The sequence below is a fragment of the Cupressus sempervirens genome, chromosome 7 (assembly GCF_028749045.1).
Source record: "Cupressus sempervirens isolate cs-2001-9-10 chromosome 7, ASM2874904v1, whole genome shotgun sequence".
Taxonomy (NCBI): Eukaryota; Viridiplantae; Streptophyta; class Pinopsida; order Cupressales; family Cupressaceae; genus Cupressus; species Cupressus sempervirens.
In genome coordinates, this window is record NC_143124.1 from 372282536 (window position 1) to 372354624 (window position 72089).

The following is a 72089-nucleotide window of genomic DNA, read 5'->3' on the forward strand; positions in this document are numbered from 1 at the left end:
TGGTCTAATGAAATGAGACAAATATTATTACCTTTGACAAAGAGACATGAGGAAAATAATTGTACAACTGCTAGAGTATGATTGGTTGAAGGGAATTAGTTTATTAGAGATATAAGGAAACAAAAAGTTTTCTTTTCTTTGATCCCCACAAAGATAGAGAAACAAGATGAACTTAAAAATGCACCTAATAATGGAACCTTGCTAACATAATTCTAAGATATTATTACATAAAATGTACCTAATATTTTACCCCCATGAGAAGTACTAGTCAGTACATGGATTTGATACATGTAGCAAGTTTTCCTAACAAAGTGCCGCATAAATTGACAGCTACATAAAATCAAGAGTTAAATAGACAACTACAAGATTTGATTTATAATTTTTTTATTAGAGAAATTTTGAGTCCTTGTGTAATACCTACAATAATATTACCTAAAATGAATGGACAATGGAGTATGTGAACTAATTATAGAGCTATAAACAAGATAATAGTCAAGTAGAGATTTCCTTTGCCTAGGATGGATGTCATTATATATTTTTTGAGTGGAGATAAGTATTTCACAAATTAAAAAGTGAATATCATTAGATTGGAATTGGAGAAGGTAATGAATGCAAGACTTCTTTTAAGACTAATGAAGATTTTTATGAATGGTTAACCATATGCCTTTTGGTCTAACTAATGCACCTAGTACTTTCATGATATCGATAAGTGAGATCTTGACAAAATTCTTAGGATTTTTTTTTTTTAAAAATTATCTTCATGATATTTTGATATTTAGTAAAACTAAAGACTAATACCTAATGTATATAAGAAAAGTAATATAGGGACTTAAGAAAGAACATTTGTTACTTAATTTGAAGATAAGATCTTTTGTGGAATAAGAGATTGTGTATCTTTCCATTTTAATATTTTCTGATGGACTTAAGATGGTCCTGAGAAGGTAAAATATATTTTTGAGTACACTACACCTGAGAGTGTTGAAGAGTTTAAATATTTTCATGGATTACCAAGTTTCTCTAGAAAGTTTATAAAAAAAATTAGTTTAGCATATAATTTTGTGATGGAGACTATAAGAGGAGATAAAAGGGAATTCAAATGGACCTGTGGTGTAGAATTTTTTTTGGAACATTGAAATAAAAGGTCACAAAATTACATGTGCATGCTTTACCTTATTTTTCTAAAGTTTTTAAAGTGGACCGTGATGCTAGTAGGAATACAATAGGAGATATTTTAAGTTAAGAAGGAAAAATTATAACTTTCTATAAAGAAAATTTGAATTCTTCTAAGATGTATTTAGTCTATGATCAAGAATTATATGCAATTATTTGGCCTTTAAAGAAGTGAAGACGTTACTTGATCCCTAAGGAGTTTGTGCTATATAATGACCATAATACCTTACAGTATTTGGGAAGTTAGAATAAATTGAATGAGAGGTGCATAAAATGGGTAAAGTACATGTGTAATGCCCTACGTGGGAACCCAAAATCAAACAAATTATAAAAAGACAAAGTAATAGATTTAAAAAGGTCAGGCAGTCAAAAACATTTCCTCCTTCTCAAGACAAGTAATTAGTCCATGGTTTGGATTAGACATAAATATTACCTCTCCATTCTTACCATTGATTTATTGTGATAGGGTACACTCATCCTAGAAATTCATGGAATTCAATGTCTAATACCTACAAAACTATATAAAAATAAGCATGTACATGTGCATATAAATATAAGCTAAATAACTAATAGAGAGGAGTGGTACATCATGTAGATATTTATTAGAAGGTGAATACGACTCCCTCCCTCAACCATATCAGGCATGTAATACAAAAATGTAAAATAGACATGCACACCATACACATGCAAATATGTGGTGAGTATAATAATGAATATTGAATATAAATAACATCATATTATAATAAAAACATATCATCATCATGAGGATGTAATAAATTTATTTTGAAGACATATCATATGACATATTTTGAGATTACTTTCATTAACTAACTAAGAGAAATTAAAGCATCATCATTGTAAGTAGAAAATCATTACTACCTAACATAATCAATTTCTTGACATATTAAATTATCGCAAACCAAATATCAATTAACAAATAACACATTCCATGAAAGATTCATATAGCATTTTAGTAATAAACTTTACAATGATAGAAAGAGATGAGTATTACATCCTCCTGCTCTTAAAATATGATTACTTTTGGAAGTCAACTATTACTACTAAGTTAACTATAAGTCAAATTTACTACCCACTAGTAGTAGTCAGGGTCAAATAGGAAATTAACACAAATAATTTTATTAAATATACACATCTAACCACTCAGAGAAATATGATTCTACTTTAAGAATAAGCTAAAAATCACATCTATCAACATGCATCCTAAAATAGTTTCTCAATAATTTTAGATTCATGTTCAATAAGCATCTTGAAAGATAATCAAAGTTTATCATTACATTGAATAATGAGTTGACAAATTTATACAATCCTATGTAATGAAACATTTATGATATCATAATTCATGTGGTACTAATGCAAACTATGAGATAAAAATGTTTTTTCCTTTCTACGTGGAGTCATCATGAAATCTCACAATGTCCTCCCTTACATGTACTATCAAAAGCCCTTATTAGATGTGATAGAAACCATACTTGTGATATAATAGGGTAAAAATTACCAAATATTTAGATCTATTCACCATAGAATTGAAAAGGAAAACCCAAGAGGATGAACATCAAGTTAAACAAAAAATAAAAAGGACCTTGTATAGTGTTTTCCAAAAATAAATAAAGTGTGACCAATGTCATAAGTTGATATGAAAAAGAAAGTGAGGCGACTAATATAGAAATAAGAAAATTCAAAAATTCAATCCTAGCCCACTCACAACAATGAAAAATAATCAATAACAAAAAATAGATTTTTATAAGAATATATTTCACATAACAAAGTGACTAATGCAAGCCACACCCTATGGAGTAACTGCTTCACAAAATCTAACTATCTACTACATTAGAAGTGCTAGAGAATGTTCCTTTAAAAAATGAGTAGATATATCATTAATGACATTTAGAAATAGATTTCATTGTATTCCATGAATTTTTGATCCCTACTTACAAGAAATTATGTAGGATTTATTGTAATGCTAAATAAGACCCAATGAATACACATCTATCTTGTAATTCTTTCTCACATGGCTAACACTAATCTTTCTAGATCTAGTCTTTTCGAATTTTTATTAGAAGGATAACTTTCTATAACTCCCTCTTTGAGGCATGTAAGTGTGGTTATGTGATTAACTTAGGGTTTTATATCCTTGATTCAAATGATCCCTTATAGAGGTACACCTAAAAAATAATAGATTCTCATTTGGTACCTATAGTTAGCTAAAGTTGAGCAAGATTGAACCTTGTAGAATCTTGAGGAAATATGAAAATGGAAATGACTTTGAATTTGAGTTACTTGATGACATAGATATTTGACCAATTTTCAACATTACAAAAATTTATGAATACTTTGAATTTGATGATGAGGTAACTAGCAATCATTAGTACCCTAAGAAGATGATTGAAGGGATTGAAAGAATCTTAGATACTAGAATAATAAATATAACTAGAGGAAAATATGATAAGGAATATCTAATGTAGCATGGTAGAAAAATAAATTTGAAGGTACTTCATTGATATCTCAAGTTGTGTTCGATCTATATGATTCTACTCAAAACATCAAAACTTCTTAATGTGGACATTAGTCTTTATTTACAATAGGTATTTGATGTAGAAATATATTGGGTTCTTTGGAAATATTGCATCAACCAAAATAAGAATCCTTCATTTATCTTCTTGTGAGAAAGTGAGGTGACTAATATAGGAATAAGAAAGTTCAAAAATTCAATGCTAGCCCACTCACAACATGAAAAACCATCAATAACCAGAAATAAAGTTTCATAAGAACATATTTCACATAACAAGGTGACTAATGGAAGCCATGCTCTAGGGAGAAACTACTTCAAAATATCCAACTATCTAGTACATTAGAACTGCTAGAGAATGTGCCTTTAAAAAATGAATAGATATATATCATTAATGACATTTAGAAATGTATTTCATTATATTCCATGAAGTTATCATACCTACTTATGATAAATAATGTAAAATTTATCGTAATGCTAAATAAGACCCAATAAATACACATCTATTTTCCATTAATGAATACCCAAAGGCCTGAGTTTGTCTACCATTAATGGTGATTCAAGAAGAAGAATTACTAAAAAGCATCTCTAGAGACTGAAGAAAGACAGTTCCAAATCCTAAAGCTTTTAGCATAACAAGAATGAAGGGCTATTTAATGTGATCATAAGCTTTGAAAAAATTAATTTCAAGAAAGAGAAGTTTCTACTTAGACCTATAGGCCCATTCCATGTCTTCCTAGATGACAATGATGTTGTCCATGATATAATGAGATTTGATAAAGTTTTTTTGCTCTGGTTGGACAACTAGTGGTAAGAGATGATAGATTTCAAGTGCTAGTGCTTTGGATATGATCTTATAGGAGATATTCAACAAAGTGATAAGCATCCAATTACATATATCTTTTGGATAGCCAACCTTAAGTATGAATTTGATATTTCCTTTGTTGATAAGTTTACCTAAAGATTTAGGCTGAAATTTTTCTAAGTAAACCTTGTGAAGGTATGGCCCAATGGAATCCCAAAAGTCTTTGTAAAACTCATAGAGGAATCCATTACACCTAGGAGCCTTATCATCTTCCATGGAAAAGATGGCTTCCATGAGGTCATTGAGAGTAAGAAATTTCTCACAAAAAGTGTGTTTCTCAACCACAAGGTAGTTAGGTGTCACAACAATCCATTACTTCAAAGCGTGCACTCACTCTGACAATTAATCTTGGGCAGTGAAAACCTTTTCATAATGGTGGATAAAGGATTCAAGAATATCAAGAGGCATAGAAATAATTTATTTCCCTTAGTTAAATTTATAAATCCTAATCGAAGTATCCTGAGATCTAAGATCTTGAAATAATTCCTTCAAGGCTTGGTCATCAATCTCAAGGCATTAGATATTGATCTAGGGGCCCCTAGGGGCATAATTTTCAAAAACTTGCTATTGATCACAGAGATTGACAATCTGAAGTTACAGGTCTAGATCAAACACATTCAAGGTGAGAGCCTCCAAAGCCACACATAAAGCTTTGGTTGTGGCATCATAGGACTATTTGTGGTACATGGTAAGTTTCCTACCATAGATCTAATGAAATCAAGTGTCATATAGGTAATAGCATCACTCCACCATTGAATCCACCCAAAATGGGTATGGGGTCAAGGTTTTAAATTCAAAAAATGCAATATGTGAGCCTTAGTGAGTTCATGACTCAGCAATGATGTGTTGAGGAAAACATGAGTTTTGGAAGGACACCTTTGAGCTATTTTCTAGGTGGTAGTAAAAAGAATGGGAAAATGATCCAACAAGGTCACACCTCATAGAGGAATGACTGACATATCTCTTTCTTTAAAAAAAGAGAAAAAATGATTATGTGGATATCATTGTACAATCAAGTCTTTTAAAAATTCTATCAAAGCTAGCTCTAAATTAGACCAAGTATGCTGATTCCCACTAGAATGAAGGCAATCACTAATAAATTTGTCATCGATTTGTGACGGCTAAGTGTTGCAATTATGACCACAATGTGTCGCCACTATGATAGTAATAGACATCGTTGTTTTTTAATCACAAATTATGACGTCTACCCTCTGCCATCGTAATTACGATGCCTATCCATCGCTATAAAACCACTTTATTATGGCACAAACCCCTTCGCAATGCTTGCAGCGTACATCACAATTGCGACGTTCTCCACAAGCATTGCGATGGGGTAGTGAAAGCATCTGGCGATGGGGTTGCTATGGCAGTGACCCTGACATCCATCACAATTCTTGCCCTAGACGTCGCAATTGTGACATCAATGACAAATTGCGGCAGGGGTGCGATGGCATCTAGCGACGACATTGTTGTGGCAATGACATCGACGTCCATCGTAATGTTTGCCGTGGATGTCGCAATTGCGACAGCCACTGCAAGCATTGGGACGACGCCACTGTGGTAGTGACACCAAGTCCATTGCAATGGTTGGGGGAATGTTGCAATTGTGACATCCATGGAAGGAATGGTTGCTAGCAATGCGATTTTCCCTCTGTTTTATAGGTTTTTCCCCAACATCAAAATATTGTCTACCTTTACTTAAACCAAGTCTGCTAGGAACTTCTGTTTATTTATTTAGCTTAGTACCATTTCCACTAGAAAGCTGCCTATCTACAAGAGGCATCAAAGTATCACAAAATTTAGCAATGTTACACCCATTCTGAACCACACCAGCTGTAATTTTAGATGTCTTGGTTTGCTGCACAGAAACACAACCATTTTTTTTTTTTGACAGACCCTTTCCACGGGATTTTTGTGGATACTTAGAAGCGACTAAGCATGCAAAACTTTTCGCAGTTGGATACTCTTTTCTAGAAGGCATTTTTGCAGAGCATTTCTACTTAAGAAAAATATCATCCTTCTTAAGCTATAACTTCATGCATTTCTTCCTTTCATTGGATCATTTCTTCCTCAAAATATGCATTGCTCTTAGAAGAAAATGTCCCCTGAAAGACAATACTTGTAAAAAATGAGGACATGGAAGATGCTTCATAAGCTTCAATCTATTTCTACTAACAAGGTACTGGTTATCCTCATGGTGTTTTTGGTACTTTTTGTTGGAAATACATTTAGTTTCTTGACTATATTTCTGCAACCTATGTGGATGCATAGCTTTTACACATGACCCATTCATTTCCCTTCCCTTACAAAGCAAAGTACCATTTTTGCCTCCCTGCCAAAAGGAACATATAAAGATTCATTAGGACTAAAATTAATTTTCTCAAAAACAAACATATACACTACAACATTAATACAAAAAAAAAGCACCTGAAATAAGGAACCATCTTCTAGGGATAGGAGCTTAGCAGCCTCACTCTCATTATCTATAGAATTGTGGACCACACTACCATTCTCTAGATGCTCATCAGCTACAAGTTTACCATTTGAATCATTTTTTGGAAGTTTAGTAGCATGATACCGAGTAATAATACCTGTCAAACCATCTATAGAATGTTTTACATTCTCATGATCTGTTACCATTAATTTTTGAATAAGCTTCAAAATTTCTACCAATATAGTTCTCATTATCATTGCTCACATCACAGTTCTGAGAATGTCTAACAACCATATCATTAAAATTACCACCGAATCAGTTCCCTTTATTTCAGATTCCTACTTCTTAACATTATTACTAGACCCATTCGATGTACATCCATTACTTATGGTATGACTTGACTAGAAGACATTATTTGTTTGAATACCATTGGTTCTTGGAGGCACCATCTATAATGTAGCATCATGATCTACTAATGGTCTAGATTTACTGCATGACTGGCAAAAAATTGTGTTCTTTTCTAGACTTTCTGAAATGAAATTGACATTTGACAAATTTTCTACCTGTTGGGGTATCTTCTTTACACCTGCAACACTAAAAGAGATTGCTGTCGTTTGGAAAGAATGCATGTTTTCTATCACTTGGGGGGCATATGAATCTTGTAAGTGGTTTTCCTTTGGATGTCCAATGTTCAATGACACCGTCTTCTTTAGTTTAGAGCCATTATACTAAGATTCAGACCCACCTGCTATTTGAATGCTAGTTTTCTTATCTCATATATAGAATAGCATGTAAGATTTATGGGAAAGCACACTTTTCTCACTGACTGAATAGACCTAGAGTACAAAATGTCATAAGAATAACTTCAATCAGTCTAAGTAACTTCAGTATAATTAGTGTTACCATATAAAGAAAAGGTTCTACATAAAATTGTAGTTCTTTTGTGTATTCTGTTATACACAAATTATAATGAGTTTGCTCCACAAAAATTAAACATGTCTTCACAACTATAGTAAATGTATACCCGATTATCATCTAAAGCATGCCAGATGCCTGTGGATGAATGAATGAAGTAGAAATGCATCTTCACATCCATTTGGTGAATGCACCATCCAAATTTAGTAAATGTTAAAGGATCAAGCATTTTTGAGGTTATATAACTTCAATTATTTGAACTAAGTGAGGATATTATTTTAATAGAGGCAATCTTGTTTTCTCTCAAAAAAAAAAATGGATATGGACAATTGTCCACTGCCTCAAGGGCCAAGGATGAGACAAACACTACAGTCCAAGAATTCTTCACCTAAATCATAGTCTGATCAGGAAAATCTTAGTCTGTAGTGATAAGGGCTAATAATATTCACCTAGGGAACCTTTTGTCTCCTTTCCAATTTAAAACAATTGCAACTTGAGAAAGTTTAAAAATGAAGGTCTGACTCAATTTGTACAAAACCACTATACCCCAAAAAAATAAATACTGAAAAGCCTAATACAGAAATATCTTAGATTATTTCTAGGGTAAAGTGGTAAGGAATGATATTGTTATCATAGGTCTTTTCAGGTTTTAATGCACAACTATAACAATTTTGGTCATATATGTGCTATTTAATATTTTAACAAGACTTTATGCTAAAGCTTATAAATGACGACTCTTTCTATGAAGATTTTGGTCACATATTGGCTTTACAAATCTCGTGTTGGCCCTGTAAGTGCCCCAGAAGCAGCTTTTCTGACTCAAAATAACTTTAAAAAAAATGCCTCAGCAAACTATATGACTACATACAAGCGAATGTAATGAGAAATTTGTTCTTATGAACCACTACTTGTGAAACATGGGTCAAGAGTTGAATCTTGTTAGCAATATCACAATATAAGGTCAATTTTTCCAAACAAATCTTGAGAATATTTTTGATGTTCAATATGGTTCAACAAAGTTTAAACATGGGTCATGAGATATGAACTTTAGTTAACCACTAACCATTGCTCATTGAAATATGGATCATTGTAAGTTGAATCCAGATAAACAAGCACAAACTGATACAATACAGAGCACCAAATATTTAAGTAATCTATACAAATCAAAAGATTGGAAGAATTCAGATATCTTAATTAAATGCAGAGATAGCATAATTTGACACACTGTAGAAAAAAAAATACTTGAAACTGAATTCAATTTGTGAGAGTAAGAACAAGTAAACATGAGAACGTAACCATTAAAAGTGAGGTGCTAAAGATACATCATGGAAATTGGCACTTCTTATTGGAAACACAGCAAACATGTAATTTATCACATTCAAAAAAGAAGTCATATAGTCTATTAGTTACAATTTCAATACAAAATTACAAATCATACCAAGGATGTTTTCCACGTCCTCCACAAAGCCCATGTTAAGAATTTCATCAGCCTCATCAAGGACATGAAATTTCAATGATTTCAAGTTTAGACTACCTCTCTCAATATGATCTTGTGTAAAGAAATCGAAACATTTTTTTTACCAATGAACTGTTGCATATCAAGAAAGTAGTTAATAAAAGCTACTCACTTACCTTGATACGACTTGGTGTTCCAACAACAAAATCTACACCTCTGTGTAGTGCATTTTGCTATGGACCATATGGAGCACCTCCATTTACATAGCATGTATTAATGCCAATAGATCCACCATAAAACTCAAAATCCGCATGAACCTGCATATCAAAAGTCATCATACAAAGTTCCCAGATTTGCTAATGTAGAGAAATTTCCAAAGAAAGAACATATTTTCAAAATACTAACATAATTAGATAGTTTATAGGTCAATACTGACATAATACCTATTTTGCAAGCTCTCGAGTTGGAACCAAAAAAATCACACTAGGTAGCTTTCCATAGGACTTAAATACGGAATACATCCGATAATTGATAACTTAATGACAATTGTCAAATGTCAATAAAAAACCAAATTGATTTATACACGTGCAATCTCCACAAAGAAAACAATAACTTGCAAAGAAAATTTGAACAAAATATAAATGGGAAAATTAATTCTCTTTTGGACAAAGGTATGCTGCTATAATAGGAGTACAAGGCCACAAAGGACATAGAGTATAGTTCATCAAAATAGTGGACTTTGAAACTCTAAAACAATGAAGAATAGCTCATCACTTTTACAACTCTAAAACAATGAAGAATAACTGATCATTATGGTAATAAGATATCAACATCACAACTTATAACAGAAAGAGTACAATTATGACTATCAGTGACATTATGCAAAAGATGCAGTGACCATGGAACCATCAACAAATAGTGGCATTGAACATCAAACTGAAATACATATGCACTCATGTGCTATAGAAAAAATAATCTAACCATCAACACTAATGACATAGTAGAGATAATGTCTGAAAATAATGGTCATGGCAAGCAAGTAGGCATGTTGTTTTATAAAGGCAAAGGGGTACGAGTATGTTGTGATAAACAAAAAACCAATGTTACTTGAGTCACAGTGATCAATCTAAATATAAGTTTGAGAAATATGTTAAGGAAATACTATAGTAGTAAGCTTATTAAATACAATGAAGTCATTGATGCATCAGTGATGATGCATCAGTGATAAAGGGAGTGGTCCCCAAGAATAAGAAACTAGTGATTAAAGAAAACACATAGTTATCAATAATGATAAGAGTCTATAAGTCTCAAATAAGTGAGTTAAAATCCAATTCACAATGATAAAAATTTATACCTGACATGAAAGAACATGTCTATAAAACTGTTATTTAGTCATAAATTTATTAGATATTCATAATATAGAATACCCAAAATGGATTCACTCTAGATGCATTCTTCACAAAGTTAATAAGATCAAAAGAGAAAATATTATCTCTTAATAATATGATATTTCCACTAACATTCAGTGTCTTCAAATTTCAAACTCAACATTTATGTTTGTAGTGTTAGTTTATTTTCAACATGAATAAGACATTGAGACTAATATAAACTGAACTCAAGCAAGAATCAAGTCCAAAGGGATTGTGATGACCTAGAACAAAATACTCTTCACCATATTCCAAAAAATAGTGTTCTAAAATAATTTAGGGTGCACCTCTAAGAGCAGGACCTAGATTCATATCTCTATTACTGAATTCAGACGACCAATTAATAGTATTTGAAAACTTGATTAGCTATAAAAAGTTCTTGTTTGCTAGAGACACTTGAAATATTTTCACCATTCTCCCCATAACCTCCAATTGTGTAAACAAGACCATCAAACACTACATAAGAAAATTCATAGTGTGCCACATTCATTTATGTTAGTTTACTCCATCCAGAACATAGTCCAGTACCAAGGGCTTATCAATCTGGCATTTCCCTATGCCAGAATGGAGTTAAAGCCTAAAGATATCTGAAATCCAATCATCTCACAACCTTGAAAGTATCTCATCTAATTGAATTTAATTCCATTAAACATAACTATTTATTTAATTTTAGTTACATTCAATTCACCATAATACCCTGCAATAAATAAATTCCACACATAGGCTGATATGCAATGAAGAAAGAGAAGTCGAGGGGGATAAAGAACTCCAATATTCAAGTCATTTACTACCCAATTAATTCGGATTATCTCCTACTTCAGATGATCATCACCTAATTCCTTTAGTTTGGGCCTCTCCTAACAAGGCTTTTGTCACCTCATAAAGATAAATTGGATCAAGCTATCAATTCAATTATTGTTTCTTATATGTGAAACCTAGCTTTTCACTCAATCAGCCTACAAATGAGGAAAATAGTATGCACCAAGACAATTATATTACAAAAATAAGGAGGAAGAAATCTAGCTAGAAGTCACTCTCTCCTCCTAAAACTCGTCAAAGAATTCAACAAATGCCTCAAGTGTCAGATAGCCAATCTATTGGGGGAAACTAAGGCTTTTAGGGTGAAACCAATCATGTTTGTTGAAAAACATTTTAGCACTTCACAAATAGTAAGGACACAATTTATACTCAATATAAATATCATAGAAAATACTATCATATGCTTATTAGGTTTTATGAGCAATAGAAAATCCTCATTTCTACTAAGCATGCCCGAGTGACTAGTGCAGGAGCACCTCTATGAGGGCCCTCCCCTTCTTTGTTTTGGTGTGTGTTGTGAATGCCAATAGCAATAATAGTCCTCCTTGTGATGATTGACTCAAGTTTTGGTTGTGACTAGGCTAGGTGATAGTCCTAGAGGTTTGCTAAACTTTATGAATGTGTTTTGCCCTTTAACTCAAGCAAAATGTCTATTTGAGGATTTTGGGCTTATTTTTAAAAATGAGCATAGGAGTTAGTGGTTAGTGGGTTTTTAATGCAAATAAGAGCTTTATAGGACCTAGAAATAATACATTAGGATGAATGATCAAATATTACTCAAGCAACTTAATGTTGATAAAAAAACTGCTGGCAATTTTTGCCGTGTAATGGAAAATTGGCCAAAGAGGCTTGTCACACCCTAAGACCCTAATACTCACTCCTAAACCATCATATTTAATTCTTTCAAAACCCTAATGTACGGGAATTTTTTTTTTATCATAGGTTTGGAAGTTGTGTTGTAGCAGACTAGTTTTTCTGAGAAGTATAGCAGTCACTGTTATGACTCTGATTTTGTGAATATAAAAATGTTTTGTAGAAACTTTGAAGGTTTTCTTTGTTTTTTAGTGTTTATGTTTTGTATGCAGAATTTATTTTAGTTTTCTTTTACATTTGGTGTGTCATATTTTGTATATACAACTCTGTTTATTAGTAATCTATCAGTTTTGGAGAGTTTCGTGGAAAATGGGGTTGTAACTTTCTTATTCACCGTGGGTTTTCCATGGGAACGTGGATATTGAAGGTATAGACCCCAATGTATATTGTTACCAGTGCAAGTTCCTTGAAGATATAGGCAAATAGTTTCTTAACAAAGCCCTAGGTGAGTGTGACTATAGCCGGCTAGGTTGCAGCAGTAGCAAAAAATGTGCCACAGCAGGTGACTGGTAAAAATTCACGACCTACCCTTTTGAGGGAGTAAAAAGGGATATGAGAACATCCCAAATACTAAAGAAGGAGGCTTTTTAAGAGGTGGAAGGCTAAGAAAAAGCCTAGGAGTTTGGAGAGTTAACAAAACCCTCAAAACCCTCACTTTTGGCCAAGTACATTGTACAACGTTTTGGGTGCCTGAGACCCCAAAAATATTTTAGAGGGGATCAATCTAAGAAAGTGTTCTTTTTTTAGAGGTACTGAATCTTTGAGTAAAAGGTAAAACTCCCTAAAAATCCAATGGAGGGCTAATTAGGCCTATTCTAATAGCCTAGTTTCCAAAGAAATTATCAAATTGGGTGAATGGGATGAGCAGATGTAAAAAATGTTTCAAAAACATCTTCAGTTCTATTAGATCTCCCTCTTGAAGTGTGTAACAACATAGGGAGTAGAAATACCATTTTAACCTATATGAGGTCTTAGTTGTTAGAATACAAAGCAAGAAGGTTAATGAAGGAGAGTGTGAAACTTGGTGGGAAGGTTAGGCCGGTCAGGGGAAGTCCTTAGCAGGATAAGGAAGCCTATTACATGTTGTTTTACTTTTTATTACTATGCTCAAGAAGAAAGGAGACTCTAATGTCTTCTATAATCGTAATTCATATGGTTAAAAGACTCATATTTATCTTCGCTCTACTCTTCCTCCCACACATCATTTATTCAATACAATAGAAGTATTTTAAACCACACAAAAGACTAACACATAGTAACCTAATCTAAACAATTATTTCATACTAATTTAACATTTTATACACCTTAGAAGTTTGGAAATATTTATATTATCTATTATTACATATTGAGATGTTATAATCGATTTATATATGGAATAAATGTTTAGGCTGTGTCAAAACCTTCAAGAGATGGATAAGCAAGACAACACATACTTCATCATGCCCCCTGATATAGTGCCTCTCACATGATCTTTCTATCTCTTGAGTCAATTCTTTCCGATGTGCTTGAGCATACATAGAGCAAACCTGCATCCTTTATAAGTTTAGGCCAATCTTGTGAAGCAACAACTTGAAAGTTCAAGAATTATGAGAAAAATTAAACATGGAAAAAAATCCAATACTATCATCATTATAATCTACTAGAAATAGAAAATTGTTCATGTCCAAACCTATCAATAAATGCCTAAATGCAACACCTTTTCCTATAGAATAATTCATCTACTCTAATTTTAAAAACTTATAGAAATGATATTTCAGAAGTTTGTTAGGCAAAACACTTAGATAGATATGACATTATTCTCATGCTCAAATTACACACCCAGTGATAGCATAACATATATTAATTCAATGAATCTAATTTTAAGAAGGGTTCAGTAATCTAGATGCCTATTTCACATGTGAGCAGTAGTACTCTACAACAATCATGAGATAATGTAGTTCAGATTTTGGTGAGAATGTTGAAATGTGATAAATAAACTTAAAGTTTCATCTAGAGTTACTTGTTAGTGAATGTACATGTAAGTTCATAAGGATCATTGTGATGAAACTAAGTTACAATCATGATTCCAGGAACAACCTATCAAATAATAAACAAGTCAGAATATGAATTTCATTAAATTTTAAAAGTTTAGAGATTAGAGACTGGATCTGTGAAATTTAGTTTTACATGTTTAGGGATTAGATTTGTGACTAGAGATGTCACTTTTATGCAACCACAAACTGAGGCAAATAATGGACATACGGGTTATGAGTCCAAGATTCCAAACAAATATTGGTGATAGGACATATAATGTAATGAATTGATTTGTGTCATATTTAAACTAAGTATTCATTTGTAATAATTCAATATTGATATGTTAAAGTTCAAAAATTTAAATTGGCCTTTCACAGCTTCTATGTCCTGTGAAAAAAAGTATTTTCAGTTCTACACTAAACTTATTTTCAAAGCAGCTTTCACAAAATTATAACTATTCTACCCAACATTTGAAGGAAAGTCAGAGGTAGGTATGAAATAGATTGAGTCGATCTATTAAGCTAGAAATAAGCCATTGTGTAAACTCTAAACTATCACATGGACTTAATTGATGCTCGCTCAACAAGTTGGGGGAGGAAACCCTAAAATCTTTGCCACACAGAAGCACAGCTAAGGGGTTGGTTGTGCAAGTCAATCTTAGGAGATCCATCATTTTCTTCTAAAGTGAAGCTCTCACAAGAAAATAGGGTTACAAGCATAGTAGCCTATTCGAATGTATTATATCTGACATGTGCGGGTCTTAATTTGGTACTCCTAGTTACATTCTCCACTGTAAAAGATGCTCATGTCCTTCCACTTGAAAGGGGCCTTAGCAAGACATAGTGTTATAGGTCTAAACATAGGGCAAAATAGAGAAATATTTAGTATCTTATTGGGCTTCACTTTGTTTTGAGAATAGTTTAATATTCTCTACTAAACAAGGCTAACCATGTGAAGGTGGAAGCTCATTTGGCCCCACCCCACTCCCCCTAACATCACTTTACATTCCCTGTTCATATCTAAAATTCATTCATTCTTTCAACCATTAATAAAATGTAACATTCAATCAATATCACATAATGAAAAACAAACATATCACATGATAACATTCATTAACACATTAGATTTGTTAACATGCAACATTCATCAATATTCTACATTAACACATAATTCATGAACATTCATTAGCACATAATTAAATTCATTGAGACATAAAATTCAGTCATTATCAATTAAGGTATGTAGATGACAATCATTTCTTTTTTTTCTTTCTATTTCTTTTTGCTATGTAAGCTCTAAGAGGAGCATTAGTGTCATCATAAATTCCCCCCTCATCAGTTGTTCTCTTATCTATTCTTGATGATCTCAAATTCCTATGCTATTGCAAAGGGGGGTCGTCTGCAATAACAAATAAAAGAGTTAAATTAAAAATAATTTATTATAATTGTTACAAGTATTTAATTATTTTAAATACATAACTATGGCACTCTTTACCTAATCTGACCACATCATTTTGTCTGGACTCAATGTCAACATGGTCATGAACATCAACCCCTCGATCCTCTACAACTGCTATACAAAATGTTATGTTAATCCAAACACCAATTGCAATTACATATAAAAAATTTAATAGAAAATGTATACCTCCACCACTGAGATGCACATCATGCAAACCTTTAGCATCCATAGATTGTGTAGAAGGATTGTCAGGCTGCATTCCAATATCGTACACATTGTTATCATTGCTTGCTTAAAACAGATATACTCACTTTATATTGGAACTTAACATCAAATTGACTAATTGGTAAAGTATTCAATTTGAAATAAATTTCATTTGGCTTATTTACTTGTGGCTTAGATGCATCATTATTAGAACCTTCCACACTGATTTCAGCTTGTAGCCATTCAGCCATGGCTCTATAGCCTTGTTGGAAGCCAATTCTCTTATCCTCTTCTGTGAGGCATCTCTTGAACTCTAAGCCCTACATTTTTGCATGGTATGGTGAATTTTACTTGCATTGTTTCATCAACCAATGGAGGGTAGTTAAAATATCAAAATGAAATGGTAAATAGTTAGTAGGGTTTCCAACCCTTTTTACACCTTATTTTGGTCATGTTGGAGTTTTTCTAAACTATCTTTGGTCTTTGGGAGTCCTAGAGGATCCAATTTCACTCTTGGTTGGGTGTGTAGAATAAAGGTCAAGCTCTGCAATCTGCCTTGTCACTGGTAATAGGAAGTTTGCCTTAGACCTGATTTGTTTTGGGTTGTGTTGATGTTTTTTTTGGTTTCCATTTATGTTAGAGGGTTGGAGTTTTCCAAAACACTTGGTGTTAAGGTTGGGTGTATGAGGCCTTGAATGGTACAAGGGAGAAGTAACTAGTATGCAACCTTATGTGATGAGTTGGGTCCATGAATTAAAGGAGCAGACATTGTAATAGCAGATTAGTTCCTTGTTTGAAGGTGACCAAGCCTTGAATGTTCTTGTAGAGAACAGAGGATTGGGGTGAAAACTTGAATTGCTTAGTTGTTCCAAGGTGCTAGGAGTTTGTTGGTGCTTGGTGCAGGAGCACCTAGGCTAACCTCTACTAGTTAGTCAATTTTGGCTTGTGCTTGACTCTAGCCAAGTCAAGAATTTAGTGTAATTTTGTTGAGGACCTTAGAAGGTATTTTTTAATGTTGTCTAGGTGAATTAGTCACTAAGACTAAGGTCACACAAATAGCCTTTGTTAGTTGTTATTTAAATTCTTAATGTTAGGAGTTAGGGAGATTGAGTCATTAATATGTCTTAGGCCTAAGAATGGTTAATGGTTATTAAAGAAATATGATGATCATGAATGATCTTGGATCCTCAAAATATGTGAGGATAAGAAGCCTATAATATAGCATTAAGGCATCTATCAAAGTTGCCAAGTGTTGTAAGAATGTTGTCATAACAACATTTTGCACTTATTGCAAATATTCCATGCAACATGGATAGCCTTGGATTCCTTTGACTGTGGGAGGTTATTTTCAACCAAATAGGCCCTAAAATGGTGGATAAGACACCTAATGGAATGATGTCTTGAATCTCCAAGCATTGGTTGCATAATGTAAAAAGTTTGAGTTAATGAAGTGGCTGGAAAACTCTATTTTTGAAGTGATATTTCAATTTTTGAAGGAACAGTCATACTTGAAGCCTAAAACATATTGATACAATGGTTGAGACATGTTCTATAGTCATTTTGAAGACTTTTTCATGTTATGTGTTAAGGGTTTGGATAAAATCTTGAATATGATAAACCTAAGAGCCAAGAACCTTCCCAAATCAGTAAAATGGGATGGAATATGAATAAATTCAATGTGAAGAAGGTCCACACAATAAAGTTTGAAATTTGTAATGTTTTAGTGGATTTGGCACTTAGATCCATCTAAGTGAAAGTGAGAAAGAGAACCAAAATTAAGGTTTGGATCATCCAAGCTAAATTTTTCAATGTGTGACTCTTGTAGTAAAGAGTGAATAGGATTTAGTTAATGATCTAATCCTAGTTGGAGATCCTATAGAAGAATAGGATACTAGGAGATAAGAGAAATCTCTTGGTGGAAGTGTAAAACTAAACCTAGGAGTTTTATCTTACACTAGTGCTTCTAAAGCATGTTACTCTGCATCATATATTGGTGTGGAGGAACACTGAGATCCAAGTTGAGGATTAGGAGCATAGACAAGCTAGTCTATCCTAGCATTTCCCTTCACATTATATAAAAAAATTGATACAATTTTTCATTTACTAATACTTTCAACTCTTGCTTGAAGTTTTGAAAAACTACCAGAGCCGAGCTTGTGTGTCCCATGCTTTTCTAGTCTTGCCTTTGTTGCCTTTGATGTGTTAGGCAATCTATGAAAAGTTTGAAATATGTTAGATAGTATAAATATAGAGGTTAGTTAGTACATAATTAGATTCTCAACAGTATCACATACCTTGCTATACTCTCCAATGGTGTAATATTATTTTTCTTGTTAGCTTGATACTTTCCATCCAAAATCAGAGCCTGCCACTTAGCCTCAGGAACATAGGGCGGATGCTTGTACCTAGGGTTGTCCCATAAATTTTTTTTGTACTGGTCCCTAATATACTTCAAACATAAACCAGCTTTTTCAAGGAGCTCATTTCTCTTGAATGCGCGAGGTCCAAAGAGTTGGGTCATGCTCTCTATAAGATCATCCTTCAACAGTTTGTGTTGGTTATTCTACCTTTCAAGTAAAGAAAAACATGTTAGACTCATAAATGAAGTGAAGCTACGTTTAATATAGTTCAAGAAATGGATGAAAAGGAAAACTATTATAGAAATGATATGAAATCAAAATAGTGGTTTGGGGTTTTAGTTAGGATATGATGTTCCACCATGTATGCAAGGTGGGCTCGAATATTCGCAAACACTCATCACCAAGTTCTCTCCAAAAAACATCATTCCCTAGAAAAAAATCATGGGATCATTAGTCCATGAAGAGTGATCAAAAACTAAATTACTATTATATCACTATAGAATAATAATAACTTTAAAGTACCTAGAACTTTGGCTACTTTTAATGGAATGTCTTCATCGTCGGTGACGATCAATATGACATCCTTCACCATTCGCATAGTAGGAACATAGGAATATCCAGGAAATGATGTTGCAGCTCCTATTGCAAAAAGTTTCATAAGTTTCATAAGTCTTTATCACGAAGTATGAAAGAAAAAATGATAATTGATGTTAAAAAGTTGTAAAAAAAAAATTGTTTGTTGTTGTCATAAGAAAGAAAAAGAGGGATTTGTGTACCAGTAGATGGTGCAACAGTCGATCACTATAAGCTGCATTTTTCTGACTCAATAGTCGGAAAGAGATTTGTGGTTGTCCTAGATGGAGGTGGCATCATCATAGGATTCAATTGATGTGAAGCTAAAGAATAAAATTGTTAGAGCATGCATAAATATCGAACGCATGGACTAGCATGGACAAGATTGTTAGAGGATTAAAAAAAAGGATTGTTCGAGAATGTATTGTCAATGATTATGATCATTCCTATATATATTCAATGGAAAACAAAAGTGGGGAATGGAACATGTGATCTACTTGAACCATCTACAGCACCCTCATTATGGGAACGGGGCTTGAAATCACACAAAAAACTCTATAAAGACAATGCATCCATAGTTTAATTAATGTCATAAAAGAGCATAACATAAAAACCATTATTGAACTCTTGTTATAATTAAAAATTTCATTAATACTTACTTTTAAGGTTTTAGAGGTGTGCATCAATTCAGATCCCCTTTCTCTTATTTCCTGAGTAGTAGGCTTTATGGTTGTCAAATATAAACTTTCTCTACCAATTTTCTTTAGCAACTTTTTAGTCGAACCGATCGGGTCATCAGTGTTTGCTAAATCAATATAAAAAGGGTCCTCCTCAAGGGGGGGGGGGCTGTTGATCAGGGACTGCAAGTTCCTTTCCCTCCCTTCGACCACTGGCCCTCTGTGACAATAATACTAGTAGTATTATCAAAATTACTCCAAAAAAATGAAGAAAACAACATTAAAAAATAACATTTTGCTTCTATCTAGTTTGTACAATTACAATGAGTTTTACCTGCTCATGTGTAGATGAGCCGAGAACATCGCCAGCATCCCCTCTGGGCGGTTGCTCCATATTGTGCCCCTGTGTCAAAGATCAAGTATAAAAATGTTAGCCAAAAAATTTATTGACTAAATGGTGTGTTGGAGTCATTGATTAGAAGTTGTTTTAATAGTATGTACCACCCCCATGATAGTAGCCTCGTTTGTATCTATGCGATTCAAATTGTAATCAATAAGAAGCTCTTCCCCTACACGTATTGATTTTATCGCACAGATGAATACATGATTTCTCTCACGCGCCTCAAATATGCAATTGGGTTGCTTTATAGTTGACCCAAGTCGTGTACTATCTATAAAACCCACAATATTCCCTATTGGTTTTGGCCTTCCATCAATGTATATAGCCACACTTTTACTTTGATTATTGTCTTGCTAGTTTATATAATTTGCCGAGAGGGCATACCTATGCATACTTTTTTTATATTGAACAATGTGTATCCAACTTTTGTAATCGTAACATGGTCCAACATACTCCATCAATTGAGAAACTTTTTTGTAAGACACCTTTATGCCGTCCATAGAAAATAGGCCCAAACCATGTAGTGATGATGGTGCTATGCGATATATCCTCTCATTAACACAAAAATCAATGTTTATTGGAGGAAGTTCCTTGGGTGCCCAATGTTTCTATAGATGTTGGTACCTCAAGGGCACCTTGATGTCGCCTTCCATCTCATCATCATAAGAACATGACCCCCCTTGAGAAAGGAAAAATTTCATGCATTTATTGAATTTCCTTCTAGTCCTTTCACCTCTAGTTAATCTCCCTGTTCTAGATAAATTGCATGTCTCACTTTCCTCTTCTATTCCTATATTTCCCTCACTGGAGGAAGACAATTCTGAAAAATACCTATTCACTAGTACCTGCAAATGGGAGAGATCTTAGAAGACATCAATCTTACTATTGATAAGTGTATTAAATAGACTATCTATAAGGAGTATTGACTTATACTTGTCGATCCATGAGACTATGCGGGATGCTCCTGAAAGCAGTTCAATTTCTTGCAAATGTAATTCAATTATTGTGAGCATAATCACATCATAATCATAATCACATCCATCATTAGCATCAAATAAAAATTAAAAACATTAAAAGGTACACAATATAACACTTAAATTAGGCTCACATTATAAGCCTACTAGGGAAGTAGGCCTAGTAAAGGGCTAAAATTGGGTTTTTGTATCAGCTGATGAGTTGAGGGCTTAGTCACCTTGGGGACATGCTATTTGAAGTTGTTGGATGTGTGTGGAGGTGGAGGAAACACCTAGTTAAGGTGAAGTCAAGTTTGGCACCTATTGAGGCATTGTGAGCATTTGATAGTTTGTTGATTAGATTGCTTGGATGAGTCCATTGGATGGATTGAGGGACATTCATGGGATTATTCCAAAGATGTAGAACCTAAGGTGGCATAAGGATTTGGTGTGCACTTTGATAGGTTATGGAGTTGGCTTGGATCAAGGAGAGGGATCTTATGAAGATGCTTGGTTGGTGTTGTGAGAACACTATGGAAGTCCCTCTTGTTATGAATGATTGCAAGTCTGCCTAGGGTCTCTGCATCACCTACAGAGGCAGAATTATTAACCAAAAAATTGGGTAAGCACTTATATTATGTTTTCCCTATGAATTTTATTCTAGGTACAACTCCCTTTTATAGATATTTAATGAATTCCCTTTTCTAAACTAAACACTTACAAATGCTTTTAACCTGAAAGAAAATAAGGCTCAATACATTCACGCATCAATATGTGTTTTAAATAGTTTTATTCAATTAATTTAGATTAATAGTTAATTTATATTAGAAGTATTCTATTTTTAGTTGAAACTTGTAGCTTTTAAATAGATAATGAATAAACTATGTAACCATATAAGTAAGACAAATATATTTCTATCAAGAAATGAATATTAAATAGATTAAGGATTGATGGCATACCTCTAAATTTCATCATCATCATCCTTGTCATCATCATCATCATCATCCTCCTCCTCCTCATCATCATCATCATCATCATCATTGTCGTCATCGTTGTCATCATCGTCATCATCATCAACATCATCATCATAAACATCAACATCATCTTCATCATGATCATTAGTAGCAACATCATTTTCATCATCTTCTTCTTCTTCATGAAAATTTGTGTCAAGAACATCATCCAATAACTGTCGATCATGATCACCATCTACATCATCTTTTACTTCTTCAGTATCTTCTTCTTCCATCGCATTATACTTTATTGGCCTTCCTCTCGGTTCATGTCTAACAAAAAATGACCAAGCTGGTTTATGTGGAACCTCTGAGTGAAATACTTGCTCACATTGGCTTGGAAGAACATAGGGCTCATCCCCAACTGGCTCAAACAACCTTGTATTAACCATTGTAAATCCATTATCATGTTCAATAATAGTTCTATCAGGATCATTTGGATTAAGTCATAGCCTATACCATTTGACAATGAAGAGTACTAATTTGAAGGAACTAAAGTCACACTCAAGTATATCATCCAAAATGCCATAGTATCAATTTTTGGACTCTCAAGGATGTAAGTCATTTCTAGATGAAATATTAGTCACTTGAAAGATTGTAGTTATTCCTGAATCACAAGTTTTCTTCATGTCATCCAACACTTTGATGCAAAATTGATGCAAAAATTTTGACAATTATAAAACATATCCTTGTGGTGTTTAACCTGCAATAATATGTTAAACATGTCAAAATTATTGTATCATGAGTTGATAAACATAAGGGTGATTAATAAATTTTTACGTACCTGGAAATCTCTTAAACCACGTGCTAAATCTATTTCCCTTTGCGTAACATTGGAATCTCCATTACGATGAGCTTCTTTAACCAATAAAGATACACCTTCCCATGTTAATGTCTGACCAGAATGTTGACATCGTTCAATCCATATTGTCATCCAATCAAGATTGTTTGCAATATACAAATGTTGAGATAATGGGTGTTGCACACATTGCATAATATTGTTATTTTATTATTTTATTTTTATTATGTAATGTTGTACCTAGATGGACGTGCAACATGTAAAGATTCCCATGGAATATTCTTGATGAGTTGTATTGTAACATTGTAAAAATATTGGATGTAATTATTTAATATTGGAAAAAGAATTAAATGCCCAATATTAAATGTGGGGTCAGTGGGTTAGGTAGCACATGGTTTTAGCACATGGTTTATGTAATACCACTTGGTGGTTTTGTGGGACTTGCTACTATATAAGCAGCCACAAGGGTAGTTGTTGTATATAGAGAAAAAAGAGTGACAAGGAGAAGACAAAAGGCAAGAGTCGAGCGGGACAAGGCTTGATAGGTTAGCCAAGGGAGCATTTGTGAAGGTTGAAAGCATGGCATGGGATGTGTGGATTCATGCTTGTTCACATAGTTTGCTCGGTTGTGGCTATGGCCATGAAGGCTTCCATGGTTGTATGGCAATGGTATTTTTTGCTGAATAATACATGATGATGGATGCTTTTGGAGGCTGGGTTTTTCCCTCAATGAGGGTTTCCCAGGATATATCTTGTGTCACATTTTATGAGTATGTTGTCTATTCTCTTGCATGTGGATTTTAATTCTGTATTTATTTCAGATCTATTATGGGTTATGTGGAAGCGGTTATATTCTTTGTTGCCAAGTTTCCTTACAAGTGGTATCAGAGCTATGGTTTTATTATTGTAACCCTAGATTGAATTCATGGGAATGCATGAGAGGATAAAAGAAAAGGGCAAGATATATGAATGATTTATTGCAAGTCTGAGGACTTTGGATTTGCTGTTATGATGGGATGTTAAAAGATTTGGGCATGTGAAATTGTTGGACAAAAAGATTTTTTTGGATGTTTCATTTAAATGAGAGTTTTGGGGGGTAGCTTGCAAAAATGACCTCTTGGGTGAAAACAGACCTCACCATTGGATCCGGATCGACATTTCCATAAAATTTGATATATAATATGCCCTAGTTTGGCCATGTTAAGAGGAAATGAAAGAGTTTTTTGGTTTCAGCTCATGATGGCCGTCAAATTTAATCCTGTCAGAATTTTCGTCACTGAAAAAAATAAAAAATGAAAAATCATACTGAAAATGGTAAAAAGATTGTATTAGTAAAATGGCCATAACTTTCTCTCAGAATATCAGATTTCAGAGTTCTTATAGGCATTGGAAAGCTAATTCAGAGGACTACAACATAGTGTAGGTTTGGTTTTATAATTTTCAAATTTTGTCAGGTTTTAAGAGCCCTAAAGTCAGATGTTATTTATTTTGAGCACGGATTAGGGCATAACTTGGGCATACGGAGTCGGATTTTGCACTTCAAGTAGTCAACGGAAAGCTCTTAGAGAGCTCTACAAATTGGTTTAGATTTGGTGTAGGTTTGGCATGATTTATTTGTTGATATATTGATCTAAATAGTTTATAGATATATTTTGACTATGGTAACATTGTGAGTTTATGGCATTGGAGATTTAAGTTTTGATGTCATTGTATACTCAGTTTATATTTTAGTTTGGTCTCATGATGATATGGTTATCAATGTTTGATTTGGATATGCATGATGACTTGTTGGGTCTACAAGTTATGTAGTGTTGTAAGCGGTCTATACTTACAAGTTGCATTTATAGCTTGGTTATGGGTTGTCTTTGCCCATTGATCTTTCATTATTGATGCATATTCAGATTGGTGGCTTAGATTTGGGTTGTCTATGCCCCAAGTCACATGATTTTATCTTCATGTAGAAGGGATGAGATGTTGTTACCAGGTACAGTCATGGTGGAGGATTGTGGTTGACTATTTTATGCTGACAGGTTGGACATATTGAGAGCCTGATGCTCGGTTCATGGATTTTGGCATAACATGATTGGATATACAGGTACATCCTTGATGTTTATTAGCTTGGATTTCTGATTTAGTTATGGTGGTATATCTTCTTGGTTGAGGATCATAGTTATTTGGTTTCTTTTGAGGAGCTCATTATGCGCACTTTGAGTTCTTTGATGGTTTGATGCCTTGGTTGATTCTCATGGTTAGAAGATGGTTTTTCATCATGATGTCATGGATAGCTTGGATACACAGTTTAGTGGGAGCTTGTGATAGTGATGGGGTGACAGTACAGGATTAGTTCCTGGTTTGATTTGGATCTTCATATAGGAGATGGATTTTATGATGCCATAGGTGACTTGGTACCACAGTTGAGTGGGAGTTGTTGGCATTGATATATTTATTGAGTGTTTGCAGATGTTGGAGGTTTGTCTTAGATCCTATTGCTGCAGAAGCGTCTTTGACATTTGCATGGTGCACTTGTTATCTTCATGGTGTTTGAAGATGGTTAGATCTTGAGGACTCATGGAGTTCTTGGTTATCTTCATGGTGTATGGAGATGGTTCTTCCTGGTATGTGGAGATGGTTTTTCTTCATGGTGTGTGGAGATGGTTGCATCTTGAGGACTCACAGGGTTCTTGGCAAAGGTGTGGTTTATGTTTTTATTTGGCATGTTATCCTTGGTGTGAGGATGGTTTCATTATTATGTCATGGTATACTCTTGATACATGTTTAGAGTTGTGACATGTTATGGTGTGTTCATATGGAGCATGTTATCTCTTTAGTTGAGATGGTTAGATCATGTTGTCATGTTTATGTTCCTTAGGCCATGGTTGGAACTTTGACATTGATCTTGGTTTAGTTTCTTGGTATTGAATACACTGATCATAAGTTAGATACTTCATGATATTGCTATGTTGCATTTGGAGTTGGCATGGATTGATTGGTTACAGGTGCTCATGGATATGTTAGGAACCTGTGTGTTCCTTCTGTTTATTTTGTTAGAGTAATGTTGTTGGACGCATATGCTTTGTAAGTCGTCCCGTGAGTATATTTTATTATTATCCCACATGCATAGGTAGTATTACTTTTCTAGATCGTACTCAGTATATAAGAATAGGTTGAGGCCCTTGATGGGTACAGACAAATTTATTGTATTGAGCTTGCTCAAAGGAGGTTACCCCCTCGAAGTGGCCTGCGATCAGTAGATTCATTCTGAGTTCTGCTATCACTTTGTATTCTGTTATTTCGAGCATTCTCACGATATTGCTATAAGGAGGTTCATCACATCTGGTATCAGAGCACTCTCTTGGGCTCGCTGGGTGGAAATTACATCAATTTTTTTTTTGTCGTGGCCTTCAGGAGCAAAAATCATGGAAGAAGAAATGGCATCCCTCAAAACCAAACTTCAAGATCTGGATGACAAAATTCTGGGTCTTAACTTTCAGCAGTCAGCCATGAGCCGAAACCATTCAGGAGATACTGGGTCCTCTTCTGGCAATTTTCGTGGACCAAAGCTTGATTTTTCACGCTTCGATGGTTCTGATCCAACTGGATGGATCTATAGGGCAGAGCAGTATTTCAGCTTGCATAATACTTTGGATAACCACAAAGTCCCCCTTGCATCTTTTCATTTGGAACATGAAGCTCTTCAATGGTTCCGTTGGTACATCAAGGCTAATGTAGGCCCAACATGGAGAGAATTGTGCACCCTCATTTTGGAGCGCTTTGGCCCTAGTTCCTTTGATGATTTCACAGGAGCACTCACTAAACTGCGTCAAACAGGCACTGTAAGAGAATACTGGACAGAGTTTGAAAAATTAGCTAATCACACAGAGGGCTTGTCTGATGAATTCTTCCATAGTTGTTTTGTCAGTGGTCTGAAGGATGCACTTCGCTCAGAAGTCAAAATGTTTCGACCTACTACAATGATGGAAGCCCTTGGGTTGGCTAAGTTAGCGAAAGACAAGATTAGTGCTCTACAACGCTCCAGATCTAATTTTGTTCCATTCAGAAATACAGGTTCTCACAACCCTCCAGTCATACCAGCTCCCAGAACTACTCCGATCAAGCACTTGTCTGAAACAGAGATGCGAGTCAGGCGAGACAAAGGGCTTTGTTATAATTGTGATGAGAAATGGTCTCAGGGCCATAGATGTGTTCAGCAAAAGCTCTATCTCTTGGATGTGGATTCTCCACCAGAACTGGAAGAATATGTAGATGCTCAGGAAACAGTGGATGATGAGGTTGAGCCTCACCAGCCTGAACCTCCTTCACCAGAAGCTCCACCAGAGATATCTGTCCATGCTTTGGCAGGAGTCACTACTCCACAAACCATGCGGGTCCAGGGTTTCTTCAAGAAGATCCCTCTTACTATACTCATTGATTCTGGTAGCACTCATAACTTCATTGATCCACGAATAGCCAAACAGGCTGATTGCTTTATCCATCCCTGCTCTAGCTTTGAAGTCATGATTGCCAATGGGGGCACTTTACCTTGTAAAGGGAAATGTCGCAATGTGCGTCTCTCTATTGGAGATTATAACATGCGCTCTGACATGTTTGCCTTACCCTTAGGTGGCTGTGATGTGGTTTTGGGTGCCCAGTGGTTACGCACTCTTGGCCCCATTCTCTGGGATTTTGCTGAACTTTGGATGCAGTTTTCAGCCGAGGGGCACCAACACACTTTGAAAGGCTTACAACCAGGGTCTCTCAGCATCATCAGTTCACACCGTATGGAAAAACTTCTTAAAAAGAATTCACATGGTGTCATCGCTCAGCTCCATTCTATTCAGATGCAGCCATCAGCAGTCTCTAGCACTCCTGCCGATCTCCAACACATTTTGGACAAGTATTCTGGTATATTTGCTGAACCTGTGGGATTACCTCTTTCTCGTCCAGAGGACCACCGTATTCAACTCCTTCCTGGTAGTGTCCCGCCCAACATCAGGCCCTACCGCTACCCATTTCATCAGAAGACCGAAATCGAGATACTTGTCCATGACTTACTGAAGCAAGGTATTATTCGCCCTAGTACCAGTTCCTTTTCTTCTCCAGTTCTGCTTGTTCGCAAAAAAGATGGGTCATGGCGACTCTGCATTGATTTCTGAGCACTTAATCATCTCACTATAAAGGACAAGTTTCCCATTCCAGTTGTTGATGAACTTTTTGATGAACTTCATGGGGCTCATTTTTTCTCCAAGTTAGATCTTCGTTCTGGGTATCATCAAATTCGGGTTAATGAGGAGGATATACCTAAAACTGCCTTCCGCACACATGATGGTCACTATGAATTTTTAGTCATGCCCTTTGGCCTCACGAATGCTCCTTCAACATTTCAGGCAGTGATGAATAACATATTTCGACCATACCTCCGGAAATTCATTCTAGTCTTCTTTGATGATATCCTCATATATAGCAAAACTTGGGCTGAGCATCTCCATCATCTGGAGCTTGTCTTGCAACTTCTCTCTGATCATCAACTCTGTGCAAAACTATCTAAATGTGTGTTTGGCCAGGAGGAAGTGGAGTATCTCGGGCATATTGTTGCACACCATGGAGTGCGGGTGGATCCTACAAAAATAGATGCCATGAAAACTTGGCCGCATCCTAAAACTCTCAAGAGCCTTCGGGGTTTTTTGGGGTTGACTGGCTACTACCGCAAGTTTGTCAAAGATTACGGGAAAATTGCAGCACCATTGACAGCTCTGTTAAAAAAGGATGCCTTCTCCTGGACCCCTGTTGCTGCGACTGCATTTGAACAATTGAAACAGGCTATGTGCAGTACACCTGTTCTCGCGATGCTAGATTTTTCCAAACCCTTCACTATTGAGAGTGATTCTTGCGGCAATGGATTAGGTGCTGTTCTCCTGCAAGATGACCATCCTATTGCGTTCACTAGCAAAGCCCTCTCTGGTAAGAATCTAGCCCTCTCTACTTATGAAAAAGAAATGATGGCTATTTTGCATGCTGTACAGAAGTGGCGGCCATACCTCTTAGGGAGTCATTTTTGCATCAGAACCGATCACCAAAGTCTGAAATACTTCCTGGAACAACGGGTATCCTCTCCTACACAACAGAAATGGGTCAGCAAACTCATGGGGTATGATTATGAGATCACCTACAAGAAGGGTAAGGAGAATATTGTGGCAGATGCTCTTTCTCGCACATTTGATAATCAAGCTTCCCTTTCCGCTATTTCTATGCCCATTCCCAATTGGTTAGCGTCTGTTCAGCAGGGCTATGACAGTGACTCTTCTTTATCTCAAATCATTCACCAGCTAGCCAATAATCCTTCTGCTATACCACATTACTCTTAGGATGGTGCTTCTCTTCGATACAAGGGTCGACTAGTGCTTCCTCAGAACCCAGCTCTACATCAGGCTATTTTTTATGAACTCCATGCTTCTCCTTCAGCAGGGCACTCAGGCTTCCTCAAAACTTATGAGCGAGCAAGGAGAAACTTCTTTTGGAAAGGGATGAAACAGACGATTCAACAGATGGTGGCTGAATGTGATACTTGCCAACGCCACAAGGGTGAAACGACCCTCCTTCCTGGCTTGCTCGAACCATTGCCCATCCCTACACGGATTTGGACTGATATTTCTATGGATTTCATTGAAGGGCTTCCTAAATCCGGTGGCAAGACAGTGATCTTGGTTGTGGTTGATCGTCTCTCGAAATATAGTCATTTTTGTGCCCTCAGCCACCCCTATACTGCCTCCTCTGTTGCACAAATCTTCATGGACCAGATATTTCGTCTTCATGGACTCCCTTCTTCCATTGTCTCTGATCGTGATGCAACTTTTACCAGTCATTTTTGGACTGAACTGTTTCAGAAAACTGGCACCAAACTGAAGATGAGTTCGGGCTATCACCCACAAACTGATGGTCAAACTGAAATTGTCAATAAATGCTTGGAAACTTATCTTCGTTGCTTCACTTCCGAACAGCAACATCAGTGGGCCAAGTGGCTCCCTTTAGCTGAATGGTGGTACAATACCTCTTACCACACTGCCTCTAAAATGACTCCATATGAAGCAGTCTATGGTCAGGCACCTCCAGTGCTCCTTCCCTACACTCCCAACAGCTCACCAGTCCAGGCAGTTGACATAGTTCTCCGCAGCAGGGATCAGATTCTTCGCACCTTACAGGATAATCTTCACATGGCCCGTAATCGGATGAAACAGCAAGCAGATCAACACCGTTCTGAGCGCTCATTTCAAGTTGGGGATATGGTTTTTCTTCGGCTACAGCCATACAAACAATCCTCCCTAAAGCTGAAAGGGCGTCATAAGCTGGCCCCAAAATTTTATGGGCCTTATAAGGTTCTGCAGAAGATTGGTTCAGTTGCTTATAAACTGGAACTTCCTCCTTCTTCCCGCATTCATCCAGTCTTTCATGTTTCTTGTCTAAAGAAAGTTCTGGGTACCACTGTTAGAGCACAAACTACTCTCCCTGAAATGGATACGGAAGGATCCATTATCCTGAAGCCGGTGGCAATCATTGACCAGCGCACTTGCCAGCTTCGCTCTTGCTCCATCTCTGAGGTCTTGATTCAGTGGCATGGCATGCAACCAGAGGATGCTACCTGGGAACCCCTTCTTCAGATTCAACAACAATTTCCACACCTTAAGCTTTGAGGACAAAGCTTTTTTCTAAGGGAGAGGGGATGTTAGAAACCTGTGTGTTCCTTCTGTTTATTTTGTTAGAGTAGTGTTGTTGGACGCATATGCTTTGTAAGTCGTCCCGTGAGTATATTTTATTATTATCCCACATGCATAGGTAGTATTACTTTTCTAGATCGTACTCAGTATATAAGAATAGGTTGAGGCCCTTGATGGGTACGGACGAATTTATTGTATTGAGCTTGCTCAAAGGAGGTTACCCCCTCGAAGTGGCCTGCGATCAGTAGATTCATTCTGAGTTCTGCTATCACTTTGTATTCTGTTATTTTGAGCATTCTCACGATATTGCTATAAGGAGGTTCATCACAGGATACTTAGAGACTGTGGTGACACTAATTTCTCTTGGATTGGAGAAGTATTTGTTGGACGGTTGATGGTTTCAACAGAAAGTTCGAGGGGCAATCACCTGATATGGACTTGAGTGGAGATTGTTCTTAGATGAGTCTTGGTTGGAGACTTGGGTATCTTGATGAGCATTCTCATTCCCCACTCTTGGTCTACTTGGCGGTTTGCTACTTGAGAGGTATAGCCCATTATTTTCTCTCAGTTGCATTATATTTATGCTTATCTTTCATGGATATGGATATTGAGCTATGGTACATGAGTTAGTTCTAGAGGGTTCATTTGAGAGATGGTTTAGCATTGGTTATCTCCATGTTCATATGTTGTTATGCTGGTTGAGTTTAGGAGATGGTTTTATATTGGGCATTTTCCTTGTATTAGGAATGGTTATTCCTTGGTTTAGGAATGGGTTTATTGAGTTTGATCTTCTTGTGAGAGGCTTACATCCATGATGAGTTATATGGTATGGTTTGGGTGTTGTTGAGGCTTCTTGTTGGGGTTTTATGAAGGAAATCATACTTGCACAATTTACATCTAGAGGTGTGTGTAGAAGGACATGATACAAGTTATGATTTGCATGGTTTCTTTGATCTCGGATATCTTCCTGGATGTTTAGTTTTGCTTACATTGGATTTGTGATTGGTTAGAGATTGTGATCACTGGTTTGTGCTCATGTTTATCATGTGAGAGATGACATGGTTATTACTTTATCTCTTTCCTCTGTTGGTTGTGGAGAATTTGGGAGACTATTAGAGACTTGTTATGAGAGTTGTTCTTGCAGGTTATCAGTTGATGTATTGTGGATGTCCTTGATACTACATGGATTCACTTCTTTGAGATGTGTTGAGTGGATTGGTTATAGATTTGACATTATCTTTTGCAGTGGGAGCTTCTTGGTATATATGTGGCAGGTATTGCTCTTGAGGCTTGTGATTTCAGGTTATAGATTGGATATGTTAGTGATATAAGATTCACTTGTTATACCTTTGAGGTATGGATAGTTGGATGGGTTTGGCACTTGTTGTGGGTGCTATTTCAGCTATGGATATTTTGACAACTACGGATACATGTGATTACCTTTGGATCAGGTTATTTGTGCTTTGAATTTTAGTTGGTACAGGATTTTATGATCTTCTAATGCGACAGGTTGGGTGGTTTTCTCTTTGGATGGATTCTATGTATGTCTAGTGGGAGTGGCATAATAGGAGGTGAGATCATTCATGTTTGAGATGCTAGATACTTTGATTTTCCTACGGGTACCAGGATGGAGCACTTGGTGTATTTTGATCCATGATGGTGGATGTGCTGGGAGGGATTGTTCCCTTGTTCATTTATGTGGCTATGGATTGACCCTATGCAATGTATACAACAAGTGGGAGATTGTTGAGATAATGGGTGTTGCACACATTGCATAATATTGTTATTTTATTATTTTATTTTTATTATGTAATGTTGTACCTAGATGGACGTGCAACATGTAAAGATTCTCATGGAATATTCTTGATGAGTTGTATTGTAACATTGTAAAAATATTTGATGTAAATATTTAATATTGGAAAAAGAATTAAATGCCCAATATTAAATGTGGGGTCAGTGGGTTAGGTAGCACATGGTTTTAGCACATGGTTTATGTAATACCACTTGGTGGTTTTGTGGGACTTGCTACTATATAAGCAGCCACAAGGGTAGTTGTTGTATAGAGAGAAAAAAGAGTGAAAAGAAGAAGACAAAAGGCAAGAGTCAAGCAGGACAAGGATTGAAAAGTTAGCCAAGGGAGCATTTGTGAAGGTTGAAAGCATGGCATGGGATGTGTGGATTCATGCTTGTTCACATAGTTTTCTCAGTTGTGGCTATGGCCATGAAGGCTTCCATGGTTGTATGGAAATGGTATTTTTTGCTGAATAATACATGATGATGGATGCTTTTGGAGGCTGGGTTTTTCCCTCAATGAGGGTTTCCCAGGGTATATCTTGTGTCACATTTTATGGGTATGTTGTCTATTCTCTTGCATGCGGATTTTAATTCTGTATTTACTTCAGATCTATTATGGGTTATGTGGAAATGGTTATATTCTTTGTTGCCAAGTTTCCTTACAACAAATGTAGTGCATCCCACTCTCGAGCACCTGTACAAAAAAAAAATAGACAACTTACAACCGATTTACTTTGAAGATTAAGAAATAATTTATTACAATAACATCTTATAATTTATTACCTCTCGCTTTCTTCAATGTACCTTTCCCCATCAAGTACTCCCTTTCTAATTTTTTAAAAGGCTCGAGATCCCAAATGCGATCTACATGGATATTTGATGCAAACTTAGGAAGATATTCAGTAATGTACACCATAGTCTAGTATACCATATATCCCTCTACCATAGAACCCTCAGGATGTGCTCTTCATCGAACCAAAGCCTTCAAAGATTTCAAGTGCCTCTCAACCATCCACATTGACCTACTGTGTATAGGTCCACACAATTCAATCTCCTCGACTAGGTGTATGAGGTAGTGTTCCTGTGCATTGAAAAAAGTTGGAGGTAGACAATTTTGCATTTCATACAGTAAATGAGGAATTCTTCTCTTTCAATAGTTTATATCTTCTTTATGGATTTCTTTAGATGACAACCACATACATTAAGAGATTCAAGTTACAAAAAAATATAGATATGAGATTTTACAAAATAATATACAATAGATTACATAGAAAGAAAAAAAATTCACAAATATAATTAATATATACAACAAATTGAACAGATATTATTGCTTACCTCATGTATTTTCCAAGATCGCATATCACTTGTTTGATGTTATTGTTGAAGGGCTCTAGGAGAGATAGAGGAAGCACGTATTGTAGTAATTATAAACCAATCATTTCATTATTTTCTAATGTAACATAATGAATGGTACACATAGTTTATGAATATATTGTAAATACAGAAGAACATAACCTACCTTGATGAAAGTATGCCAATCATGCATTTTGAGCCCTGGCCCAAATTCTTTTTTTTTGATATGAGATTGTTTATGTTTGCAAAAAATCCTGTGGGAAATCAAATTTTTTGTATGACTTCTTTTATGGCATCACTTTTTGCTCCATTAATAACCAAGGGCACTTATATTAATCTAATCTTTGTTGCTATTTGAGTAGAGAGGAGTCTCAAGTTGTTTGAGAACTTAAGTAAGTAATGAGAATTATTTTTAGGAAGTAGAAGGTAATGGTTGATTTGCTTTAGGAAGGAGATATGAATATAGTATTTTTCTATAATTATGTGCAAACTTATAGTTAAAATAGGATTTATATATCTATGTGTTTTGGTAGATCTTTGTGAATAGTTTGGCATAGTGTAATAAAATTCCAAACCCACTGGCCTGGTCACTGCCATAACCAAGGTTTGTTGAATAAACATGCCATTTTCTTGAACTCCCATAGTGCTTCATAGCCTTTTGAGGGCATTCAATGTATAGTGTATTATATCTTTTTGCATCGAAAACAAAATTTTGCAAGCAAAAGCACAACAATAACACTGTAAATTTGAAGTTTTACTTAAAATATCAAGTCTGCAGATTTCATGGAGCTCAAAGATTGATTAAATATGGATATGTAGGGTAGTCATTCTTCTAGCTGATTTCCTCATAGGTCTAGAAAGGTGTCTCCCACTAGTTATACTAAATTAGAAACTTAATTATAGCTCATCCTTTGGTACTCCAATTCATGACTTGTTGTAAATGGACAGTCTCTTAGACTTCTTGTCAATACTAGATCTAGTTGTTCTCACCATCTTGATTTCAATTCTAGGTTTATTTTCTTTCTTCATTAATTCAGAGCCTTTTTTATAAAGCATCAAGTTGAGAAAGACATCCATAATTAGCCATAGATCCTTAGATCAAATTGCCTCTGCACTCTCTTGAGTGTCCTCAAGGTGGGTCTTCAATTTGTATGGTCCTTGGATGCATGCCTTGCATTGTTCTCATGAAAAAGGGATTGGGAAGGAAAAGAGGAACATTAATGCCGATGTCAAATAGGATATGTGTTGGCAATATACTGAGTTGGGGACAAACGGATTCCCCCAATTTTAGTATATCTTGGCAATATATTTAGATCACATCAATTCCTCCTTTGAGCACAGAGCTCACTTTTTTTGTTAAGCCTTACAGATTTTCCATAACAAGTTTATTTGGGCAGACCATCGTTGACTTTAAAATAAATAAACTAAGGATTCTCCTTGGGAAGTTGAGGCTATATTCTTAGTAGTTAAAAGTTGAGTCAGATATCAATCACCAGTCCAATATATCGACATCACCCTTTATCATTGGTTAAAATTTGTTTAATTGGTGAGCAACTACACTTAATGTGTGTTGTAGTGATGGCAGGTACCTGACATCAACTCTAACTAGCTTCACAGGTCTACCTGTGTCTATATCCCTGATAGTGGTTAGAGGAGATAGTCACATTGGCCCTTCATAATCTATAGCTATTATCATTTCTGTTTGGGTCAATGTATCTTTGTTTAACTAATTGCACTGCTGATTACTATATATAGGTAAAGTCCAAATTAGTTTTATTAATTTCAAAAACTAGTTTTAGGCCATGAATGGTATTTTATTAACACTGGATTTTGTGTATTCTGATATGTTATCCCCATGTGGAGCATTGGGTATAATTGTTGTGGAATTTTCATTTCAAGTGCATTGGGATTTGAACTCTTAGTATAGCGGCCGATTGAGTGTGCATATGTGCATGATTGAATATTTGTCATTTTGAGGTTATATTCTTTGTGGTAATACACTTAAACTTTACATGTGCTATTATATGGCTATGTGATGTCAAATGTCCTTTGGATCACTTAGGGATTCATACTCTTGGCTGAGATGCCAACTGAGTATGCTTGTTGCACATTGCCTTTGCTTGTAAAAGGGGATCTATGCAATGTTGTGGATATTGTGATTTGGTATATTAATATATTGGGATATTTCTTGGTAATGTGAGATCTTATTGAGATCCACCATCTTGGCATGTTGGGCAATGGAGTCATGTTATTATATTGTAGCCTTCCAACAGATTCTTCCTCTAAGTTTATATATACATTCATTATACATGATGACCTTCTATTATCAATATGAAGCGATGCATAGATTCATATGATATTTTTGAAGAGAAATATTCTAATCGTTAGCACTGATCAATAACAACTATGTCCGTATGCATATTCAGTCAAATGCCTTGGTATTTCTACTGTAGCAATTCAAGGGTTCTCATAATAATCTTCAAATTTATCCCACTATGTTTGATAGTCACTATTCCTTCTCCAATCATTGCGTAAAGGTATGTACAGCTACACACGACATGTATATATTTTAATCTCTAAAAACTAGAGTGTTTGAAGTCTTTTTTTTCATACTCTCCAAGTGTAGTTATTCCAATGATGATGTGGGAACTACTGCCTTTTGCTGACTGCTTCATGTCCATCTACATATTTGAGCAATCTTTATGGATATCTGATACTTGTTTTGGTCTTGTCAATATTTGTTGCAGGTAGAGATTCATATTTCTATTTATTTGTGGAAAAGTCCACTTGAATTTTTAGAATTGATTGAATTAAAGTCAAATGACAAACTAAACTCCCATATTCACTGACTATAGTGTAAGAGACGCTGAGCATGTAATTTTATGCTGCTAGTTTTTCCATACCAAAATGGAAGTTCACAATCTTCTTCCTTAAGTTTTTCTCTTTCCAATATCTGACTATGTGTTAATAGTTCCTTTGGTGAATTTGATCTGTATGAAGAATTGCATAATATGTTGCCATACTATGCTGGTACATATGTTTCAATAGACCACCCCTTGAAAAACTTAACATGAATCCTCCATCATTAATTATTCTTAGTTGTAATATAGGAATTGCATCTCTTCTAGTCCTCATTTTGACATTGATGCTGACACTTGTGATCTGGCTCACACTTTTGACATTAATAGCATTATTTAATCATGAATCTCTAACATTCTCTTAATCAGTATATTTTTTGAACATAAGTAGTGGGTAAGATCTAAAAATTGATCATTGAGTGCATGCATCAAATTGGTTTTTAGGATTTAGAATGGCAAAAAAATGAGGATGTACATAGTCACACATGAAGATTCTCCCCTTGGCATGGTAAAAGGGACTCTAAATGTGAAAAAAATTAGAGCAACTGTAAGATGTGATCACGAAGATGAGTAGTCTCTCAAAGGTAAAGCGTTAGACAATTTTGATCAATGTATCTAAAGAAGGTTGGTAGGGATGTATAGTGTCTAAAAAGACAATGAAATCTCCCTTTGATCTCATGGTAGGAGTGGCAATAGAAAAAGAAGTGGGCCTCTATTTCCATCTCAAAAGTATGCCGACTTTCACAAGGCTATGATGACTTGTGAGGGTAGCTATATGATTGAATCTACGAGCATGTTGTGGGCAGTTTATCTAGGCTGTGGGTGACTTGTGAGGACAATACGCATAATAGAATCCCCAAGCATGCCATACATGCTTTTATAAGGCTATGGGTGACTTCTGAGGGCAGTCTGCATAATAGAATCCCCAAGCACACCATAAGCAGTTTCTCAAGGCTATGGCTGAATTGTGAGGGTAGTTTCACAATTAAATCCCCAAGAATACCAAGAGTGCTACCTCAAGGCAATGGGTGACTTGTGAGGGTAGTTTCACAATTAAATCCATGAGCATAATACCATGAGTACTTCCTCAAGGAAATGGGTGACTTGTGAGGATAGTTGACACATGTATGGGCATGTAATGACATTCCCTATGCACTATACTCAACCACCAAAGTCCTAGTAGTAGGAATAGCACCTCTTGGGTATTGGTTGATTGAGTGTGTTTAGATATTGCATTGTGGCCATTGCTTCATGTTGTGTTGCTTCATGTTTTCTCTTAAATAAGCCTATGATTTATTTGCATTCTATATACATTGATTGGTTTGAGTATGCTTATACCTCCTTGTATGCCTTGTGTTCTTGTTTGGGGCTATGTGACTATCTCCACAAGCATAGTGAGGTAGACCTAAGAGTACCACATGATTGAGTTCTATGACAAGGCATGAAGACATTATTAGAAATGGATAGAAAATTTAGTATTGCATGAGATAATACATTTCTATAGAAATGTATTATCTCATGCACATAAACTATTCGATAAGATTCCTACACAAGATTTATCTCATGGGTTGCAATAATTATGAGATATCTAACACATGTCTTTGGAAAATATTTCTACCAATTTTTTGAACAAATACTTTCAGCACATGAAGGTAGATTACATCGCATTTATCAATGTTTTGTGTGCATCCTTTCATGCAGGTGTAATTGATAAAGGAAGTATTTTATCAAGATGAATCAAGATTATCATATCATGACCTTCCATAGAGAAGTATAGTTACATGTTTGACCTTTTTGGTGGAGATGAGCTTTCAAATGAGGTTGTATTTCCACTCAACCTTATGCTTGAACCCTACTCAATCTATTAAACTCTAGCCAATTATAAAACTAGCATGAGAAATGGACTATTATACCAGCATACCAGAAGCTTATGAAAACACCACTAGACATTAAAAAAGGACACTTTAGTGTACTTTTCCCTAATATAAAATGTCATTAGGAATGATAGTGTTATGATCGTTCTCTATCCAGTTCAAAGAATTATATGCAAGAAAAGGCTCTAATGTCAAATAAGAGTTGTAAGGATGGCTAGATCGTTGGTCAAGTTTCTATATTTTCAAGTTTTAGCGAGACTTAAAAGAATACATAATGTATCATCTTGAGGAAGGATGTAGGAAATTGTTATTGGATCATCTAACTTTTACACATTCTTGTATTATGGTTCCCTCCCCCAAAGAACCTACCAACAAAACTAGTTCCAACTTATTTGTTGAAAAAAAAAAGTATGTGACATGAAACTCCTTAAACAAGAAAATACTCCAATGAAAATATTAAACATGAACTCATGAAGGACTAGTACCTTATTTATCATCATATTTCTATGCCATTGTCACTAGTGATAACCTTACTTCACTAGTTTTCTTGGTAGCACTACACAACCAATAAGCCATGTCTTCTTCAAGGAGGAACATGTAGATTACCTAACAGGAGTGGACATAAGTGCTTGTGTTCCTCTATACCATTTTTGATTCATTAATCATTAGTAGTGGATAACTATTGGGGAAGGTTTGTCACAGTAATATCTTGCAAATTAGTCAGGACTTAAGGCCAAAGACTATATATACAATGAAGTGCAATTGAAATAAAAAAAACATAAGAAGCATAGTGTAGTTGATAAAGGAAATTGATCAATTCATAAAGAGAAAAGGGTGGAAATATTAAACATACCAAGTTCACCCATATTGAACATAAAATATATATACAACTAGCAATATGTAGTCATACATGGGCACAAACTAGAAGACACAATAGAAAGAGAAAAGGATGTCGTGATTCTGATTGAGAAAGATGAATGATACAAATCCAATAAGCAACCAATGACATATATCGATAGTCAATATTTGATGACATGTATATTCATTCCAGTCAGCATATTTGAGAAGAGCTTGGGCAAAAGCAATAACAATATATGTTGTTGACACAGAGCCATTGAAGGATAGATAAACATTGATCTTATTGAGCATTGAGTTAGTAATTAACCACGGGCTAAGAATCAATGTGGCAATGAAAAACATAGCAAAGAGAGTGGAGTTCACTCAAAAACATGTATAGAGGATATACAGTGATAACATTCTAAGAGTAATGGGTTTGTTTGTTTTGCACCTTGCCATCATCCTCCTCCAAATATTTCCCTTGGCTCTTTCACTGCAGAGATCGCCATAGAATAGTAGGGCAAGCAAGCAGTTAGCAGATGCAGGTCTCTACCCCTCTCAATGCCTCGAGTTGAGGGAGATAGATGTAGGCTAGAATGAGAAGTTTGGACATAAATGGCGATTAGGCTTTTGGATTGAGTCAACTTGCTACTGAAGTCTCCCACCTTTCCTTTTTGAAGAACCAAGATAGTCCCTGTGTCAATTTCAAATGACAATTTTTGGTTTTTTTTTCCCCCTTCTCTAATATCCTTGCTGCAGAATAGAAAAGTTTAGAGTGCCATTGGGCATTTACTCATAAACAACCAGCCTTCGAAAACCCTTTGCACAAAATCCTTGAAGAGTAACCAAATTTTCAAATGAGCATTTTTATTTTTATTTTCCTCTTATATCCCGTTAGCATCGCAATTGTGAAATTTTTGGGTTATAGTTGAATTGGAGATAGTGTCACAATTGTGATGGCATCAGGCTAATTTTTTTTTTAAAAAGTGAAAAACACATTACATTTGCTTGTCGTCGCAAATTAACGTCGTAAATTGACCCCTAATGTATTAGTGAATGGGCATTGGGATAAAAAAGGCATAATTTATTGTACACGTAGTATATGGCTTTTCTTTCCCAACCTATCCATAAGAATAGACCAATACCTTCTTTATCAAAGGCCAAATCAATCATGTTGAAATCCCCAAAGATAACCAAGGCGGTAGGTGGTAAGTAATCCACCATATAATGTTACAACTAGGATCACTCAATAGTATCATTGGGAGAGTAAATATTAACTATCCCAAACAAATGGTTATTGAAGGAAAAAATAATCTACATAATCATGTGTTAGGATTAAACCTTTGATAGAAATAACAATTACATGCAAATACAAACAATATCAAAAAATAATAGATCACATAGAAAAGAATAGACAACACCAAGATTTAATGTGGTTCACCCAATCCCTGGGCTATGTCCACCAAATAAAAAGTCCAATATTATTACAATCTAGTTATTACAACCTGATTATAATCCATAATCCCTTATAGCTCAATACTGCCACAAGAACCAATTTTTGCAACACACCTTATGAAACAATCCCTAAACCTAAGTCCTTTTATACAAGAATTTTTGTTGCTTTAGGGTTAAAATTAGTTACAAAATGTTAGCCACAAATTGGCAAATAAATAATAACCAATTGGAGAATATTAGCCAATTGGGGAATAGTAGCCCAAAATTTCTTTTTGACCCCAAAGAGTTTATGAAGTATGTATAGTACTTCCCTAATCAGTCACAACAAACTAACAATCTCCCACTTCGGGACTAATCAGACTCCACAATAAACAACAATATCTCACTTAGAGATTGATAGTGTACTAATACTACTACCACATGGGTCTCCCATTGGATTAAACCACCTTGGACATTGTTGTTATTTTATTCTATTTAGTCTAGAAGACCAAATAAAGTTGAAGAGGAATTTAGCTTCTCTCTAGTCACTACCTTTGTAAACATATATACTAGATTGTCATCTATATGTATCTCGTCCATCTTTAACTGTCCATGATCCAAAACTGACCAAATGAAATGGTACCATGACTAAATGTGTTTTGTCTTTGAATGTAGAGCTAAATTCTTTGCAAGATGAATAGAACTCTGACTATCTATAAACAAATAATTATCCCTATGAGGGTGTCCCAATTCTTCCAAGAAGAACTAAATCCATATCATCTCCTTGGTTACCTCTATAGAAGCAACATACTCTACCTCTATAGTGGATAAAGCATTGATCTTCTGTAACCTAGAAACCCAACTTATGCTTGCTGCACTAACAGTAAATACATAACCTATAGTACTATGCCTTGTATCAATATCCCCTGCCAAATATGAGTCAAAATATCCTTGTAAACCAGTAGTAGAGCCCCCAAAATGTAAAAACTTACTGGATGTTCCTCTCAAATATCTAAGAATCCATTTGACTGCATTCCAATGCTCAAATCTTGGATGACTCATATACCTACTAATGACTCCCACTACATGTGCAATATCTTGCCTAGTACATACCATAGCATCAAGCTTCCTATAGTTGAACCATAGGGTACCTCAAACATCTTATCTTCCTATTCTTGTCTATTTGGATACATATCCTTAGTCAACTTCAAATGACTAGGTAAAGGTGTGTTGATAGATTTAGCATTCTCCATGGAGAAATGTTGCAACACCTTCTCCATATAATCAACTTGAGATAAAGTCAATTTCCTATTCTTCTTATCTCTACAAATATTCATACCAAAGATTTATTTTTCTACCCCCAAATCCTTCATTGGAAATGCATGTGCTAACTAGTGTTTCAGCCCCTTAATATAATCCATGTTAGACCTAGCTATAAGCATATCATCAACATATAAACATAAAATAATGTAGCTGTCATCATCCAACCTCTTAAAGTAAATATAATGATCTAAATGACACCTATTATATCCATGCTCATGCATAAACTTATCAAATTTTAGATACGATTGCTGAGGTACTTGCTTCAAACCATATAAACTCTTCTTCAATTTGCACACTAATTTTTTCTTACCTTTGATCTCAAATCCCTATGGTTGTTCCATATATATATATATATATATATGTATGTATGTATGTATGTATGTATGTATATGTATGTATATGTGTGTATATGTAGATATGTGTATACATACATACATACATACATACATACATATATATATATATATATATATATATATATATATACATATATATATATATATATACATATATATATACATACATATATATATATACATATAGACACAATACTTAAAACAATATGAATAGAAGGGTAAAATCATAAACTTGTGTTACCCTTTTGTAAAGGAAAAGGCTAACAAAAGTATTAAGTGTTCACCTTTAATGACATAAAACTAGTATTATTATTTAGAATTTGAAAATGAAGTAAATTAATGAAATGTGTAGAAATGGATTAATTTTAGGATTATATAATTTTTGATAATTATTTTAAGTAAGAATTGATATATTTTCAATTTTTTTAATAGATAATAGTTTATTTGCTGAAAAATGTTAGAAATTAGGGGTTTAATTCCTACCACAAAACTATACAAAAATAAACTTATTTCTATTTTATTTCAAACTATGTTATAGATACCATATATAGTTAGAACAATAAAAAAAAATTGACTTTAGACCTATATTTTCTCTTTTATAATGATTCAAATTTCAACTCTTCTGAAATTGATAGTTTTCATCTCCCACCACATTTTCTAAAAAAATCTATTATAATCAGAAGAAAAATTATATATTCTAGAAGAGGACTCTCTCCTCTAGAGTATCATATACTTTTTAAATTTTTTTGATATGATTTAATATTTTTTCCTTTCTCAAAACTGACATCTTTTTGAGTGTTAAAATATGTGCTTGTAGAAATTTTAAATTACAATATACTATATCTAATTAAAACACTATAAACCTTATATGAGAATATTCTCAACTTTGAGCTCTATAAAATGGTGTTCATAAGTTACTAAAAAAATTGTAAAAAAATAGTAAGAGTTATTGAAACATGAGTTTTTTGAAATAATTTTATTTCTTTAGTAATTGGATACAAACTAGTATCAAACATGCATTTAATAGACATTTCTAATTGGAAAAGTCTGAGACCACATGTAAATTAGCTAGAATGAATTTATCTAGATCATATGTTTGAAAAAAATTGATTTTTGGATAGAAATTTTCAAATTCAATGGTTTTGATATGTCAGCCTAATAGGTGACACAACTTTGTACTTTTACCCAAAAGTCATTTTAATAAAAAGAGAAAATATCTCATCAAAGTCAATGCCTTTTCTTTTTGGAAATCCTTTTACAACTAACCTAGCTTTAAATTTTTTCTTACTTCCATCCTCTTCTTTCAACTTGTAAACTCATTTATTTTGTAAAGCCCTTTTACGTGCAGGCAATTGCATAAATCCCATGTCTTATTTTTCACCAAAGAGTCCATTTCTTCTTTCATTTTGGACTCCCACTAAATATTTGTATCCACCAATATAGCTTCATCATAAAATTTAGGTTCACCAACATCAGTAAGTAAAATAGAATACAAGGAAGGAGAAAATCTTTCTGAAGGTCTACTCCGTGTTGACCATCTAAAATTCACTGGAGTGTGTGGTATTTGTTTTTGTGGTTGTTGCACATCATGAAGAATTGTTGGAACATCATCTAGCACTACATAATCATCTCCTTTCTTCTCATGTTGCTGCAAAAGATTTTTGAACAACACTTTGTCATTGAATATGACATCCCTTCTTACAATTTTACTAATTTCAAAATCCCAAAGTCTATAACCAAATTCATTAATGTTGTATCCAAAAAATACACATTTCTTTGACTTAGCATCCAACTTGAATCTATTTTCAGAATCCATATGAGCAAATTCTTCACAATCGAAGGTTTTGAGAAAAGAATAACTCACCTTCTTATCACTCCATGCTTCCTCTAGAATACCATAACATAAAGGAGTAGAGGAGCCTCTATTAATCAAATATATAATTGTATTGACAACCTCTATCCACATGTCTAAGGGCAACCTAATATACAACCTCATGCTCCTTGTACACTCCATTATAGTCTTGTTCATGCATTTAACCACTCCATTTTTCCTATGGAGTCCTTGAAATAGTTTTCTATCTATGAATACCATTAGTGGAGAAATACTATTCAAATTCATGACTGTAATACTCACCACCATTACTAGATTTAAGACATTTTAATTTCTTACTTGTCTAATTTTACACCAAGCATTTTCATTTCTTAAAAGTTTGAAATACATCAGATTTCTATCTAAGAAAATAAATACATACTTTTCTAGTTACATCATCAATAAATGTATGATAATAATGAGAGCCACCAAGGAAAGATACTTGAGGTGGTCCACATACATCTGTATGCACAAGCTCTAATTTCTTACTTTTATTTTCCTTTACAGTCTTCACAAAACTCACTCTCTTTTATTTTCTATACAAACAACTTTCACAAAATTCTAGATTAACGCATTTCAAAACTTGGTAGAACTTTCTTTGAATGAAGTTCTTTCATACCTTTCTCACTCATGTGCCTAAGTTTTTTATGCCAAAACATTATTTCAAAATCTACAACAACTATTTGTTCTCCCTGCTCAACTTCAATAACTGTTCTTAAACATTCAATTTTTTCTAAAATAATCAAGGTAGAAGGAACAATATGAGTTGTACAAAGATATAATGTGCCTACTTTCACACCTCTTGCTACTACAAGGGAACTTTTTGAAACCTTCCAATTTTTATCATTAAAAGTAACTACACAACCCTCATCATGTAGTTTTCTTGCTGAAATTAAATTCCTACTTAGCCTTGGAACATGTCTTACCTCATGTAGTAGCCAATGATTTCCATTCTACAACTTAATCTTAATTTTTCCTTTTTCAACAGTCTAACAGGGTTCATTATCCCCCAAATAAACAAGCCCAAAATCCCCTTGGACATAATCAATGAAATAACCTCTATGGGGTGTAGCGTGAAATGAAGTACTAGAATCTAAAACTTATGAATCATCAAAACTTTCTAAAGAAAGAAGAAAAGCATCCCCTTTGCATTGGTTACTTACCATATTTTCCTCCTTGTGTCCATCTTTCTTTTCTCCTTCATTTTTCTTTGAAATCCAACCATATTTCTTTTTATGCCCTGGTTTCCCACAATAGAGTAAAAGTACAAAGTTGTCTCACCTTTCAGGCTGACTTATCAGAATGACTCAATTTAAAGATTTTTATCGAAAAATCAATTTTGTTCAAACATATGATCTTGATTAATTTATTCTAGCTAAGTTATATATCGTCTTACACTTTTCCAATTGTAAATGTCTGTTAAATGCATGTTTTATAGTAGTTAGTATCCAATTACTAAAGAAATGAAATTATTTTAGAAAATTGATGTTTCAATAACTCTTACTATTTTTTATGATTTTTTAATAACATATAAACACTATTTTATAGAGCTCAAAGTCAAGAATATTATCATATAGATTTCACAGTGTTTTAATCAGATATAGTATATTATAATTTAAAAAATCTACAAGTATGTATTTAACACTCTAGAAGATGTCAATTTTGAGAAAGAAAAAAATATTATATCATATCAAAAAAATTTAAAAATTATATGACATTCTAGAGGAGAGAGTCCTTTTCAAGAATTTATAATTTTTATTTTGGTTGGAATAAATTTATTTTGAAAAATGTGGTGGGAGATGAAAACTATCAATTTGAATAAGTTGAAATTTGAATCATTGTAAAAGAGAAAATATAGGTCTAAAGCCAATTTTTAATTTTGATTGTTCTAGCTACATATGTTATCTATAACATAATCTAAGATCAAAGGGAAATAAGTTTATTTGCATGTAGTTTTGTGGTGGGAACTAGACCTCTAATTTCTAGCTTTTTTTGGCAACTAAAAAGTCATCTTTAAAAAATAGGAAATTATATCATTTCTATTTCTAAATAATTATTAAAAATTTTAATCCTAAACTTTATAAATTTCTACAAATTTTATTAGTTTACATCATTTTCAAATTCTAAATAATAATATAAGATTTATGTCATTAAAGGTGAACAATTATACTTTTGTTAGCCTTTTCCTTTGTAAAAGGGTGACACAGGTTTGTTCTTTTACCCTGTACTAGCAATCATTTGGTCCTCTCAATTGAGACCTCTTCCCCTTTTATTTTCTTCTTGATTTCCCATGATTTTGAGAATTATTTCCTCTCTTAGTCATTTTGCCTCTACTTTGTGCATTCAAAACACTTCCTAATATAGGTCCGCTTGAGGATTTCCTATGAGTTTTCTCACTAAAAATAACACCGATCATATCATCATATTCTAGGGTATTAGATCTAGAAATAGAATTACTCATAGTAGTTCCAACTTTCAAGAAAAGAAAAAAAAATCAAGAGAACCCTAATTTCTTCATCAAAATTAATACCCAAAGAAGATAACTAACTAGTAACAGTATTAAGCTCATTTAAATAATTTGCAATAGATCCACCTTCTACCATTTTCATATTAAATAAATGCTTCATGAGAAATAACTTATTTGAAGTGGAGGGCTTTTTATATAGTTTTGCTAGGGTTTCCATCAACTCTTCCACCATCTTCACTTTTGTAATGTTAAATGTCACTGCTGGTGATAGGCATGACTGAATGCTTCCAAGTGTCTTTCTATCTAAAATCTCCCATTCCTCATTTGTCATAGTTTCCTAGTTTTTAGTTTTTCCTTCCAACAAATTCCATAAATTTTTCTGATACAGATAGTCCTCCATTTCCATCTTCCATAATTAAAAGTTATGTCCATTAAACTTGTCAATCCTCAGCTTACCCTCGTCTACCATCACTCTCACTTAATCGTGAGACTCTCACTCAATTGTGAGACTTTCTTGTAGAGGATAACTAAAAAACAACCTCGCTTTGATACTAGTTGTTAGGATTAAACCTCAGATAGAAATAACAATTACATGCAAATAAAAACAATATCAAAAAATAATAGATCACATAGAAAAGAACACAAGACACCAAGATTTAATGTGGTTCACCCAATCCCTAGGCTACACCCACCAAACAACAAGTCCAATATTATGACGATCTAGTGATTACAGCCTGATTATAATCTATAATCCCTTATAGCTCAAGAGCGTTGTAAGAACCTATTTTTACATCACATCTTATGAAACAATCCCTAACCCTAAGCCCTTTTATACAAGTATTTTTCCCACTTTAGGGTTAAAATTAGTTACAACATGTCAGTCATAAATTGGTGAATAAATAATAGAAAATTGAAAAATATTAGCCAATTGGGGAATATTATCCAATTGGTAAATAGTAGCCCAAAATGTTTTTTTGACCCCAAAGAATTTATGAAGTACACACAGTACTTCCCTGATCAGTCGCCACAAACTAACATCATGTGCATGGGGTCAGAACTATGAGAAATAATAGAAGAAGATGAACAAGGTGAAAGGAGAGTAGCTACACCACCTCATCTAGCTCCATGGTAGGAATAAAAATCAACAATGTTTGGCCAAGAAACACTACAAGTAGCGTTGAGAAACAATATTGAAATATTAACTTCGTGTAGATGAAGGATATCCAAGAATCCAAGTCAGTATATAGTATCCCATACATAATATTCATGAGGGAGGTCTATGAGACCCCATACATTCCATGAGAGAAAATTCATGGAAATGGTTAGATTTCATTTCATCCTTGTCCCCAAGAAATGAGAAATTGTTATGCAAAATCAAATTGGACGTGAATGTAGAAGAATCACCACTAGAGATGATTCTCCTTTTCTCTAAACCACCATCAAGGTTTCCTCCATAGCCATTTGGGCTAATAAAGATTCACAAGAACTGAGACCTAAGTGGAACTACCATGGATGTTGCCTAAGGAGTCTAGATGCAAGTGGGTTGAGAAGAACCCACAAACAATGTCATCCCCCAGTGGATAGGGTTTGAAATAGGTGGTGAAACCACCAATGTGATTGGCATCATGATAAAGGTAAAAGGAACAATCTCCAAAAAAGGCTGGGTAGAGAGCCTAACCATTGTTTCTTGGACAAAAAGGAAGTCTTTCCCTTATAAACTATTGTAGTCCACTCATCTTTCTTAGCATTTTAAACTAGCTTGTCATGGATTTCTTTGACATGAGCGCACTTGCAAGGCATGGCTAGAGGAAAGTCCTTATTATTGTGTTTAGACATTGATAATAGGTGTGAAAAAAGTTCAAATATAACACCTTTAGAGTGAAGGCATGCATTCCAACTTGAATTTCAATGATTTCTTTGAGATCTCAAGAGAGGTCCACTTCCATGCAAACCCTCCTTTAAGGATACACATTGAAGAATTTCTCTAGTTCCATTCAAACCAATTTGCCAAGGGTTTGAGAAATAACATGAATAAAGTTTCAAAAAGGTATGGAGAGAACCAAAATTCAACCCACATAGGTTCTTTTAGTTTCTTTTCATCTAAGGAAAAGAAATCTTGAGACCACTACTAAAAAAATATATTAGAGTAAATAGATATTTCCTAATTATCTCTAGTCTACTTAAGCTAAAATTTAGTCATATAATAATTATTTATTTATTAATTATTATTATCCAACCTAGGTTAGACCTTTTTAGGGTTACAATCTCCTTTATAAGGATGATCTCTCTTTGTAATTAACCAATTCATTTTTTATAATTGCAATTTCTCTTTTTTTCTCATTAAGAATATCTCATCTATGGTTCATGCAAGTGATTCTTGGGAGCTATGTGGTTGATCTTTCATCAACTACATCATGGTATCATAGCTCGAAATCTTCATGCCCTTGTTCTATTCATGAGAAATTTGTCATCAGTTTTCAGATCTGAGTTTTCTCTTTTAGATGGTTTTTATTTTTAGAAGTGTTTTCTATTGGATCTTGAGGGGACCTTCTTTTTGGAGCACTATGAGGCCAAGCATACATCACCATTGATTTTAAAGCACTCAATAACCCCCATTTCCATATAAAATATGTCCAGTTTGGACATCGTTGAATTTTTTTTTTGCACCCAAGTTGTTTTGACCTTGGTACACAAATCGAGGCAAAATTTTTATTTTATCAATATATATATATATGATTAAATGTTTGTTTTATTAGAGGAAATTTGTTTTGCACCCAAGTTGTTTTGACCTTGGTACAAAAATCGAGGCATCATTTTTATTTTATCAATATATATATATATATATATATATTTGATTAAATGCTTGTTTATTAGAACCTATGGCTTTTTTTTGGGTGTTACACCCTTGTGGGCTCTCTATCGGACCTACACTTTTATATGTTGGAGAAGGCTTCTTGGTGACCACATCTTCATTAGCATTCCTTTCTAGCTTGGAGCCCAAGTGCCATATCTACATTTTTTTTTGGGGTGTTTGTAGACCTAAGAATAGGTGTCTCTCTTGTTCACAAGCTTGCATATTCTTTGGTTGAATTAGAGATTTTAGAGCTAGTGTTTGTGGCATTGTTTATGTCTATCCATGAGGAAACATGCATATAATTGTTGCGACTTCTCTTCTTAGAGTGACTTGAACCATGACCCTCTTTAGCACTTGTTTTACCTATTCTTTCCATGCAGACTCCCACTTAACATAGTTGCCTTGAATCATAGGTTCCAGTTTGGGATCACAAGTGGAGATTGAAATTTTTTGTCGATAGTCTATTTTTTGTATTGCACTATTTGTGCCTTGGTTGGGAATTTTAAGTTTATTACAAAAATAAGAGGAGTGAAATTCATTTGATTATTTGTCTTTTGGAGGTGTGATTTCCAAAAATCTTGGGAACTATTTAGGCATTTTTTTCTTTTTTGAAAAAGAACATGGGCATTAGAAAATCATTTGTTTTTACGTGCCTCTCTTGGCTGGCTCACATGAATTGAAGGATGAATGGAGATTTTTTTGGGTGGAGAGGAGTTGGTGATGGATTTGAAGATCAATTTTACCCACATTGCCTGTAGTTGGAGCTTGCATTGGGAGTCAAAGCACACACTGATATCAGTGCTCTCTATGCATGACCCAATATAACCATCCTTTGCATGAATAAGTTCATTAGTGGTCTGATAGGTGGAGTCAACACATTTTTTGGAGGCTCTTCTATATTTTTTTGACCTATGCAACTAGTTTTCCTTTCCTTGGAGCGATGTTGGATTTGCAGGCAGCCAACCTAGTAAACAACCCAATGCACCATGTGCATCCAAATTAGGTTTAAGCTAAGCTAGATGTCCTCCTCAAAGAAATTTTTAGTTCTATAAAATTTCATGGTATAGTGGATTGTATGGAGGTCTCGAAAGAGGTCTAGATTTTGAAGAAAGGCCTTCATCTTTGTCATTCTAGGATGATGCATCCACATTATGCCATCCATGAACTAGATGTCGTTGTTATTGTAGGCCTCTTTGATGACATTGAGGTCTTCAAAAAAAAGTGTAGATCAGTTCTTGCCCATGAAGTTGGTGACTTTCTAGGCATCTTTCTTTCCTTTAAATGGCTCTCACATGGTTTATGGAAGAAATGGTGGCATTTTCTAGTGCATTGAGATTTATGTGAACTTTATGGCACCATTTTTTTAATGGTGGTCCACTAATTTTGGAGATTTGTACTTGGACTCTGCTCCTATTCCTACCTTTATCGGGTGCATCATATTTCATGACTCACCCCTATTTTCACATTTTCCATGGTATTTTCTGATTTTCACGACAATTTTTTAAGAGTGATTCCATTTTTTTTGGAGGGGTTGTTCATGGTGGTTTCTGTGACTTCTAAGAAGTTTTTTTTCTATTGCCATGCAAATTTTGAATTAAAAACCTTTTTATCTTTTCACCATTGGATTCTAATTTGGCACTAACCCTTTGATCCACAACAGTGATTTTTTCATCATCTTGTATTTTTTCCAGCAGTTGAATTCTTTTTTTTGTAGGGGTCATTTTTTAGACATTCTTTTGCTTTGATGACCATTTGAATTTATGCTCCTCACTTGCTGATGCCATCATTGCATCAACCTTTCTATTACTTCTTCAAGCCTTGATTCGACCTACCTTTGCATTTTCACTCATATCTTGGGCATACAGACTCTGTGTTTTGCGAACAAGATATCACCAAAAAGTTGGTTAGAAGCCTATGATAGTGGTATAGTTAGATTTCACTTTTGATGCTATTTCGATGCCTTTTTCTACTGTCAAATTCAAGAGTTCCTTTTGGCACTCTAGGAGATATATCTTGAGAATCTAATCTCTAATTTGGGAATTCTTTATATCGTTGGAAAGGTCTTTCCGACCTCTTTTTAGCAATGATGGTTTTTTTTCTAGATTTTGCCCTAGGAATATTCTATTTAGTCTTTTTCATTTCTACATTCTTGTGGATATCTTGGTTGTTTCAAGTCTAAGGATTGATTTTGTTTCTTTAGATGATTCATCATGATTTGTACTATCTATTGTATTAGTCATATGTCTCTTTTCTTCTATTTATACTATTCTTACAAAAGCTCTGAGATAAAGTGTCATATTGCATCTGTAATTTCATTAGTAGTTTTCCCTATTTTTCTTTTTGATTCAAGTAGTGTCATCTAAGGACACTCATGTAGATTATTGTATTCTTGGGATTCATTATGTTGTGTGTGTTATTGTGCATGCAATAATCATGATGAAACTGCCATGGGGGGTTGATGTGTTTCCTTTGTTTTCCATCTTCCTCTGTCTAGTGAGTGTCCCTTCCATTCCATTAGCCTCATGATGTGTCTAAGATGATCATCTTGGTACACATATATGTACACTTTTTTACATCTTGATTGGGCATCTTTGTAGTTATTTTGGCCATTTCCAAGTTGCCTTTCACCTTACCCATATCTTCATTAGGGGGATTTTTTTGTTGTTTCTCATGCTTCCTTGCTTTGATTGATCATCTCTTTAGGCTTTGGTGTTTCATTCCATCTGTATCTTTAAGTTTAATTTTTTGCCTTTGTGTACCTCTTGATTTAATATAGATTATAGTCTTCTCTACCTAGTCAGGTTCTATTTTAGTGGAGGTTCTTCATATTAACAATTACTTTTGATAGAACTTTGCAACTTCTATATGCTTTAGTGGTGTTCTTCATGATCAAATTTTATTTCCATCTTCTAGGACATTCCCTAGTCTGAAGACTTTTCATTCCTTCACTAGTTTCTTTTTAGCATGTTTTTCGTCTCTTTTTATAGTAGGGTTTTTTCAAGGTGGCTTTCTTTATTTCTCTTATTTTTAGAGATTTGGTTGTGTTTGGGTACCTCATCTGGCTTTGTTTCTAAGACACAAATCTACTTTCTATAGTAGTTTCTAGTTTTTAAGTGACTTCCTAAGTTTATTTTAAAGGGGGGTGTTAGAGTAATTAGATATTTCCTAATTAAGTCTAGTCTACTTAAGCTAAATTTTAGGCATATAATAAATAATTATTTTATTAATTATTATCATGTAACCTAAGTTAGACCTTTTTAGTGTTATGATATCCTTTATAAGGATGATCTTCTTTGTAATTAACCAATTCATTTTTTATAATAGAAATTTCCCTTTTTTCTCATCAAGAATATCTCATCTCTAGATCTGGTGATTCCATCCTCCATAGATTTTTGATTCTCTCTTCTATGATATGTGTTTGAATGTAGGTGATTCTTGGGAGATGTAGGGTTGATCTTTCATCAACTTGAATAAAATAGTCATGAAGACCTAACTCACAAGGGTCGGTGGTTGAAGACTATGTCAGGCCTGGGAATGGTTAGCAAACTGAAACAAAAACAATCCTTTAGTAATGTTTTGAATTCCCTTGAAGTAGACTCCATGATGAGTCCAATTCTTAGCAACAAATTCCTTGGGAATGTTTTTAGGGGGAGACTGACCCATACAGTAACCTATTAGGGTATGCTTCTCTAACTAGCTACATGCATCATCAAAATCTTGGATGTTAAGAATAATATAAAGTGAGGGCTTACCTCGTGAAACACTTTTAGAATAAAATTTCATGACCATTTATTTAGAGGAGGTGCCATGAGCATCTGTCACAAAAGCTCCACTAGTATCACCAACTAGTAAAAAGTTTCTTAGAGCCATAATAAAAACCCCTAATGCTCTGGTATGATAGGTGTAAAACTAGAGATGAATTTAGAAAAAAATTTGTACTACATGCAAAACCCTAGAAGATAAATTTTACATTCCCCTTTGAGAATGCAAAATTGAGTTTTTAGTTGAATATATTAGTTAATTCATTTTGACTAAATAACATAATTTATTTTATAGATAAACAACCTAAGTGTTGATACATAATAAAGTATATATATACATATGGATAATCATTTTCTAGTCTTAAGTTACATTTTCCAACTTCCTTCTAGTTATTTCCTCATCTTTCCCTTTTTCTTATGTGTTCAATCATAGTTTTTATATAAACTAAGCACTAATCTTGCATGTATGTTAAGGATAAAGCTTTGAAAAGTCACAAAACATGAATACATAAAGGGCATAGAAATAAAATGCTAAGTAATAATAGATTTTTCTTAAACAAAAATTAAATATAAATCTTAATCATTGGAAAATACATCTAATAGAGTGAAGTATTCATTCCTCAGCTAAAAAAAAATACCTTAAACAATATGATTATCAATTTATTACTCCATGGGGTATTTTTTGCCCTTATTTATATAAAAATATAACAACAATAAACCTTGTTTACTCTACTAGCATAAAACGGGGGAAAAGATGCTCCCCATCATTCAGAATGTCCATCGAGTCTAAAGTACATGATTCTAGAACCTCCTAATTCATCTCAAATTCATTTCCCCAAGCTCAAACATCATCTTCCATAATGAATCTATCTATCCAATCATATTATCTTGGTATGTGAGATGTAGGTAGTGGGTAAAAGATAAATAAAGACCCTTGAATATTCCTTAGGATAATGAGATGTAGACTATGGTTAAAATTCTAAAAAAGCTTAACCATGCTTAATTTAGATGGTGTCCCTACATTGGAATTATGAATCATTATGTCTAACCTTCTTCTGTACCTATATTAATTAATTCATCCACTTTTGATTTCCCTCATAATACATTGTTAGAATAATTTTTGAATAACTCAGGTAGGGGGTGAATTTGTTATCCTTAGGTTAAAATGTACCAATTAATTTTTAAAACTTTTTAAACAACATAGATTTATTCTTTAAATATCTTAGTCTCTATACAGAAACTTTGAATATTGTAACATGTAGCTCATTGTCCCAATAGTAACTAACTTGTAGAATGTAAAACATTAAACATTGAAATATCTCAAACAATATTCACATATGTATGACACTAGGTTTTAAAGTGGAAACCCAATTTGGGAAAAAACACCAGTAATATGCTACCAAATTTTCACTCTTCTAAAGTGAGCTTGACTAAGAGCCAACCTTGTTGAAGGTTATACAACAAACTATTAGGTGTAACCCTATTAAAGTATTTAATCACCTATTTTGAGTGGCCTTGTTAGGGGACTTAAGAACATTCCATTAGAATATCACCTTGATTAAAGGATTTACAAATGATTGTTAGGCATTAAAGGATTTTAACTGATATAATGGTCAGAAAGTAACAACAACTTGATCTCATAAATACAACTCACTTTGAAAATATAAATTAGAATGTAACTCATCTCCTAATTCATTGATTGGATTTTCTTTATGTCTCCATTACTAATCTTTGATATTCTTGGAAAATCTTTCAATAAATAACTATTTACCTCATCTCTGCTCTACACTTCACAACCTTCTAGTTAAATTTGCTAGTTAATATAATTATCAATTCCTAACCTCTTTAATTTAATCCTTTTTCTTCCTTAAATATGTATCTTAGACCTTTTCCCACTTAAACATCACCATTGATCTTAGGGTTAGGTCAAATTCATTGTATCCTTCTACCATTTCATTTCCTCCTTCTCCTTCTAAATACTTCTCAAAACTTCTCTTTTAATCCATGCCTATGAATGCTCATATCATGCATTAAATGCTCCATCTCATCAAAACTTATTTTTCAGATACTTTGACCAATTAAAAAATTCAATTGTGTCAGCTAGGTACCTCAATTCCTTCATAAACTATCAAATGCTTACACTCGATCAATACAGTGTTCTTTGGCCCCAATTATCACTAAAGAAATCTATCATTATTGAGCATTCTTTCTCAGTTTATAGTATCTTCACTTAGACTTCTACTAATGCTTGGTTGATATTATATTCGACTTGGCCATTACTATTACTCAGTCGGCACAAGCATAACTTGGCTTCTATTTTAAGTTCCTTAATATTCTAGTCAGTTTCTCAAGTTATCTTATGTATTTTGTGATCAAAACATAGTACAAGAAGATGTCAAGGATGTTTTCATAAGTAAAAATGGGAAAAATCTGATTTTTTAATTTTTTTTTTTGTATTTTCCATGTTCTAGTATTTTGTATTTTTCAGAGATCTCTTGGGCATTTGTGGGCTTCAATAGGGCCAAGAAGTTATAGCTACACTTAAGACTTCAGAAAATAAATTTATAACTCTAGAAGATCTTTCTATAAATTTTGATGGTTCATGATTTCGAGCTAGTGGTAGAAAGTTATGACTTCTACAAGTAGACATAAATTTTAATATAGGTTTTTATGTTCTTTATAGTTGTTAGAGTTTATTTTGTAATTAATTATCTTGTGGACTTTTTGTTTTCATTTTCAAGGGACAATGGTGACCCTTGGGATCCATCAAAATTGTATAAACTCTATTTTTGGAAATGAATGGATTATTTTTTTGGCTTGCAGAAACATCTACTATTTCATTTTATTTTCTTTCAATTTAGTCACAATACCGCAAGTTCTACACTAGTCATTGTAATATTAATTCCTAATTCAGATCATTTTGTCTTCCATTGATTATGTCTTCTAGGCTTCAACTCAATTGTCTTCTCCACTTATTGTAATGATTGAACAACACATTTTCCTTTCAAAGTCCAATTGATCAAGTGCCCATTGCAATTCCACATAATTCAACCTTTTAACTACGTCTTCTTGTTATCTTCTCTTCTCAAATCCTCTTCATCAGACATCTTGATATGGAACTCTATTGAGGTAGAAACTTTCTCATTGATGATATTTGATATAAATTGGAGCTTCTAACACACATGTGATTGAGTGTTATCTTTTCAAAGATTTGACATAGTGAGAGGGCTCTAGATAAAATAGAGTCCATTCTCCAATTATTGAGGGATCCTTTCCTTATAGAATTTATTATAATTATAGGTTCTCCTTCATTCTCAATATTCTTGCAACCAAATTTTTTTGTAGTTCTAGTCCTTCAACTAAAGCCATTAATTCTTACTAATTATTAGTTTTTATTCCTTCATATCTTTCTAACTTTCCTACCTCCACACTTACTAAGTTATGGATACTACAACCAATTCATGCTCTTCCTAGATTCTCTCTTGTAGATTTATCAAAATTATGCTTAAACCATCCCTTTTTGGATGGTTTCCATTGGCACATCTCTTACTTTATTTTTGGAGTTCACCACTACTCCTTTGAAGGGGGGTATTTCTAGACCTATCCATTTGCCTCACATTTTCTCATCCCAACGAGACATTATATCCTCTTTCTTGTGTTTATTCAAAACCCAATCATTCTAAGTTCAATGATATAAGTATCAACTTTAACTAGAAGTTCATCTTCATATCCTGAAAAAATCTATGGTTCTATTCCTTCCATAATTTCCTTTGGATTGTGGAAGGTGTAGATATCCATAAAGAGCTATAAATATTATCCTTTCAAAGGAGGGTCCAAGCATGTAACATATCTATTATAATTCATGGAAATTCTTACACCTTACCAAATTTTGAATAGATTCATTTCTAGCATTAATATGAATAAGCGAAATGCAAAAAAAATGCGGTTAATGGGTTCTTCCTCATTTTCACATAAATGCTATCTACTTTGGCCTTGGTATCTGATTTCCATGAATATTTTAGAGGTAAGGAGCTCCCTATTTAAAATTGAAAAATCCTTCCTTAGAAAAGAAAACTTTATCCAACATAATATTATAGAGAGGGTTTCCTTTGTGATGATCTAGAGATACCTAAATCATTTACATCCCTCGTTTGAGTTTTACTGCCCACTCTTGCTTCCATCCCACATCAATTTGTCCTTGCTAAAATTTAATGGAACTTTCCTATTTGATAAATTTCTTTTTAGATCTTCTAGTTCTTTAGTTGGGATGTTCATATCCTTAAAATCCTTCTATTTCCAACCTTTTCCCCTACTTACATAATCTATAAATTCCTTTCCCCATCTATCCTCAAGTTCCATCATTAATTGAGCTAGTTTAGCATCCTTTTCCAAAGCACTATATCCTCCCAGAGAGTCTTTCTAAAAGAGATATGCTTCCCCCATCCCCCGTAGGTTCCATCTTAGTCTATTGTATGTAGATGATCTACAATCTAGTATGAAGTTCCTTATTACTAATCCTCTAGGTAGTGATTTCTCCTTGAATATGTCGATCAGATGAGTATTGATTGAATATTTTTTATTATGATTTTTTCTTACTTGAGGTGTAGATTTTTTTTACATTCTCTATACTAGTTTAGATATTGTAGATTTACCTTGCATTTTGATGTCCATGATACCTACACCTCCATTTCCTTTTGGTATGAAAGCCTTATCCCAAGATAAGAGGGAATTTTTTAATTTTCCCCTGCTCCCTACCAAACAGGAAGTCCTAAGGATTCTATTAATTCCATCACTATTTTCTATGGAGATAAATACAAGATAATTGATGAATATATATTTCAAGGAAGAATTGTATCACTATTTCTCTACCTATAGAAGACAACAATTTTATTTTTATTTTTATTTGATCTCATAATATTTTCAAATGAGCCCCTTTTGTCTAATGGAAGAACTAAGAATTTAAAAGGTAAATTTAATCTTTTGAAATTTTAGTTTTGGAAAATTTGTTGGAAACTATAATTAAAACAATTTTTATGTTGTCACTGATATCAAACCTTATTGGTAAGATATTTATTAAAAAAATTGAGTGTCATATCAGTCGATTGATGAAGAGGATTTGAAAAGATAAATAACTAGATGTACTAGTAAAGTTGTTGATTAAAGACAAGTATGATGGAATTACAACGAGAACTTGATCAGTTCGTATTCTAAAAGATAATGTGTTATTTGATCATTATATTAAGTGGATAAGTCTATTGAGTTGAAGTGTAGAACACATGATTGAAGAAATTCAAGAAGTTGAGTAAGACACAAGCTTGACTGAGTACCCATTTTTTAGGTCAATAAAGAAATTGAGGCAGAAGATTAAGGAACTTAAGTAGAAGCCAAGAAAAATAGTATTGGCTAAGAGACAGTGGTGACTGAGTGAGACAAATGAAAAATGAGATTAGTAGTGAAGGATGAGTGAGCTAGTGTAAGTTGACTAATAGGTAGAATAGTAGAGAATGAGTGATCTAGAGATGACCGAGTGTTAGAAAATTAACAATTTGTGAAAGAAGTGAGAGTTAAGGTTGACATAGTTTAATGTTTAGATTGGTTGAAATGCATGAAATATGAGAATTGATGAGATGACATATTCAATGCAAGAATTGAGTTTGTTAAGTGATCTAAGACATGTATTCAAGGAAAAGTTTTTGGAAGTTTCAAGAAAGAAATAGAAGGAAAAATGATGGCTAGATTCAATGAATTTGACCAAACCCTAAGATCTATAATGATGTCTAAATGGAAAAATATTAAATCTACCTATCTTAGGAGTCATAAGAGATGTTCTAATGTAGGTTTTGGGTTTTTTCAATTGTTGATTAGAAAATTAATTTGTGAAGGAAAAGTGAACAACAAAATTCCAGAGGAAAAGTGAGAATATTGGTGAAGTGTGATTGCTTGAAGAGTTGCCAAGAAAATCAGAGATGGAGAATATGATGACGTCCATTCAATGAGCCAGAATGAGATAAATAGAGATCTAAATAAGAAAAGAGTGATTTGTTTTTTATCAAATCAACCTAGTTGTTACTCTCTAACCATTATAGAAGTAAAATTCTTTAATAAGGGTTGGCCCAAAATTTATTTTTAAATCCTTTAACCCAAGCAATGTTCTAATGGAATTATCTAAGGAGCTCTAACCAGGCCACTCCTAATAGGGTGATTAAATCCTTTAATTAAGTCAAAGCTAATAGTGTATTTTGTAACTATTAACAAGGTTAGCTCTTAACTAAGATCACATTAGAAGAGTGAAAAGTGGTAGTATGTTACTTAGTGGTTTTTCCCAAATTGGTCTTCCACATTAAATCTTGGTGCAATAAATGTGTGACTATTGTTTTCAAGTTTCATGTTATTTACTGTTATATATCTCTATTAGTCAACATATACTTAACAAAGAGCTAAGTTATGAATGAATAAGTTTAGTTACTAATGAGTTCTTATTTTGGCCAAGTTGATTTATGAGTTTGAATAAGTTGATTAATTTTGTATTGGTAGATCTTGACCTAAGGATAACCAATTCACCCCCTCTCTCGGCTATTCTAATCATTCTTATAATTTGTATCAAAGCTTAGTTTGTTCTTCTAAGAAAAGTTCAAATGGACTTAAGATAGATCAACATGTACAAGACAGTGATACCCAAGCTTAACAAAGAGAATTTCCCACCATGGCAATACTTGACAAATTGCATCTATTAGGATTTCAAGATTTTGCACTTTACTACCTAGAGAATGAATACATTGAAGTACCTAGACCCATGACAATTGAGAAAATAAAGGAGACGTAGGAGCACAATCAAATGATGATAGATTTTGCATCTTCCCTAAGTTATGTTGAATTTGATGATGTGAAGGACAGTAATACTACAAAAAAAATTTGGGATAAGTTGGCAAAAATTCATGGAGAGACAAAAATGTGTTAAGAGATCAAATTGAGAGTTTGAGAGGAAAGTTTTATCACATGGGAATGAATGAAGGAGATATTTTTTCTTAGTATTTTGGCTGAATTAAGGAAGTAGTGAATTCAATTAGAGGTGCTAGATATGACATATATGATGAGACTATGATCAGCAAGGTAGTGAGAGCTTTACTCCATATCTATGTAATTAGAGTATCTATAATACAAGAATTGAATATACACTTCATAATGATTTGGTCTTCTATAGTATAATTAGTGCACTCATTGTATTTGAATTGTAAAATTTTGATAAGTATATACCTTTGAGTGTTGCATATTCTTTCAGGTCTCAACTTACCCTTGATGGATCCAAAAGAAGAAAAAGATAAAAGTGTAAGCATGTGGATAGTGATAGTGAATTAGATGATAATCTTAAGGGATTATTGACAAGAAGGCTACCAAGGGGAAAATGAAACTATAGAGATAAAGTTCCTATAATATATTTTACATTTAACAAATTTAATCATATTGTTGCAAGGTTTCCTGAGAGAGATGAAAAGGAGGAAAGGAAAGTCAACAAATATCATGCAAAGATCATAGAGATAGTCAAAGTAAGAAATCTTGTTGCATTTTTTATGAAGATGGTTATGATAGTGTTTATGATGAAGAAGATGAAGAAGTTATTAATGTTTCAATGAAAGATGAATCTGACAAAGATGAGAAAACTGATTTAATCTCACATGTGAATAAGAAAGAGACATGGATGACTGATTGTGACTGCTCAAATCATATGACTAGTGATACAAGTAAGTTTAAAAAGATAGAACATTATGATGGAATTTTTTTTAAGTTTGGAAATGATGAACCATGTTATGTGAAAAGTAAAAAATCAATTATTTTCAATGACAAGATCAGATGTGACAATGCATATTGGGTTGATGGACTAAAATATAATATTTTTAGTGTGGCATAGTTGAATAATTCAAGCTATTGAGTTGAATTCCAAGAAAAGAATGCAAAACTCTATGATGTTATTGGTGAACTAATTGGAAGTGGAAATCAAATAAGAGGTACCTTGTTCTATTTAGACATATCTGAAGATACATGCCTTTTAGTATAATTTGAAGATATTTTTGTTATGAAATAAGAGGCTATGTTATGTGAACTTTGATAATTTGGTAAGAATTAGTAAACTAAAAAGAGTAAGAGGGTTACCAAACTTGAGAAAACTTGATACAGTAATGTACAAACAATGTCAAATGGAAAAAATTACAAAGTCTATTTTCAAGAGAAACACTTATTATTCTAATGATATTTTGGAATTGGTTCATGCTGACTTATGTGGTCCTATTTGAGTGAAATCTTGTTATGGTGACAAGTAATTTATTCTATTTTTTGATAATTTATCTATAATGATGACTATGATGTTTCTAAAAGAAAAATATGATGCTTTGAACAAATATTTAAGTGGTATTTACATAGATTTGAAAAGGAAACATGTAAAAGTTTGAAATTCTTAAGATCAGATAGAGGAGATTAATTCATATCAGAGAAATTCAATATATTCTTCAATGGAAAATGAATCAAGAGAAAATGTATTACACCAAGGACTCCACCACTGAATGTGATAGCTAAAAGAAGAAATACATCAACTATGGACTATACAAGAACACTAATGATGGAAAAGAATGTTTCACAAAATTATTGGGGAGAACATGTAAGTATTGTTTTTTATATACTAAATTAGGTTCAACTCAAGAAAGGTATGTAAACAAAACCCATTTTGAACTTTCGTATGGATATACACCTAATGTCAATTATTCAAAGTTTTTTGAAGCAAGTGTTACATATTGAATGATGCAAGGAAAGTAAAACTTGATTCAAAAAGTGATGAAGGTATATCCTTAGGATATTTCACTAAAAGGAAGGCATACATGTATTTGAATTCTAACACTAACAAAATTGTGGAAAGTGAAAATGTTAGAGTTGATGAATTTGTATAAAAGAATGAAGAAGAATCCAAGAAAGAACCCAAAGATTACAAAAAAATTGTCTACATTTATGAAGGGGAACCAAGTACATTACCTAAACTAGAGAAAGAGGTTACTAAGAATCAAGAGCTAGGCACTATCAAGGTTTAGTTGAAAATATCTATTGAGCATTAGCATGCTATCAAGCATCATGATGAAGAAGCTGAGTCATAGAGAGAAGAAGTCAAATGTCAGAGAGGGAAGATCGAACACCAGAGCGAAAAAATGAGTTATAGTTGAAGATGCTTGAAGAAGATGAGAAAGATGGACCAATTGAACTACCACAAGAAGAAAGAAGGCCTAAACCTGTGTTAGAAAAATATGTAAGAAGAAGCATACACCTAATTAAATCATTGGAGATAAACATTCAAGAGTCATGACAAAAATAATGTTAAAGAATATTATATGTTTATTATGTGAGTTTAAGCCTCAATAAGTTAAAGAGGTAATGGAGAATGAATATTGGATCAAGTCAATGAATGAAGAAATTGATCAAATAGAGAAGATCAAGACATGGATATTGGTACCTAGGATAAAGGATGAGAATATGATTGGAACCAAGTGGGTATTCAGAACAAGGTGATTGAGAAAGGTGAACTCACAAGGAATAAAACAAGATTAGTCTATAAGGGATATGCACAAGAAGAAGGAATTGAATATGGAGAGACATTTTCTCTTGTTGCAAGTTTGGAAGGAGGAAGATAATTTCTTGCATATGTTGCTTATAGAGGATTCAATGTATGTCAAATGGATGTTAAATCTACATTTTTTAATAGAATCTTAGAAGAATAAGTCTATGTTGAACAATGTAAAGGATTTGTTGATCCCAGAAAGAAGAGCATGGTATGTAAACATCGTAAAGGATTATATAGAGAAATTTAAAAGATTAGTTTATATGGAAACCAATGAGGATGATGGATATAGTGGATGATGTATTTAGAATTGTTGTCAAAGAGGAAGAGATGATATGAAGTTTCCATCCAATATCCAAAGATGTGTGATGGAGAAATGTTATCAACTTACATTAAAAGAGGAAGATGATGAATGATAAGTTATAAAGAGGGAGCCAATAAAGTTTATATTAAAATTGGTGTTAGATGATTGAAAAATAGGGAGAATTATATAGATCATAATGAAGATTTCATGGATGAGAATAAGAATGAAACTAAGGATATTAATGAAGATTTGATACAAATAATAGAGGGAGTTGATCGAGTGAAAATCATGAGGTTACTTTTGTCATTATATGGTAACTAAAGGTCTTTTATCAATGTGAAAGAGAGATATTGTTCGAAACTACAATTGAAACAATTATTATGTTGTCATTGATATCAAATATTACTAGTAAGATATTTTCTAATAGTTTTGATTGCCATATCAGTTGTTCGATGAAAAGGATTTCAAAAGAGAGATAACTAGATGAACTAGTGAAGTATTTGAAAAGAGTGGAGTAAGTATAAGGAATTATAATGGACACTTAATCAATTTGTATTTGACAAGATAATGTGTTGTTTGATCATTATATTGATTGGAGAAGCTAGATGAGTTGAAGTGTAGAAGGAATGATTGAGGAAAATCAAAAAGTTGAGTAAATGTAAGCTTGACCAAGTACCAGTTTATTAGGACAATGAAGAAGTTGAAGAAAAATATTAAGGAACTTAAGTAGAATTGAAGAAAAATAATATTATCCAAGTGATAGTGGTGATCGAGTGAGACAAAGGAAAAATGATAGTAGTGGAAAATCCTAGTGAAGGCTGACTAATAGAAATCTAACAGTAGAGACTAAGTGATCTCGTGACTATTAAGTAGAAGAACATAGCGATGACTGAGTGTTAGAAAATTAAGGGTTTGTGAAAGAATCAAGATTAAAGGCTGACATAGTTGAATTTTCAAATTGGTAAAAATGTATGAAAGATTAGGATTGATGAGCTGGGATATTTAAAGAAAGAGATTGATTTTTCTAAGCAATATAGAGCATGGAGTCAAGGAAAAGTTTCCAGAAGTTTTAGGAAAGAAGTAGATGGACAAAATGGTGGAAAGATTCAATGAATCTGACAAACCCTAAGATCTATAGTGATGTTTAAGTAGGAGAAAAATATAATCTACCCATTTAAAGAGGGTCAAGAGATGTTTTTATGTAGGTTCTTGGCTAGTTAAATTATTGATTAGAGTATTTTTAAAGGACAAGTGAAGAACATAGTTCCAAAGGAAAAGTGAGAAGATTTGTTAGGTGTAATTTCTTGAAGACTTGCCAAGAAGATTAGAGATGAAAAATATGATGAAGTCTAGTCATTAAAACAAAATTAGCTAAACAAAGATCTGAATAAACAAAGTGAGTTTTGGTCTATTAGATTAACCTAGATGTTACTTTACAACTATTGTGGCAATAAAATCCTTTAATCAAGGTTGACATAGTAGTCGTTTGTAAATCCTTTAATCAAGGTGAAATTCTAATGGAATAATCTAAATACATCTAACCAAGGCACTCCTAATAGGGTGACTAAATCCTTTGATAGGGTCACACCTAACAATGTGTTTTGTAACCTTTGATAGGGTTGGCTCTTAACTAAGCTCACTTTAGAAGAGTAAAAAGTGGTAGCATGTTACTTGGTGGTTTCTTTTCAAATTAGGTTTCTATGTTAACTTTGGGTTCCATAGATGTGTGAATGTTATTTTAATGTTTCATGATATTTATTTTTATATATTAATGTTAGTTGGCATATACTTAACATAGATCTAAGTGTTGAATGAATAAGTGAAGTTACTATTGAGTTTATATTTTGACCAAGTAGATTTATGAGTTTGAATAAGTTGTTAAAAGTTTTATTGGTACATCTAACCCTAGTAATTTGTTAGGTGTGATTTATTGAAGACTTGCCAAGAAGATTAGAGATGAAAAATATGATGAAGTCTAGTCATTAAATTTTTTTAGCTAAATACATATCTGAATAAACAAAGTGAGTTTTGGTCTATTAGATTAACCTAGATGTTAGTTTACAACTATTGTGGCAATAAAATCCTTTAATCAACATGAAATTCTAATGGAATGATCTAAATACATCTAACCAGGCCACTCCTAATAGGGTGACTAAATCCTTTGATAGGGTCACACCTAACAATGTGTTTTGTAACCTTTGATAGGGTTGGCTCTTAACTGAGCTCAGAACATAGTTCCAAAGGAAAAGTGAGAAGATTTGTTAGGTCTGATTTCTTGAAGACTTGCCAAGAAGATTAGAGATGAAAAATATAATGAAGTCTAGTCATTAAAACAAAATTAGCTAAACAGAGATCTGAATAAACAAAGTGAGTTTTGGTCTATTAGATTGACCTAGATGTTACTTTACAACTATTGTGGCAATAAAATCCTTTAATCAAGGTTGACTTAGTAGTCATTTGTAAATCCTTTAATCAAGGTGAAATTCTAATGGAATGATCTAAATACATCTAACCAGGCCACTCCTAATAGGGTGACTAAATCCTTTGATAGGGTCACACCTAACAATGTGTTTTGTAACCTTTGATAGGGTTGGCTCTTAACTGAGCTCACTTTAGAAGAGTAAAAATTGGTAGCATGTTACTTGGTGGTTTCTTTTCAAATTAGGTTTCTATGTTAACTTTGGGTGCCATAGATGTGTGAATGTTATTTTAATGTTTCATGATATTTATTGTTATATATTAATGTTAGTTGGCATATACTTAACATAGATCTAAGTGTTGAATGAATAAGTGAAGTTACTAATGAGTTTATATTTTGACCAAGTAGATTTATGAGTTTGAATAAGTTGTTAAAAGTTGTATTGGTACATTTGACCCTAGTGATTTATATGCGACTCTAAAAAAATCTAATCTAACTAATCATTCTAACAAAAAATTTTGCTCTAGATTACGATGGGTATTAAACAAGAAGATTTATGACTTCTCAAGGTTATTCTCTTGACATGATGCACTGTTGTATTGACTTAATATAATTTTATGTTATGTTGCCTCATTTATGTTACTTTGTCCATAAATCATAGTATCCTCAATAAAGTGTTGGTTGGTTGTTAGATCCATATCACTAGTGATCCTTATTCCTTTAATAGTATTCTCATACTTGACCTTGTTTATTGAGCTTCCTAGTTCTTATTCCATTTGAAGACAAAAGGGGATATTGAATCTACTTATCTAAGGCCCCTACTAATTCTAAAAAATGCTTTCGGTGATGTATTTATAACTATTGATAACTTGGGGGAGGATAAGAATTCAAAGATCAAATTCACCCATTATTTTTCAAACCCAAATGCTTTGAGGCATTTCCTCAAAATGCCACAATCAAATTTATCATAAACCTTTTATCTAGATAATTAATTGACCAGGATCTTTGTTTTTTTCAATTTTATTTATGGCCTCTTGGAAAATAGTAATTCCATCAAAGATAGATCTATTGAAAAAACTATGTTTGTTCCTTGCTAATCATGTTTGGAAGAAGTTTTTAGATTATCATTGCCATAGTCTTAGTAAATAATTTATAGAGAATATTTCAAAGAGATATAGGATGATAATAATTAAAAGTTTTTGATTTCTCCTTTTTTGGGATAAGGTCAATAAAGGTATAATTTACCTCCATTGGGATTTTTCTTGAATTTACCACTCCTAAATCCTTAGTTACCATCATTCCTATGAAGTCTTAATATTTTTGAAAGAAAAAATTCCAGAAACCTGTCCAACCCAAGAGATTTATTTGGATACATTTTTTTGAGGGCCACACTTACTTCCTCAAAGGTAAATTTTCTCAACAGTATTTTATTTTGATCTTTGGCTATTAACTTTGGGATGTTCTTAATGATTCTTTGTTGTGCCCCTAGGTTCTAGCACTTTATTTCCTCCTTTACAATTTCATTGAGGTCCTCAAGTTCTTCCCCATCCTTATTTTGAATGGAAGTGATTTCATTATCTATTCTACCCTACTTTGCACTATTGTGAAATAATTTTGTTGTTCTATCCCCTATATCTAGCCATGTGTCTCTTATTTTTGTCTCCAAAATAATCAATCTTTGGTTAAGATGTCTTCATAATCCTTCACTAGGTATTTCTTTCTTTCATTTATTAGCTAAATCCATAGTTTTCTCCATAATGTCCTTTTTTTAGCTTCTCCAATTCTTCTTCCAATTATTCCTTCTTTTCAAAGATATTCCCAAAGTGTTTAACTACATGGTAAAGTTTAGACTCATATATCACAATTTAATTCCACCATTTTTCTATCATCTTTAGAAATCCCTCTTCCTTAAACTATGTTTAAGTTCAAATTTGAAATGATAATTGTCTTGATTTTATCCTTTATGATGCATAATTTAACTAGGTAGTGATCCAAACCTGAGATAGGTTTCACATTTGATTCCCAAGTAAAGGGTAGTTCTCTAATATTTCTATTTAAAATTGATCTATTGAGTTTCTTTGCAATAAAGTTGAATCCTTTTATCCTATTATTCCAACTGTAGCTATCTCTAGAAGATGTAATATCTATTAGTCCATTTATTTTAATCCATTAATTAAAATATACTACTATTTTAGGGGCTTATGAGTTCCACCCTATTTTTTTGTTTATTTAGTTATAGTATTGAAATCCTCTCCTGTGATTAAAATATCTCCTTGATAAAAAAATATTTATAGACTCTTATTTTCTCCATAGTTTGAATTGAGCCATTTGCATTAAAAGTTCTACTTCATGTGGGAGCTTCTTAGTAAATTGCAACTTCAATTTTCATGCTTGTCTAAAGATGTTATAGTCAAAAACCTTGGATCCCGTATGAATGCTAAACCTCCTGATGCTCGCCTTATTGGAGAACCCCATATCTCCCTAAATCCTAGCTTCTTTTTAAATCCCCCTAGATCATTCCTATATAGCTTTTTTTCTTGAAATAAACTGAGTTCTTCCTTTGTTTTTGATATGTAGTGTTTAAAGATCCACTATTTTTTCGGGACATTTAAACCCCTAACATTCTAAGTTAGAGCATTCATAGTGACTAGGGAAGAATCTTCACCTTCCTTACATTAAACTTAGTAGTTAATTTGTATTGACCATGAGCACATTCATCCCTCATTCTCATTTCTTGTAGGGATCTTAATCCCCTCTTTTCATTTGATTTTTTTACAATCAGGGTTATCCTTACTTGGTTGAGTCATGGCTATCCCCATCTTTTCCTAATCATTTAGTTCCTAATCTTCTAGTTTTTCTAGAAGTTGTTCCACTTCCACTTTCTCTACCGAATCATAACCTTTGAGAATTTCCTTGATGAGAAAATCCTTATGTCTTAGTAGCTCTACCTCATCATAAATTTAATCCACAAATTAATTTATTTGTTCATTAACTATAAACTCGCATAAATGCTCAAAAGTTATCCTAACCTCTTCCTCCGCTCTAGCTTGGCTATCAGGTTTCTCATTTAAAGGGCTTGATGGATATAATGTTTTCCCTTGGATATCTATATCATTATTCAAGTGAGATCCTCCTTTGTAATCCTTTTCCTCTTTTCTTTTAATAAATTTTAGTTTTGAAGCTTCTTTCTTCCTCCTCAAATATTATTAGTATGTCTTTCTAATGCTTATCTCATTTGGAGCCCCTATGTTGGAAATAATTAAGACTTTCTAAATTATTGAGAGGGGAGGGGTGAATCGGTAGCTACAAAACTTTTCATTAATTCTACAAAAATCAACTATCATAAATCCATCTATATTACTGCATGCATAAGAACTAAAAGACAACACAAAGAACACAAAATTTGGTGACCCAAAAACCTTCCAAATAGAAAGTAAAACTAGGGTGGGGATGATACCCACAAAACTTCACTACTACACTATAAAGCTGGCTAGTTAAGGCTTACATTGACCACTTCTAGTGATCTACCCTATTAGGAGCAAATAGGACTGCTAGGTCCACCTTCTTAGAGGATTTACAAACATACAATGAAGTATACACTCTGTTAGGATATTTATACAAAGAATGTTAAGTCTACCTTGTTAAAGGATTTAGAATTGATTCACCTATTAGGATGAAATAGTGGATCTACTTACAACTCTAATTGTTGATTAGATCCTTAAACACCGATCACCTTATGTGATGAATAAAACTTTTTTACTCCTATGATGACATTGTTGAATACTCTGCTCTATTGTTAATTTGCATTCACTCTTCTCAAAATATTACATGTCCATTCCTTCTTCATACTCATGGTAATACATTGCAAATGATACAATACATTATATATATACCATTCTAATAATTACAATTGCAAGGTCAGCCAAAACACAAGTTAACAAAACATTACTAAGTTAGCTTAGTAGAAAATAACTCAGGTTTAGTAAATTGACTCGGTGACCTTTTGATACTCAACATCCACTGCATTACTTGGCATTGTCATGCACTCAGTAGAAGTTAAGGCACAATCCATACTAATCACATGACAATGTTTTTGAACTTGGTGACCACTAGTGACTCAGTAGTTGTAGTGTCACTCGGTAGATACTGGATGCTAATTTTACCTTGCTTCACTCAGTAAAAACTACTTCTTGCAACACTCAGTTTACACTAAATTTCTAGAACAATAACTAACTACTCTATAGACACTACAAAGCTCGATAGTAACTACTGATCTTGAAATTGTCTTCATTAACTCGGTAGCTTCTATTTTGCTTAGTGTAAACTATTGAACTTGGTTAATGTTGAAGTATTCGGTAAATGGTAAGTGTTGAGCTCGGTAACTTCATAGATATGAATAAGTGTTGTCACTAATGGAAAATATAGTTTAATTCCAACAATCTCCCCCTTTGGCATTAGTGACAAAACACTTATAAGCCAAAATTTATATACACAATCAAACATGCTAAATTTTGATTTTTCAAAATTGATCTTTGTAAAGCTATTGTATATACATCTCTACATACATCTCCTTTATGAAACATGATGTATATACACAGACACTTATGTACATAGCTATACACATATTCATTAGATCTATCTATCTCCTTTATGCTATCTCCCCCTTTGATTTATTTCCATCTCCTTTTCACTTTAGTTTTTAATCTAATACATCTCCCCCTTTTTGAAATTAATGCCAAAGGGCTATATAAGCTATTTACATACTAACACCAAAATGAGATAGAAATTCTTCATGAACCTTTAGGGTGAGAGCAAGTGTCTTATCCCAATTATTCTGCAAAATTTGACAAGTGGAGAGAGCAATCTAAACTTTTGCTGATAGTTGAATCATGTGATCTTCCATTGAAAATTTATGATCCTAGACCAATGGTTTTTAGTGTGCAATGTATTTTTGCATTGTGTCCATTATAGGAAAGATCATATTCTTAATATCAATCAGGTTTGATCTGATCCTTGCCTCTTCTCTCAAGAGTTCTGCCTGCACTTTTGAGAGATAATTCACCTTAATGTGATGACTTGAGCTTGAAGCAAGGTAAAGCATCAACTTTTGTGCACTGGATTGCATGTCCTCATCAATCTTATTTAACTTCTCCTTAATTTCCTTAGTGAATTTGAAAACATCACAAAGTTTGGCAAAAAATGATGTGATAGTAGTGAAGGAATTCTCAATATCTCCCAAAAATGTAGACAACTCTACTTGCTTTATTGCTATTTACTGAGCAATGTGATTTGGCACCTTGTTATCAAACTTTCTCTTAGCCTTCTAATTATGCTTCTCTTGGCTAGTAGAATCATCATTATATTTTTGAATTGCCTCATCTAATTGAACCAAAATGTGTTAGGTGGAATCCACTTCAACACCTATAGCCTCAGTGATGATATTTTTGGCACTTTGAATTATTTTGAATTCCCTGTCCCTTTCTAATCTAAGTTGCTTCTGCCTAGCCTTCTTCTCTAAGAGTTGACTTGCTAGTCTCATTTCCTCAATAGTGGCAATATCAAAATCAATCTTTGGTATCTCTATCTTGGTGTCCAAGTCAATATCTTCTTCAATTTCATTCCTAGTAATCAAAAGTTTCAAAGATTTCTTGAGTTCTACCTCTGGGATTATTGATTTGACCTTTGGAATTGAGACAATAGTAGAGATAGAGGGGCTAGGAGTGAAAAATGGGATTGGACTTATTGAAGAAATTCCTAGGGTAATACCAACCAAGTCTGAAGCTGAAAGATTTCCCAAAATTGATGTAGCACTTAGTGGCACACATATAGAAATATCTATTATAGAATTGACTACAATCAAAGTAGATGCAGATAATGCTGAAGTTAAAAAATTTGTAGAACTATCTGATATACTTACTATACATGATGATATAGGGATAGTGGGAACTAACTTGGTAGCTGAAGAAGTTACTTGCAACTCAGTAGATGAAGTGCTTGACACTTCTATTGAAGATACCTAGAGCTGGGAGGTGGCAGGTGATGATTGAGCTATTGATTTGGCTAATTTGCTCACAATCTCACTTGCAGAGGTTGTCTCCATAGTAGATGTAACAATCTTTGGTGGAGAGCAATTACCTTTGCTGCAATTTTTATTAGATCTTCTTCATCCTCATCTTCCTCTTCAAATTATTCCTCCTTTTCTTCTTCTTCCTTCTCCTTCACCAACTCTTGCATATCTTCTTCAGATATAGTGACCAAGGGAGTATTATCATCTTCCTCATCCTATTGGTCATTGTCATCATCTTTTATTTCCACTAGATCATAGTTGGCTTATTGAGATGATAT